This window comes from Aegilops tauschii, chromosome 3, assembly GCF_002575655.3.
Source record: "Aegilops tauschii subsp. strangulata cultivar AL8/78 chromosome 3, Aet v6.0, whole genome shotgun sequence".
NCBI lineage: Eukaryota > Viridiplantae > Streptophyta > Magnoliopsida > Poales > Poaceae > Aegilops > Aegilops tauschii.
The window spans coordinates 548,780,079-548,852,167 of NC_053037.3; the positions used below are offsets into that span (position 1 = coordinate 548,780,079).

General features: G+C 45.9%; 1 protein-coding gene and 2 long non-coding RNA genes across 3 annotated transcripts; all 3 read right to left on the reverse strand.

Annotated features, from left to right (window-relative positions):
• Window positions 1-16,533: 16,533 nt before the first annotated feature.
• LOC141021045 (uncharacterized) lies at window positions 16,534-17,636 on the reverse strand. The gene is made up of 2 exons (XR_012181045.1): window positions 17,166-17,636; window positions 16,534-16,703 (listed from the first exon to the last, which is right to left on the reverse strand). It is a non-coding gene; the product is annotated as an uncharacterized lncRNA (long non-coding RNA).
• Window positions 17,637-18,155: 519 nt separating this feature from the next.
• LOC123497892 (uncharacterized) lies at window positions 18,156-19,140 on the reverse strand. Its single transcript, XR_006672505.2, has 2 exons — window positions 18,452-19,140; window positions 18,156-18,372 (listed from the first exon to the last, which is right to left on the reverse strand). It is a non-coding gene; the product is annotated as an uncharacterized lncRNA (long non-coding RNA).
• Window positions 19,141-29,899: 10,759 nt separating this feature from the next.
• LOC109767790 (small ribosomal subunit protein uS5) lies at window positions 29,900-34,363 on the reverse strand. The gene is made up of 7 exons (XM_073495580.1): window positions 34,342-34,363; window positions 33,370-33,381; window positions 33,168-33,256; window positions 31,651-32,132; window positions 31,118-31,238; window positions 30,291-30,394; window positions 29,900-30,181 (listed from the first exon to the last, which is right to left on the reverse strand). The coding sequence occupies exons 1-6, from the start codon at window positions 34,361-34,363 to the stop codon at window positions 30,329-30,331; spliced, it is 792 nt and encodes a 263-aa protein (XP_073351681.1). The 3' UTR covers window positions 29,900-30,181; window positions 30,291-30,328.
• Between the last annotated feature and the right edge of the window lie 37,726 nt (window positions 34,364-72,089).

The following is a 72,089-nucleotide window of genomic DNA, read 5'->3' on the forward strand; positions in this document are numbered from 1 at the left end:
CCTCGTCGATCGCCGCCCCCTTTAGTGAGCTCATATGAATTTTCCTAATTTAGATGTTCATAGATTTTTTTTGTTCATAGATTTTTTTTCTGTTAGAATATGCAAATGTTATAATTTTTTCTGTTCATAGATTTTTTTGTAATATTATTGTTGAATATGCAAATGTTTGTGTGTTCATATATATACAAAGAATATGTCAATTTTTTCATAGAATTTTTATAATTTTTTTCTGTTGTAATTTTGTTCATAGAATTTTTATGATTTTTTTCTGTTGTAATTTTGTTCATAGAATAAGAAGAGAAAGTGTTTAATAGAATTAGTTAGAAAAATAATAGAACTAGTTGAACTAGTTGATTAATTAATAAAACTACTTTATTAAATTTACTATATATAGAAGTAGTTTATTTTTAGTAAGAACTACTTTATTTTATTTATTTATAGTAAGTGCTTAGTAGTTGAACTAGTTGATTAATTAATAAAACTACTTTATTTTATTTATAGTAAGTGCTTAATTAGTAGTTGAACTAGTTGATTTAACAAAACTAGTTTATTTTACTATAGAAGTAGTTTATTTTTAGCAAGGAAATTAATAGAACTAGTTTGTTTTTTTAGTTAAAGCAATTATTCCCGCATCGACGTCGACGATGCCTATCCCGCATCCTCGTCGTCGACTCGGCGGAGGAGGCCGGCTTGATCAGAGGGCCAAGGTCCGGGACTGGGCTCCGCCGGGCTGGTTTTGGGAGGTGCTACCTTCCGGTGGGCGTAGGTTGGTGAGGAGCCAGCCCGTCGTTGACCCGATCCTTGTTGGTGGCGGTCGCGTGGGCCAGTGACGGCGCCGAGGCTTCCGGACACCGCGGAGGTGGTACGTCACCGTGTCAGCGAGGAGGACCAGCACGTCCGTCGCTACATAGTTGCGTTGGAGGGCAGGTTCGACAATACCTGGCAGGTTCTTCAGGGATCTCACTGGAGCTATGATCCTGTGGTGGTTCCGTCCCTTTGGGTGTCCACCGCCCGCGCCGATATCCGTCGGGCGCTACAGTTCTAGCTGTACTAGCGATGCTATATGTATGATAGTATTCGAGGTGTATTAGTGATAATATTCGACGATGTACGGACGCATGGAGATGATGTAGTTTTGCTTATAATTGAATGCATCCTAATTTGAATACTACTTTATTTTGTGATTTGATTTTGCTTATTGAATGCTCAAAGTGGAAAACTACTCCTACTTTGAATGCTAAAATTGGAGAGCACTATGCAAGGCGTATGCATATGATTAGTTGATAGCTTATAGGGTTTTTGTTTTCGCAGAAATCTAGGAGCCCCCGGCCCCTCCATCATCCCCGCCGTCGTCCCCGTCACCGCCCCCTCCGACATCAAGGTGAGACTAGCCAAATCCTCTTTTAGAAAGATAATTAAACGATATTTCGGGTTGACTGTAAGTTTGTCGAGTCTCCACCATATATGAGAGGACGAAGAATCCCGACTATTGTCGTGGGGGTAGCTTCTCCTTCGTTCCCGTGTGCTAGACAATTTGGTGTAATGCACTCGAGAACGAAAGGAGGAGCTACCATCACCGACGGTCACAAATGTCAGAGAGGAATCAGTGAGGACGAAGAATCCCGACTGTGAGAGCACAGGGGAACAAAGGAGGAGCTCAAGGGAGAGTTCCACCGTATATATATGAGAGGACGAAGAATCCCGACTGTTGTCGTGGGGTCGCTTGTCCTTTGTTCCCGTGTGCTAGACATTTTGGTGTAATGCACTCGGGGACAAATGGAGGAGCGACCATCACCAACGGTCGAATGTATACACCACGTGAGCTGAGAGTTGTCAAGAAAAGACTCGACAAACCGATAGTCAACCCGTGATGAATAATAATGATCTAACTTAGGTTTTTTAGTACATATATTTAATTGTAGACGTTTAATATTTGAATTATGAACATAGCAAATGTCGTACTCGGACGACGAAAGTCTCCCGGGGGAGTGCGACTGGTGCCACGACGACCGAGGTCAGTGCGACAGGCCTCACCTGGACGAAGATCGGCGCTTCAGTATTAAGCCGGAGGAGACCTTCGATGTTGAAACGGTACGCAACGACGACAAGTGTTATTTTTTCGTAATTAAGCACGACTTCAACTATTTCAACGTGTAATTTTCATCTTTTACAATTTGGCTAGCTTATCCCATGCCATGCAAGACAATACATCTTGGTGATGGTTTTGATGCCATGCAAGACAATACATCCCAAAACCATACATCATACAATTTGGCTAGCTTATCCCATGCCATGGTGATAAGCATACCCTCATCAAAACCATACATCTTGCAAGATGTATGGTTTTGATGAGGGTATGCTTATCACCATGGATCTTGGTGATCCTGACATCGAGCAAGACAATATGGACATTTGGGTCCTTGTTGATACGCCTCCAATTGTACCGCTATGTGAGTTTCTCAAACATAGTTATTAGCTAATTTATATTGTTCATTTCAAAATAGTTGACAGCTTATTTTCATTGACAGCTTATTTTGATTGTTCAAACAATGTGCGGAATATGGTAGACAGAACCTACTACACCGATGGCTCTGTGTTAACTTATAAGGAGAAAACTCATTTGGTCGGATTTTGTACTGATCTTGAGAATTACAATATCTATTGTAAAACTCCTCCACATTATGGTCAATACGTGCCACTAGTGCACGTGTTGAACTACGGTAACTACTATGGAGATACCCTGGTAAGATTTCTTACTATTACGACATCCGTGCATCTTTTGCATACTTCTAAAACTAGTACATCATTGCTAACTATGAAGTTATTACTATGTTTTTCAACAGATAATCCCAGAGGATTGTGTGCCTCATTTGATGTATCAGAATGGTAGGCTTGATGTTTTGAACATACAACCAGGTCATCCTACGAATCTCAACTGTCCATACCGGATTTCTAAAAGAAGTGGAGACATGCAAATCAAAGAATGGAAAAAATGTATGGACAGTCGCAAGGAGGTTCTTGGAAGCAAAAGGATGCGAAGCGCAAGAATTGGAGACAGGATGATCTCCATTCTCCATAATGGAGAGTCAGGGTCTATATTGTTTTATGCTATTTTACCTTAAAGAGGGTATTTCGGTCCTACCTAATACTGATGATCATGTGCTAAGAACAATTAAGTAGGGTTGGTTCTATGACTATGAGGATGATGATCGTATGACTTGTTATTAATAACGAGTAGAAATTGTATGATGATGATTAGTAGGACTTGTTATTATATATGATGATGCATGATGCGCGCATGAAGAGTTATTATATATCAGCGGAGATATAAGAGAGGACACTTCTCTCTAATAGCTACCTAATAACAACCTAAATTAACCCCCCAAACCCCTAAATCAGCCCCTTAAAAAAACAAAAACCTCAGCTCCAGCCAGATGTTGACGCATGGATGCCTATTGGTCCCGGTTGGTGTCACCAACCGGGACCAAAGGCCCCCCTGCCTAGGCTGGCCGTAGCGGCCACGTGGAGGACCTTCTGTCCCGGTTCATGTAAGAACCGAAACTAAATGCCAAGGCATTAGTAACGACCTTTTAGTCTCGGTTCACAAACCGGGACAGAAGGCCCTCACGAACCGGGACAATAGGCCCTTTTTCTACTAGTGGTGGTTATTGGTGTGCTCTCGGCCGGCTCCAGACGAAGAAGATTCTTCGGCCATAGCAGCACCCAGCCCTTGCAGCTTCCAATCCGCGGCGGGGTCTCGTCGTCCTCTCCTCCTAGGCGTAATGGAGGAGGCAAATCCTCGTGCCCTGATGTCACACTCGACAAGGTAACCCTGAAGTGCCCAGCGGGCATCGGCTGGTTGTGGAACGTGAGATCCAAGGGCTTCATTATCACCCCTTTTCCCACGTCCACCTTCCGGCCTTTGATCAAGTAGAGTACGGTGCACGGGGTTTCCTCGGCCTGCAAACACATGTCTGTGGCGTAAAACATCCGAAAGGCAATGGAAATGGAATATTATAGATATATATGATCGTGCGACATGTAATTACCGTGAGAGCGTCGAGCTCAGCCAAAGACGAAGGCCCACCTAGCGCGCCAGAGACTGAGGACGGGCTGCTATGAGCGGGTGCGAGTGCGAGAGGAGGCCCGGTTGCGTGAGCAAGTGATGGTGCGGTGGTGTTGTTGTTCACAGAGTTGCTCGCGACGAATCTGGGCAACGGGAAATCATGTACCGTCTTGTCTGGATTTTCCTTCGTCCAGTTGATGATACCCGGGACCAAGTTAATAGCTAAATCATTTCTGCACGCAGTTACAGCTGCACTGACTACTTGCTGTAGCAACTCATTTTTCTCCTCGGCTGTTTTTTTTGCGTCCTCAGCTGTTTTTTCTCGAATGCAAGCTTCACCTTCTCGTTGATGTCCGCCTGACTAAACTTTTTTTTCTGCTTCTTGGCCTCCGGGCCCTCGTTGTAAAACACCTTCCACGTGGCGCCATCTCCGGCGCCGTGCACACGACCATATTGCGGCCGCTGGCCCAAAGGGAGTCCCTTAAGTTCGTTCAAGGCCCGGTTGAGAGGAGTGTCCCACTTGGGCCTCATCGGAGAAGTAGGGATTTCGTCTGTAAGTTGGTGTTGCTTCTCCTGCAGAAGGAACGTGGACCGTTTAGGAATGTGTAGTCGACTAGATCTGGAGCTAAATGTAAGGTGGTAAAAGAATAATTACCAGTAGTCTAATCAATCTCCTCGTGATCTGGTCCGTGTAAAAAACCTTCTTTTCCTTGTCCCACTTGTAGCGGGCCCTAATGAAGTCACGCTCCAAGGGGTTGGTGAACTTCGCGAAGGGGTCTAGGAGACCCGCGGCTTCACGTTCTGCGTCCTCCTTATCCCATATGGGCCTTTTACCGATGTAGCCACGGCTTCCGAGGCGATGCTTCCCCGTGTTCGTTTGCTGAAGGCTCTTGAATTTCGCAGCTTTAGCCTTGGCTGCCTCGGTAGCGCAAGTGTCCTTGAACTTTTCGAACTCCTCTTCTGTAAGTGTCAGATTTTCCTCCAGAATCTTGGACAGGAGGCCAAATCATTGCTGAACATGCCCATGGCGTGATTGTTAATCTTTTTCATCTTGGATCATCCCACGGTTGTTCTATGTTATCATCCCGGTCGGGGAACTTGAATCTCTTGTGCAACTTCGTCAGGAGCAACTGCGTCAAATGTTCTTTACTCCGTAAGTCATCGTCGTTGATGCTCGCACATTCCCGTAGGATGCATCCTACTTGGTTCCCATAGCACTTGCGAGGTTCTTCTGGATCTAATGGCTCAAACTTGCCAGGTGCCATCTTTGTGATCACAAGTCGTCCAATGCCTAGTTTGTTAGGTTTTCGTATCCTCTGCTTCTTCTGCTTCTTCTTTTCGATAGCGGCATCGGTGCCGATACCTTCCCCGCCGGTACCTTCCCCGTCGGTCTCGGCGCCGCCATCGGTGCCAGCGCCGTCGGTGTCGATGTCGGCGTCAGTACCATCATCAAGGCCGACCTGCAAACCTTGATGTTGCTTAGCAGACAAAAAATCGAGGTACTCTTGTTCACCGTCATAATCCATCTCGTCTGCATCTTGATCAAAAGGCCCGGTTTCTTCGTTGTTCGACATGTTTCCTATGATTAAGTCTCCTCGTTTAATTCTAAAACTATGAAAAAAATGAGAAATGACATAAAAAAATATCTATGTTTGCCGGAATATCGTTTCCCACCAACTCCCGGCACTCGATATGCCTACTGTCTAGCACAAGTCATGCCAAAATTCACGGAAAATTTCGGCATGACCTTTGCTAAAAAAATGGACATATTGAGCGCCTGAAATTCACCGGAACGGAAATGAATCAACATTCCGGCGTAACATAGGCCACTCGGATCATTTACCGTGCACATAATCATCATGTCCAAATTCCAAATATGACATGTCCAAAACATCACATGCCACATATCACATGTCCACTTCAAATTTGCATATAAAAGGAAGAAAAATATAGAACTTGAAGAAAAATGCAAGAATTACCTAAACTAAAAAACCTAGCTTAATTCATAACTAAATAGATAACCTAATTAACCTACTGCTCTAACAAAAACCTAAGTAAATTAACCAAAGAACCCTAGCTAGCAGAGAGAGGAGGAGCGGTGGGGGGCTTACAGAGGGTGCAGGCCCGACGACGGCCGAGGCTGGTCGGGGTCGGAGTCGGGGTCGAGCGCCGGGGCCGGAGCCGGGGCGGGGTCGGGGTCGAGGCCGGGGTCGGGATTGGGGCCGGGGCCGTGGGCGAGCGCTGGGGTCGGGGCCGTGGGCGAGCGCCAGGGCCGGGGTCGGGGCCGTGGGCGAGCGCCGGGGTCGGGGGCAAGCGCAGGGGCGCGGCGAGGGCAGGGCTCCGGCGGCGCAACGGGGGAAGAGAGAGTGGGGATTTGGGGGAAAAGAGGCGGGATGAAGAGAGAGTGGGGATTTTGGGGGTTAAGTGGACATAGTAGTAGCGCGCTTAAACAGAATGCGCTATAGCTAAGTTAGCTATAGCGGTTTTATGCAGAGGTCGCTACTGCTATTACAGGTAGCTATATCGGTTTTATTGGGAAACCTCTACTGCTATCTTGACTAGCTGTAGCGTTTTTCTAGAAAAGTGCTACTGCTATAACCAGTACCTATAGCAGTTTTCCTGTTTGTTTCCTTCTATTTTCTCTCACTTTTTTTCCGAGAGCAGTGAACGAAGGGAAGGCGATATATATTGCATCATTTGACGGTTAAGTATGTATACAAACTAGGAACATATATATTACATCATTGGACTCATGCATAATGGCTAAGTGTGTATATATATTACATCATTTGTCGGTTCCTCAACGTTGACGTTTTCGTTTTTGAGTGAGCTTCTTTCCCTTCTTGTTCGTTGAAGAATAATTGAGCCCCTCATTGTGACTTTTCCTTTTCCATGGAGTACGATTTTTCTTAGGTAATGTAGTATTGATTCTTCTTTTGACGTATACTTCATCCTCACCGTCATCTTTCCTCATTGGGTTGCCGTAGTGGTCGTAGTCTTCCTCGTTGGCGACTCCATCCATTCCAATGGTGTTCTTTTTGCCTCTCCTCGGGACAACACGGCTGGGATTGCGCGGGTCGGTTATGAAGAAGCATTGTGTCACATGCTTAGCGTGTACCCATGGCTCTTTTTTGCGATAGCGTTCACGGTAGCGCTCTTGGCGTCAGGTATAGTCATGGTAGAGAAATACCGGTTTTCTCTTTCGACATTCTTAGCCCATCTGACACGGAACATTGTCGTGTTGTGCAGTCCGGAGTAGTCAAGCTCCCAGATCTCCTCGACCCTTCCGTAAAATCTCTCAGTTGCGCCGTTGTCACTGCCGGTCATGCATTCCATCGTCACCCCTGAGTTATGATCATCACTGTCCATATATTTGGCCTCCGTGTAGAACGTGTATATGTTGATATCGTATGCCTAATAGGTGAGGAGGTTGGGCGAGGGGCCATGTGCTAAGGCGTATATGAGCAATCCGTCCTTAGAGCCCTCCTCCGGGGGATTAGCAATAATATGCTATTTGAACCAATGCAGGAAAGTGGAGTTGTGCTCTCTAGTAACTTCGGCGTCCGTCCTGCATACCCCCCTCTCACGATATTTATTTGCGATAATTTCTTTGTGCAGTGCCACGAAAGGATCTACCTCGTCTAGGTGTTGTAGCACTACCAAGTTTGCTCTGTCAAAGTCGTTGCGTCGATCTGAGTATGCCATGTGCAGTTCCCTGCGACCGTTGGAGTGACCTTCTCCTTCGAGCCTCCCATTCCAGTGCATTTCGCCGTCTGATTCAGAATAAATATGCTTTTGTACCCTTTCTTTAAAATGTAAAGTGGACGTTCCGGCACGAATCACCGCAATTCGTGCTTGTTAACGGGCAAACCAACACCAACACCAGGCGGCTGGTCTGCGCCATATAGAAAGTTCACGCAGAAAGAGATGCACTCTTGTGTCAGATAGCCCTGGACGATGCTTCCATCCGGACGGGACATGTTACGAACGAATCCTTTGATGATCCCATTCATCCTCTCAAACGGCATCATGTTGTGCAGGAATGACGGCCCCAGGTCTATTATGTCATCCACAATATGGACACACAGATGCACCATGACGTCAAAGAACGCGGGCGGGAAGTACATCTCAAGCTCATTCAGTATCACAACGATCTCTTCCTGTAGCCTTCGGAGCTGCTTCACACTGATCGACTTTCGAGAGATGACGTCGAAAAAGTTGCAGAGACCAATAAGCATGTCACGGACGTGCTTGTCCATTATCGCTCTAAGGGCAACATGTAGTATCTGCGTCATCATCACATGACAGTCATGGGACTTCATCCCGCTGAACCTTTTCTTGTCTGTGTCTAGGTATCTGCTTATCTTGCCACAGTAACCGGAACTAACTTTGACTCCGGTAAGGCACTTAAAGAATTGATAAGGTGAAGCAAGAAGGGGGGCAATAATCCTCTTCCTTTACTTTCTTGCCCTTCTTCTCCGGCGCCTCTGTCTTCGTCTCTGTGTCGTCTGACTTTTTACGGGGCGGCATGTGCAGATCTTCCCTCATATTCAAATCTTGCAAGTCTTTTCTTGCCTTCGGCCCATCCTTGGTCTTATCCGGCATGTTCATCAGTGTCGCGAGCAAGCTCTCAAGGACATTCTTACAGATATGCATTTGATCAAGGCAATGAGGTGTATCGAGTTTGTGCCAGTACTCCAAGTCCCAGAACACAGACCTCGTCTTTCATACCTTCAGCAGCGGCTCCGACGCCTTTTTCATCGTCTTTCCCCGTGCGGGGCACTGTTCCCAGTTTTTCAACAGCTCATCGATTTCGGCGCCGCTCCGCTTACGTGGAGGTCCTCGATGCTCAGCGTGACCATTGAATAGATCGCCACGGTTTCTCCACGGGTCGTCCGGTTCGAGCCATCTTCGATGCCCCATGTACACGATTTTTCCAGACCCGGCATCTTTCCTTGACGTTAGCTGCTGAGACGTCGTATCATCCATGCACCGCGTGCATCCGCAATATCCATGGCACACCTGGCCTGCGACATATGCATAACCGAGATAGTCACTAGTAGAAAAAGGGTCAAATGTGAGACACATTAGTGCCGGTTTGCATTTGAGCCGGCACTAATGTGTCCATTAGTGCCGGTTCAAACGGCTAGGCGGGAGGAGATCTTTAGTACCGGTTCGGGGCGAACCTTTAGTACCGGTTCATGCCACGAACCGGTAGTAAAGAGGTTGTGGCAAGCTGTTTTTAGTCCCACCTCGCTCCCCTAGCAAGATTTTTACCACCTTAAATATGTTACTTCTCAAACTATCACAAGCACTTGGTCTTCATTGAACTCTGTGTGTAGAATTTGTGGTCGCAATATGAGTCTTCACCGGTTTCTAAACCGTTGAGGACTCATATTGACAATTCAGATTGTACACAAAAAGATAATTGATAATCAATGTATTTTTTATGATAATCAATGTTTCTTAAACTTATTTGAACTCCAGCCTATTTTTGCGTTCAGTATGCATCATTCAAAGCGATGTCATCAATTTCCAACACGTTCTGACATCATTTGCTGTTTTTCAGTCATTTACCGATTTGTTTAGAGAGCTAAATGACGGTGAAATTGAAAATCACTACAAAATGAACTCTGAAAATGTTGGAACTTGGCATGGTATCATCATTTCACCCGCATAGCATGTGCAAAAGAGTAGAGAGGATCACGGCAAAAACTGGACGCACCTCGTGTACAAACTGGACAATCTCTTTCGGAGTATCAGGGTTTCGCACGAGAACTCATCTGTTACACGGGCACTTCAATGTTTTTTAAACTTTTTTGAACTCCAGCCTATTTTTGTGTTCAGTATGCATCATTCAAAGCGACGTCATCAATTTTCAACATGTTCTGACATCATTTGCTGTTTTTCAGTCATTTACTGATTTGTTTAGAGAGCTAAATGACGGTAAAATTGAAAATCACTACAAAATGAACTCTGAAAATGTTGGAACTTGGCATGGTATCATCATTTCACCCGCAGAAGAAAATTATATAAAAAATTGTTGGGGCGCTGCCCAGTGGGCCTGCCAGACCAATGGTTTGCAAATACAGGCCCAAAAGGGCCAGCAGGCTCACAGGGCAGCGCGCCGAAGTTAGGCCCAGAAGCCTGCTATATCGAGAAGTTCGAAGGAGCAGCCGCTGCTGGGTTTATAAACCAGTGCGGCTGCCATTCGCTCGGCGAGGTAGGACTAAACATTGTGCACCGCTGGTGGCAGCGCACAACCATTAGTACCGGTTCAAGCCACGAACCGGTACTAAAGGGGGCCGTTTCCCGCCGCTTGACCTGGCGAAAATTAGCCTTTAGTACCGGTTGGTGGCTCCAACTGGTACTAAAGGCCCCTCCTATATATATATGGCACTTACGAAAAAATCAGTTTCATCGACCCACTTCTTCCCCAACTTCTTCGCGCGACATCGCCGCCGCCGCCGCGCCGTCGCCCATCGCGCGCCACCCTCGCCGGCCCCGCCGCCCGTCGTCGCCGTCACTGCCGTCGCCCCCGCCGCCCGTCGTACGTCGTCGCCCCCGCCGCCCGTCGCCGCCGTCTCGATCGCGCCGTCGCCCCCGGCCCGCCGCCCGTCGTCGCGCCGTCCCCGTCGCATCGCCGTCTCGCGCCGCCGCCCGTACGCCGCCGCCCCCCGCTCGTACACACACATACACACACACACATATTTTTTTACTTATTTTCTGTTTTCTGTTGTTTAGATTCATGTTAGATGAATTACGTAGATAAGAATGTTAGAATGTTAATGTTAGATGAATTACGTAGATTAGAATGTTAGAATGTTAATGTTAGATGAATTATATGGAAAAGATGTTAAATATTAATGTCAATTTTAGATGAATTGGCTAGATATTAATTAGGTATATATATGAGATTTGAACTAGTTGAATTAATATAACTAGTTTATTTTTAGTATGAAAATTAATAGAACAAGTTTATTTTTAGTAAGAAAATTTAGGTATATGAGATTATTTGAACTAGTTGAATTAATATAACTAGTTTATTTTTAGTAAATGCTTAGTTGAACTAGTTGAATTACTAGAACTAGTTTATTTTTAGTAAGAAAATTTAGGTATATGAGATTTGATGATCTAATTAAAATATTACTATATATAGCTACTTTATATATTTTAGTAAGAAAATTAATAGAACTAGTTTATTTTTAGTAAATTCTTAGTTGAATTAGTTGAATTAATAGAACTAGTTTATTTTTAGTAAGAAAATTTAGATATCTGAGATTTGAGGATCTAATTAAAATATTACTATATAGAACTAGCTACTTTATTTTAGTAAGAAAATTAATAGAACAAGTTTATTTTTATTAAATGCTTAGTTGAATTAGTTGAATTAATAGAACTAGTTGAACTAATATAAGTAGCTAAATTAGTTGAATTAATAGAACTAGTATGTGTTTAATGTTTCACCTATATGAACATAGGAAATGTCGTCTGACGACGAAAAAGATTTCATTAAGTGCGAATACTGTGAAGACCAGAGCGGCCTGTGCGACAGAAATTTCCTTGTTGATGATAGACGCTTCAGCATCAAGCTGGATGAGACCTTCGAAGTGGATACAGTAAGTCACAACGACAAGTATTTTTTCGTAATTAAGCATGACTTATATATGCTTCATTTGCTTCAACTTATAATTTTAAATTTTCACTATTCTACTAGCGCATCCCCTGCCATGCAAGAATTTTTGTCTTGGATAAGATAGGTTTCAGTGCTATGGAAACTATGGACGTAAAGAGAGTTTACCTGAAGACCGAGCATGGTTATACTTTCAACGTCAAATTATACAATGTAGACACGTACACCTATTTTGAATGCAAAACTTGGCAAGCACTATGCAAGGCTTATGCATTTGAGCCTGATATGGTTATCACCTTTGATATTCGTCCGGAAGATGATATTAAAGGTAATAGAGACATCTGGGACGATGTGCAGACGCCTCTAGTTCTACCATTATGTGAGTTTCTCAACCATATTTATGTCTTTGATATTGTTTATTCAAAAAGAGTTGACAACTAATTTCTATTGACAGCTTATTTCCATTCAAGCAAACATGTCCGACGCTTGTTAGACAGGACCTACTACTGTCCCGGAGCTGAACTAAACTGCGAGGAGATAAGTCATTATGTTTCATGGCTTGAGGATCTTCATACTGTTAAGACAAATTTTCTTCCTGCACTTAGAAATGTTAGTACTCAAAATGTGCGACCAATAGTGATCATATTGAACTACGGTCACATCTATTTACGAAAGATGGTAAGATTTTTACTATTTGTCCTCAGTGCATCTTTTGCATACATTATTTTTTTGCTAAACTTTCATTGCTAAGTATATTAATTACTATACGATGTTCTTCAACAGGGACTTCCGATGACAGTTGTGCCTCGGTGGATCGAGACTAAAGGTCACATGTCAATGGTTAGCTTACGGCCAAGATATCCTACATTGCACATGAGTGCACTCAGGATTTCTAAAAGCGATGTATGCTTAATTGTGAAAGATTGGAGCAAAATTGTTAACGATCCCAGAGAAGTACTAGGGGGCAGCAATGAGAAGCGCAGCCCACGATTAGGAGACAGGTTCATCTGCATGCTCCAGTATGATGAATCAGGAGAGCTATACATGTTCTATGCTATTTTACCTGAGAGAGAGCAGCAGGAGTGATTTAGCTAGTTCATGCTCTTAGTACTTTTGTCCTCTCATGTCCGTGTTCTTCGTCCTGAACTTAATTTCAAAGGGTGATTTGCTTTTGTGGTGTTATGAATGCTTATAATATCATGACCATGTTTAACTCGATGATATCTTTGCTTTTGGTACAAGTGAATGTTTTTTCTTTAAGCTAGTGTTGGTGCTGATTAGATAGCGGTAATGACTATGATGATTAAACAGTGGTAATGACGACTATGATGATTTTTAGGTAGCTAGTTTACTGTTGTTGATGATATGATGCAAGAGTTTTTATATTAATATGATGATGATGATGATGAGCTATTATATCATTTATAAAAGAAACCGTAGATTAGTTTCAGCTGGATGGATCCTAGCTAAGTGATCAAGTATATGCCATATCCATATTATACTTGATCACTTAATTATAGGTGATCAAGTATAATATGGATATGGCATATACTTGATCACTTAGCTAGGATCCACATGCATCCAGTCGAAACTAATCTGCGGTACTTTCACCTAATGATTTAACAACTAAATTAATCACTAAATTAAATTGAAAACACAAAATTAAAGGAAAAATAAAAAATAATACCAAAACACCCCCAAACATTTAGTACCGGTTGGTGTTACCAACCGGTACTAATGTCCTGCACAGACCCGGGCCTGGCTCGTGCCACGTGGTGGCACTTTAGCGCCGGTTCGTGATGAACTGGTACTAAAGGGGGGGACCTTTAGTCCCCACTCTTTAGTGCCGGTTGTGGAACTGGCACTAAAGGCCCTTACGAACCGGCGCTAAAGCCCGGTTCTGCACTAGTGAGTCGTGCACCGTCGTGATCAGCGCGGCTCTCATGTAGAAATACTCGCCTTTGCTGGCGTCCCATGTCTTGGCCGGTGTTTTCCATAACGCGTCTAACTCCTCTTGAAGTAGCCCCAGATACAGATTAATATTATTACCTGGTTGTTTCCGCCCTTGAATCAACACGCTCATGTGAATGTACTTCGACTTCATCCACAACCAGGGGGGAGGTTGTACATCTATACAAACATGGGCCATGTGCTATGGTTGGTGTTCTGGTTGCCAAACGGATTCATGCCATCGGTACATGCGCCGAGCACGATGTTCCTTGCATCACATTCGAAATACCGATAGAAGCCATTCAACGTTCTCCGCTGGCTTCCATCCTTGACGTGTCTCAGCTTCGGATCATCTCCATCGCCGGGCTTCTTCCTCTCCGCGTGCCAGCGCATGAGCTTTGCTTCTTTGGGATCTATGAAATACCGCTGGAGACGAGGAGTGGTCGGTAAGTACCATACAACTTTCTGGGGACATTTCTTCCCGGCCTTCTTGTATCGAGAAGCATTGCACACCGGACAGCTTGTTTTTTCCGCGTGCTCCTTCCGATAAATTATGCAATCGTTGATGCATGCATGGTATCTAACGTGCGGTAGATAAAGAGGGCACACGATCTTCTTGGCCTCATCCACACTAGTAGGACATAGATTCCCCGCGGGGAGAACATCCTTTAGGTACTTGAGATACTCATCGAGGCTAGTGTCGGTCCATTTGTTTTTAGCCTTCGCCTTCAGGAGTTGGAGCGTGAAACTCAAGCGGGTCACCTCAGGATTGCAGCCATCATACAATGGAGTGTTCGAGTCTACCACCAGTTGTTGCAGCTTAGCCTCCTCTCTAGAAGCAGCTCTCTCAGTACTCGTCTCCTTGCGAAGCAGTGCTTGAACATGAGGGTCCCGCACGATTGAACTTAGTACCGACGAACTCTGCGGCGTGGAGTCCACGTTCTCTCCGCCGCCATGTCCGGCCCCTTCTCCTCTGCCATGTCCGGCCCCTTCTCCGCCGCCATGTCCGGCCCCTTCTCCGCCGCCATGTCCGGCCTCTTCCCCGCCGCCATTATCGATCATCTCTTCGTCTTGCCCCGTGTCGTCATTGCCTGCCCCGTCGGCGTCCTCAACATCATCATCCTCATCTTCAATTATCCACCAAGTATAGCCATCCATGAAACCAGTCATGAGCAGGTGCGCTTCGACACGACCATCATCATAGGGGTCGAGCCAAACTATTCCTTTGCATTTTCGACACGGACAAAAAACCTCTGTCAGGTTATTTTCTTTCATGTCCTGTACCGCCGACCGCAACCACCTGTGCACTATCGTTCCACTGACCATCATGAACGTCTGCACGGCAATAATAAACAAATTGATTATAAAAATGCTTGCATGCATCAAAGTCATACAAAAATTCCGCATGACCTTCCCTAAAAATAGGACATATAGATTTAGAGTTTGCCCGGAATTCGCCGAAACGGAAATAAATCGACATTTCGGCAAAACATAGGCAACTCAAAAGTACAATTCGGCGTCAACTCATGCCACACACACAATTTACATCATATCGCACAATTATCATATCGCACACACATACACATATTTCCATTCTTGCAAAAGCATGAATTTTTAATCACCTATCGTCTCGAGATTGAGCACACGGTGAAGATGATGATGTAGGGAGATCAAAAGTAGACAAATCTCTTCTTGACAAAGCTAGATCTAGTTAGGGGCACATAGGTCACCTCACTAAATGCTACATCTACCTAGCTAGCTAATTTGGGAGGAGACAACTTTAATTAGTGGAGGGGGGAGGAAAAAGAGAAAGAAGATGCATTAATGGAGGTGGTGGAGTTAGCTAGGAGTAATAAAGAGAGAGAAAGGTAGGTAGAAGAGGGAGAGTAATGGAGGGAGAAGTATTGAGGAAGAAGCAAAGTGAGGGAGAGAGAGGTGGGAGGTAGGGGAAAGTGAGGAAGAGAGATGGGGGAGGGGAGGAGGGGAGGGGGAAAAGGTGGTATTATGCTGCGTCTTAGCAGTAGCGCGGGATGTAAAGCGTGCTACGCGCTACTGCTAAGGGAATAGCAGCAGCGAGCTTTCTGAACACGCGCTACTGCTAAGCGGGGCCCGCCATGTGGTCAGTTTCAAAATTAGCAGCAGCGACCAGAGAAAAAAGTGCGCTACTACTATTACATTAGCAGTAGCGCGGGTCGCGGCAGCGCGCTGCTGCTAAACCGAGGTTGATGGGTACTGTCGGTCGATTTTACTAGCAGCGCGGTTCCACTAGGCCGCGCTACTAGCGCCTTTTTTGAACCCGCGCTACTGAGAATTAGCAGTAGCGCCTCTTTTTGTACCGCGCTACTGCTAAAATTCTGTGTATAAGTTTTTTCTAGTAGTGTAATGACGCCAAGCCATTCACTAATTAGCCTATGACTAATTGCTAGTGAGTGCGTGCTACAAGGGAATGGCGAAACGTGTTCTTTATTTGGTCATCGAGCTCGAGCTCCTGGGATTTTCTAGCCTTATCTGCTGTTCTGCTGCACGAGTCACCAGCTAATGGCGGGCCATCGTCTAATTAGCCTATTAATCCCTAGTGAGTGTGTGCTGCATGGAAGTGCGATGACGACCGGAAGCCGGGGCCCCTTGGTGTGTGACCAGGTGCGCTGCATCTCGTTTGAATCTATAATCAGTAGTAGTTGGATTTGCACAAATGTAGAATGTAGGTAGGCCACTTCTGAGTCGCCTTCTGCCCTACAAAGGTGCGGTGCATTTGTTCGGGGTAGGTAGGTACACAAGACAGGGCTGCCGCTGCCGCTACCTCACCGTGAGTTTGAATAGGTCCCACGAATGCAACCCCACTAGATCGGGAACGCGCCTTGGCGCGAGGGTGCCGGTCATAACGTTGTGGTCAAGCGGGTAATGCTCAAGTTAGTAGGAATCCAGATTTAGCATACACATTCAAACAGGATAACAAAATATAGAAAGGAAGATACATTCACATGTGAAGACATTGTGGAGTTGGGGCAGCATCGAGTAGTCGCTTGATTTCGCACAAGGAAATGTCCAATTCACCTGCATAGACACATTCATGAAATTACCCAACTGAGGTCCTATATGTTTAGCTTTTTTGTGTGTGTCTTGCTACTATATGTTTAGCATTGATTTTAGTCCAACGCATAAAAAAGATTTCTAAATGCAAGCAATGAATATTAGCGTGTTACGACTTGCCAAGGTGGTTTCACATAGACATTGTTCGCTACATGTGATCTACTCCCTCCGTTCCGTATTATGAGTCGTTCTAGCTTTTTCCGACAAACTCCAAAAACCAGCAAAATGACATGTTTTACCCCTGTTCTGAAATACACAGGCAAAGAAATTGCAGCATTGTATGTACCCACCATTTGCCCCCCCCCCCCCCCCCCCATTGTACATGTAGCTGGTTTGAGTTTTATTTAATATACATGCAGTAGGAGCTTTTTCTACTGTTTAAATTAAAAAAAAAGAGATTGCAGCAGAGAAATTCAGAAGACATGCCGATCCAGAAGACGCGGAGGTGCGGCGGGTGGGCGCGCGCCAGTGCCGCCCCTGCCTTCTCCGCCATGACGGTCCCCGCGGCAGCGAGGTGCGCTCCGAGCTGCGCTCCGAGGAAGGCGCGCTGGACCGGGGCCCACGCACCCCCGCAATTCCCGCGCACGGGGAGGAGCAAGAACGCAATCACGAGCGACGCGGCGGCGAGGGCCAAGGGCGCCCCGAGCGCGAGCCTGTGGCGGAATCCCCTCCCGCGTGACCAGCCAGGCGCCAGCTTCGCGAGTAGGGGCTCCTCTGTCTCCGCGTGGTGCTGAGCGCCACAGGGGTGGTGATGGAGGCAGCCGCAGATGGAGAGGGCGAGGGCAGCAAGGAGGAAGAGGAGGTCCACAGCGCCGAGGAGCGGGCGCTGCACTCACGGGGAGAGGAGGAAGGCGAGGCAAGAGAGATTGGGGACCAAAGGGGAACGTGTACAAGAGAGCCCTCTCCAACCGGGGGTACTTTTGGAAAGTGCATTGTACTGGATTCTCTAAAACAACGTATAATACGGAACAGAGGGAGTAAAACTTTACGTTACTTGGTACGGCGGTGTTTTCCATAAAATTTGATCATACAAAAATAGGCAACAAATATCGTACTTGACAGGGCAATTATAATATTAGCGCTGGGTACCTGGCTCATCGGTTGTCCCGGCATTTAATCAAAGTTTTAGTGCTCCCAATGGGAATTAGACCGTTAAGGATGTACCATAAAGAGGGCAGGATAACCTGAGTCCAGTACAAACCATTTTGTCAAAGTCATGCCAAAGGGCAAAGCAATTAGATATACCAAAAGAAAGGCAAGCAGGATGTATTTAGTCAGTAGAAAAATTGATCTGGAAGTTCATGAATAAGGGGAAATATACTTTTTTGTCCAAAAGTAAATCAGGAACAAAGTTAGTTATACCAAAAGCAAGGTGAGCAGGGAATATTTAATTAGTACAACAAATGATCTGGAGGCTCATGATAAAAGGGAAACAGTTTTTTGCTCCAAAACTAAGCCAGGACGATAAATTCACATCAAGTTAGATACAAAGAGTAGAGTTATTAGACAATAAAATCAAGCCAGAGCGCCCACGCGAGATAAGGAACCTACACAATTCAACTAAAGCATACTATTTGATAACTTCACTTGATTGGCTTGACGTTCGACTTCTCATATGGCACATCACACGAACCTGCTGTGAGTATTTAGTTTAGCCAATTAAGCCATAGCAAAAAAAATATGGATAACAAGGTTATGTTCTTTGAACTGACCGCTTGTGGATAGTGAGCGATAGTTTGCCCCATACTCATGTTCAAAGTTGGCACCATACCGGTCTTATGTGTCAAGTGTAAGAGTTCAGTTTAACATGAGAAGAACAATCTATTTAACAATGGTGTAAGAGTTCATTTAACATGTAGAGAACAATCTATTGAACGATGACATAAGGTCAGCATGCTACCTCTTGTTAAGGTCCTCTCACAAAGACATGGTTCGCTACACGGAGCTTGGCCCCTTGTCTTTTTGGCACATTGGCGTTTATGGCGGCACTTACCTGAATATTTGAGACAATCAGTGTCGAGTACAACATCATTAACAGGAATTAGAGACAACGATGGTGGTACTCTATATACACCCATACCTTCATCATCACTGATGTAAATAGGATAGCTGATTATTGCCCATTTCATAATGTGGTTATTACTGGAGTCCTAGTAAGCGTGGAAGCAAAAAATTCAAGATAGTGGGATCAACGCAGATCTAGAGAGAACAATCCCAACAAAAATAAAATATGGGTTACTCTCATAAGTGCTAAATGCACACCAAATTTCATGGATATCCATGTAATTAGTATAGTACTCCCTCCGTGCCAAACTATCAAGAACAGGGACATGAGTTTTGTTTAGAACTGGAACCACTAAATGTACCTACCTCCCTACCTCTCTCTCTCTCTCTCCCTCCCTCCCTCCCTCTCTCTTAGTGATGACAAGTTATATGAATCTAAGCTCACGTGTTTTTGTGTGTCTGCATAAGTTGATCCCAGATCACCATACGGTAAGATAACATGTCTGAATAAATTCAAATGACCATGCCAAATACTTTGTATCCAAGTCCCAGATGGTTACTACAATAAAAAGAAATTTGAGAAAAGAAGACAGACATATCAGGAGAATTGGTACAACAGAACATTGATCTGCAGTCGCATACAACACAGTTTTGGCATCCAGTCCAAGATTGCATATACTTCTAAAGAACATGAATTAGATCGATTTTTTGTATAGCATGGATCCTTCCGTTTGAAGTAGAGAAAGCACATGAAATTCAGCTACAACAAGTGAGGATAAGATCTGGGCTTGGGGACGCGAGGTTAGGATCAGAATACCTCGCGGTGGTGTGGAAACGGTGGGACCGTCGTCATCAATTCCTTGCCCTCGCCAGGGACTATCGTACCCCACTGGGATCTAGGCAACCACTGTGAGCACCACAGGTACCTAGACATCATGATAATTTTTTCCTTCAGAATAAATTTAGGAAGAACGAAAACCGACAACAATGGGCATTGCAAGGGAAAAAATATATGGTGATCATTTGAGAAACACGAGAATCACTTTTTAATCAAATTAGTCTTGGAAGAAGCTGAGAGCAATTCACTAGTAGAAAAAGAGGCTTCCATACGCCCCCATTAGTCCCTAAAATAATCGAACCGCGACCAAAGGGGTCTTTAGTCGCGGTTCGGGAGGAGACCCGCGACCAACTATCTGGGCCCAGCGCGCTCGGTCGACAGCTGGCGGACGGGAGGGGCTTTAGTCCCGGTTGGCCTGGCCAACCGGGACTAAAGGCCCATCCCTATATATAGGACTCAGCTCACTTCACTTAGCCACAATTCAGAAGGGGGTGGTGGGTTTGCTTTTGGTTCCTCCTATGCACACAAGGTGTTCGATGAAATGCCCGAGAGCATGAAACAAACATGATATGAAGTGTCCGAGCCACACTTGAGCTATCTCATTTATTTTTCCTCCGTGATCGCGGTTAGCAACTTGAACCTTTCATGTGTCATTGATAAAATATGCATGTGTGTAGTTCATTGTTTAATTTGTATTATTTCTAGCTAGTTAGTTTAACAAATGCATGATGGTTAATTATATACTTTATATAATAATAATGCAGATGAATCGGCAATGGATGTACGGTCCCCGACTCTCCGGCGAGTTCACTACGGGTTTGAAAGATTTCCTCGTAGTGGCAAATGCGAACAAGCAGCGAGGTTTTATTATCTGTCCATGTGCTGTCTGTAAGAATCAGAAGGGTTACTCCTCCTCAAGAGACGTTCACATGCACCTGCTTCGGCGCGGTTTCATGCGAAGCTATAATTGTTGGACCAAGCATGGAGAAAGAGGGGTTAGAATGGAAGAAGATGAAGAAGGGGATGATATCGATGACAACTATCATGATCATTTCGGTGATACTTTCATGGAGGATGATGCTGAAGGTGGGGAAGGGTTAGGTGAAGGTGAAGAAGAGGCACATGATGAGCCCGCTGATGATCTTGGTCGGACCATTGCTGATGCACGGAGACGCTGCGAAACTGACAAGGAGAGGGAGAATTTGGATCGCATGTTAGAGGATCACAAAAAGTCGTTGTACCCAGGATGCGATAATAGTCTGAAAAAGCTGGGCTGCACACTGGATTTGCTAAAATGGAAGGCACGGGAAGGTGTAGCTGACTCATCATTTGAAAATTTGCTGAAAATGTTGAAGAATATGTTTCCGAAGAATAACGAGTTGCCCACCAGTACGTACGAAGCAAAGAAGGTTGTCTGCCCTCTAGGTTTAGAGGTTCTGAAGATACATGCATGCATTAACGACTGCATCCTCTACCGCGGTGAATACGAGAATTTGCACTGCATTGCGTTATAAGATCAGAGGCGATGACCCTGGTGACGATGTTGAGGGCGAGAAACCCAGGAAGAGGGTTCCCGCCAAGGTGATGTGGTATGCTCCTATAATACCACGGTTGATACGTCTGTTCAGGAACAAAAAGCATGCCAAGTCGTTGCGATGGCACAAAGAGGACCGTAAGTCCGACGGGGAGTTGAGACACCCCGCTGATGGAACGCAATGGAGAAAGATCGACAGAGTGTTCAAAGATTTTGTAGCTGACGCAAGGAACATAAGATTTGGTCTAAGTATTGATGGCATGAATCCTTTTGGCGAGCAGAGCTCCAGCCATAGCACCTGGCCCGTGACTCTATGCATCTACAACCTTCCTCCTTGGTTGTGCATGAAGCGGAAGTTCATTATGATGCCAGTGCTCATCCAAGGTCCAAAGCAACCCGGGAACGACATCGATGTGTACCTAAGGCCATTAGTTGATGAACTTTTACAGTTGTGGGGCAGACCTGGTGTACATGTCTGGGATGAGCACAAAGAAGAGGAATTTGACCTACGAGCGTTGCTTTTTGTAACCATCAACGATTGGCCTGCTCTCAGTAACCTTTCGGGACAGACAAATAAGGGATACAATGCATGCACGCACTGCTTACATGAGACTGAAAGTGTACGTTTGGGTAATTGTAAGAAGAACGTGTACCTGGGTCATCGTCGATTTCTTCCCCGAAATCATAACGTAAGAAAGAAAGGCAAGCATTTCAACGGCAAGGCAGATCATCGGCCGAAGCCTGCGGAACGTGCTGGTGCTAAGATATTTGATATGGTCAAGGATTTGAAAGTCATCTTTGGAAAGGGTCATGGCGGAAAATCAGTTCCGCGGGGAGTTGACGGGCACGCACCCATGTGGAAGAAGAGATCTATATTTTGGGAGCGAGAATATTGGAAAGTCCTAGATGTCCGCTCTACAATCGACGTGATGCATGTTACGAAGAATATTTGCGTGAACCTGCTAAGCTTCTTGGGCGTGTATGGGAAGACAAATGATACAAAGGAAGCACGGCAGGACCAGCAACTTTTGAAAGACCCAGATGGCCGGTATCCGGAATGGTTTCAAGGTCGTGCCAGCTACGCTCTTACCAAAGAAGAGAAGGTCATTTTTTTTGAATGCCTGAGCAGTATGAAGGTCCCGTCTGGCTTCTCGTCGAATATAAAGGGAATAATAAACATGGCGGACAAAAAGTTCCTAAACCTGAAGTCTCACGACTGCCACGTGATTATGACGCAATTGCTTCCGATTGCTTTGAGGGGGCTCCTACCGGAAAATATTCGAGTAGCCATTGTGAAGCTATGTGCATTCCTCAATGCAATCTCTCAGAAGGTAATCAATCCAGAAGATCTACCACGGTTACAGAACGATGTGGTCCAATGCCTTGTCAGTTTCGAGTTGGTGTTCCCACCATCCTTCTTCGATATTATGACGCACCTCCTGCTCCACCTAGTCGAAGAGATTTCCATTCTTGGTCCTGTATTTCTACACAATATGTTCCCCTTTGAGAGGTTCATGGGAGTATTAAAGAAATATGTTCGTAACCGTGCTAGGCCAGAAGGAAGCATCGTCAAGGGCTATGGAAATGAGGAGGTAATTGAGTTCTGTATTGACTATGTTCCTGACCTTAAGCCGATTGGTATTCCTCAATCGCGGCACGAGGGGAGACTAAGTGGAAAAGGCACGATCGGAAGGAAATCAACGATATGTATGGACGGTCATTCTATGACTGAAGCACACCACACAGTTCTGCAAAATTCCAGCTTGGTGGCTCCGTACTTCGAGCAACACAAGAATATTTTACGCTCAGACAACCCGGGGAAGCCTGAATCCTGGATTAGAAAGACCCACATGGAGACTTTCGGCAGTTGGTTGCGAAAACATTTAATGAATGACAATGATGTTGGAGATCAGCTGTACATGTTGGCCAAGACACCATCTTCGACTATAACGACTTTCCAAGGGTACGAGATAAATGGGAATACATTTTACACCATCGCCCAAGATAAAAAGAGCACCAACCAAAACAGTGGTGTCCGCTTTGATGCAGCAACCGAAAATGGGCAAAAGGTCACATATTATGGTTACATAGAGGAGATATGGGAACTTGACTATGGACCCTCCTTTAAGGTCCCTTTGTTCCGGTGCAAATGGTTCAAGCTAACAGGAGGTGGGGTAAAGGTGGACGAGCAATACGGAATGACAATGGTGGATTTCAACAATCTTGGTTACCTTGACGAACCATTCGTCCTTGCCAAAGATGTCGCTCAGGTTTTTTATTTGAAGGACATGAGTAGCAAACCGAGGAAACGGAAAGATAAGAAAACGATCAGTACATCATGCGATGATCCAAAGCGCCACATTGTTCTTTCAGGGAAAAGAAACATCGTGGGAGTGGAGGACAAGGCAGACATGTCAGAAGATTATAATATGTTTGGTGAAATTCCGCCCTTCAAAGTGAACACTGACCCAAGCATTAAGTTAAATGATGAGGATGCTCCATGGATACGGCACAATCGTAAGCAAGCAGGGACACAAGGGAAGAATTGATGTGTAATAATTTATTGTACCAAACTTTGTTGAATGGATCATGTGAATTAAAACGTACGATGGCGAATCCGGATGATTTGTATTTGGTCGATGAACTGAATGATGTATCAAACCTTTTGTCAAACCTTCAAGGGATCGAGGATGTAGAACAAAACAATCAGTATCGCCATCATACAGCCCTGCCGTGGCTACTGAGTGCATATATGCATACCAAATGCACGGCAAGACGTATGACGGTAAATCCGGATGATTTGTATTTGGTCGATGAACTGAATGATGTATCAAACCTTTTGTCAAACCTTCAAGGGATCGAGGATGTAGAACAAAACAATCGGTCTGAATTTTTAAAATGAATTAGTTTTATTTTTCTGGATTTTTTGATATATTATTTGTATTTTTAAGATTTTAAAATGAATTAGCTTTATTTTTTGAATTTTTTGATATATTATTTGTATTTTTAAGATTTTCAAATGAATTAGTTTTATTTTTTTGCATTTTTTGATATATTATTTGTATTTTTAAGATTTTAAAATGAATTAGTTTTATTTTTTTGATATATTATTTCTATTTTTAAGATTTTAAAATGAATTAGTTTTATTTTTCTGAATTTTTTGATATATTATTTGTATTTTAAGATTTTAAAATGAATTAGTTTTATTTTTTGAATTTTTTGATATATTATTTCTATTTTTAAGATTTTAAAATGAATTACTTTTATTTTTCTGAATTTTTTGATATATTATTTGTATTTTTAAGATTTTAAAATGAATTAGTTTTATTTTTTTGAATTTTTTGATATATTATTTCTATTTTTAATATTTTAAAATGAAAAGTATATGAAAAAGGACCTTTAGTCGCGGTTCGTGACACGAACCGCGACTAAAGGCTCTTTCCGCGCGGGAACGAAAGCGGCGCGAAAGAACCTTTAGTCCCGGTTGGGGACACCAACCGCGACTAAAGGGTACCTTTAGTCGCGGTTGGTGTCCCCAACCGGGACTAAAGGGGGGCATTGGTCCCGGTTGGTGCCACGAACCGGGACCAATGCTCTGTCTATATATACAACACTTAGTAAATTTTCCCCCACCTCCCATTCTTCTCTCGACGCCGACGCCCTGCCCCGACGCCGATCGACGCCGACGCCGCCAGGCTACTGCTGCGCCGCCCTTCCCCGAGCCTGCACGCTCCCCCAGTGAGCTCCGCCGCCCCCAGTGAGCTCTGCCCCCACTTCCCCTGCCCTACGCCGCCGCCCTTGCCCTGCACTGCCGCCGCCGCCCCTGCCCTGCCCTGCGCGCCGCCGCCACCGCTGCCCCTGCCCCTGCGCGCTACCGCCGCCGCCCCCCAGTGAGCTCCGCTCCCCTTCCCCCTGCGCCGCCGCGTGCTGCCGCCCCTTCCCTGCGCTGCCACCGCCGCCGCAACTGCCCTGCGAGTTGCCGCCGCCACCGCCCCTAATTAAAAGAAAAGGAAAAAAGAAAATGGCATAACTAATTAAAAGAAAAGGAAAAACATCAATTTTCTGTTCTGGTCTAAAAGAAAAGGAAAAAGAAAATGGCATAACTAATTAAATAATTATCCAAAAATTATGTTTAATACCTCAAAATGTTATTTAATGGCTGAAATGAAATGAAAGAAAAGGAAAAAAATTCTGTTTTATTATGTTTAATACCTCAAAAGAAAAGGAAATTTTTTCTGTTTTTGTTGTTTTCCAAAAATGGCTGAAATGAAAGCAAAAATGGCGGACGATGAAAGCAAAAACCGTCACTGCTCCTCCTCTATGTCCCCTTAATCCTATTTTTTAATTCCTTTATACTTAATTAATTTTTACTACATGCAGGAGTGACATATGGCGGACGATAGAGCCGAGCCGCTTAGGGATCCGGAGGCTGAACGTTATTTAATGGGCATCATAAACAACGAGATTCCTTATGTGCCGGGCTCAGAATATGAGCAAGAAGAGGATGTAGTCTCTTCTTTTCTGAACCTTGACGGTGGAACAGACATTGTCGATGATCAAGAAGGTGAAGGAACGGACATTGTCGACGGAGGTCAACCGTCAACAAACGACGATCTCGAATTGCAAGTAGCAACCACCTCCGGCGAGGTATATATATACATTGAGCCTCTCGTGATACAAACTTACTGAAATGTGAATACATGTGTATTAACGCGCGCGGCTCTCTTTCTTTTTTTAGCCCTCGACCGGATCGAGTACGACAAAGCGTGGCAAATCCAAGGCGATGAAAACAGGAGAAACATATGCCATTGATTTTGTCAGTGAAACCGGCAAGCCCCTACAGCACACCTCAAAGTTTATCAACCAATGCGGAGTCGTTGTTAGAGACAACGTCCCGATCACCGTCCAGGAATGGAAGGAGCCAAAGAAGGCACGTCTTGATTTCAGTTTTGTCGACAAGAGAACGAAAAAGGATTGCTGGAGAAAGCTTATGGAACATTTCATTCTACCTCCGGAATACAACAAAGTCGATGAATTCGGTAACGAGGTTCCGGGTGGACGTGAGTGGAGGAGGCTAGTTAAAGAGTTCTCTCTTCAGAAGATGGCCGAAGCATTCCGGAACTTCAAGAAAATTTTAACCCGTGACTATGTCAACAAGGGCAAGACTCCGGATTTCAATGGACAACATGAGAAACTGAAATATGATTGGCCAGAATTTGTGAGGCAAAAGAAATCGGAGCATTTCAAGGAAATATCGAAAAAAAATAAGGATAATGCGTGTAAGAAAAAGTTCCATCATATTATGGGGCCAGGAGGATACCGCCTTTCAGAGCCTAAGTGGCAGAAGATGGAGGAGGACCTGAGGGTGCGAGGAATCCCTCTAGGTACAGAGGGATGGGACCCAAGGGCCAAAAGCTGGTGGTACGGGCATGGGGGATCGCTAGACCCGGAGACAGGGGTGTGTGTTCACCGGAAGAAAAAGTTTGCTCCCACCCAAGCCCTTATTGACGCAATGACCCAAGCTCAAGAGGGCTTGATCAAGTTCAACAGAGAGAAAGACGCACTGACAACAGCCCTCGGGAATGATGAACACGGAGGACGTGTACGAGGCAAAGGCAGAATTCCGTGGAAAGTAGGGTTTTCCCAGGACAATGACCCGTACTGTTACAGAAGCCGTAAGAGAAAGACGGACCGGGATGCAGATCTTTTGGCGAAGTTTGCATCGGAACTCCATGAGTTGAAGCAGACCGTGCATGAACTAGTAAAAGAAAAATCGGCTGCAGGGCCGCATGAAGATCATGAAGCGGATCGCGGAAGCCAGCAGCGGAGAAGCAGCGTGGCTTCCACGGATGCCCCGCCTGGTGCTAATGCACCGATGATCGAGATTCGTGCACCGGAGCCTCACTACCCCGTGGATGATGTAAAGGAGATGAAAGAATGTGATCTGCATTATCCCGTGGGGAACGTTTCCACGAAGGTAGCTACCGGCAGTGCTTTACCCTGTACACCTGGAGCACTCCACCACAACAACCCCATTGCATATGGCTATGCTCGTGTCACGGTGGAAGACATAGTCCAAGAGTTTGAGGACCTGGAGATTGACAAAGCTACACCCAAAGGGGAGAGAAGACTTGGAGATGTCAAGCGCCAGATCATTCTATGGAAAAAGAAGTACATAGTGTTTCCAGGCAAGGCGCCAAGGCTAACAAGTCCACCCCCCTCCGATGGTGGTGGTGGTGGCGGTGGTGGTGGTCGTGGTGGTTCACCTACACCTCCTTCACGCCATTCGACACCGTCCCCCGGTCCACAACCTCCGGCGGGTAAGCAGCCGCCGCCCCCCAATCCTCCTCCGGCGGGTACGACGCCCCCCAATCCTCCTCCGGCGGGTACGACGCCCCCCAATCCACCTCCGGCAAAGAAGCAGAAGCAGGCGGACAACAAGGAAACCCGCTCCTGGACTATTAACCCGGACCCTTATGTACCTAAGACCACAAGGGTACCGGAGCCATCACTGAAGCCTCTCCTCCCAAGGCCTTGGGAACTTAGTGAAGATGAAACCAAATTGGCCGCGTCTGCTCATTATGAGAAATGGAAGGCGGATACGAAGGCGATAAAAGAGCCTGAGCCCAAGCAAGTATTCACTGAGAAGCAAAAGAAGTGGGCTAAGGATTTTTTGACGACACCGTCCCAAGCCGAGCTGAATATGCCTGACGACTATGGACATGAACTTCGTAGGCAAGCAAAAATATTGAAGGAGGAGAAAGAAGAATGTAAAAAAAGCAGGAAACAAGTTGACCAGCTCGGGATGCAGACTAAACAATCGATCCCCCCGCTCATAGTGAAAGCCGGTCCGGAAGAGGACCCCGAGATCATAGCAGCTGCGGCATCACTTGGATTGACTGTAGCGAGTTCCATGAAACAAGTGTCCGAGATGGGTTTGACTCTTCGTGCCTTCTTAGGCCTTGAGGATGCGCCAGTATGTGAGATAGCATTACAATATGTGCGGAATGGGCCTCTCGTAGAGCCTGCGCGGGAAAAGAGTCTACCACCACAAATGCGAAATCTGCTACGTTGGTACAAGCATTTCATAACATGGGCCGACAAAGAATATGTTTATGCGGATGTTACAGAGGAGCATCACACCAAACGGTACTCTGTACAAGTTCATATGAGTGAATTGTTCCAGCTGTTCAATCTGCGCGAGCTCGACAAATCTATCCTGAGTTGCTACGTTCTGTAAGTGATTTATTTCTACCTCATCTCGTTCTTCATTGCCTGCACTATATATATATATATATATATTGTCCTAACTATATTGTTGTGTACGCTATTATGCAGATTGAAGATTTGGGAATGCAAAATAAGAAACATCCATGATGTTGGGTTCATTGACCCACATATCGTTAATGGACATGTGTTACAAAATCACCCCGAAGACGTGGAGAAAGACTTGTACAAGTTTCTTAGAAAGCATCAACTCAAAAGTCATATTCTATTTCCTTACCATTTTGGGTGAGTGTTTCTCTCTTGTGCCCATTCTCTTTTGTTTACTCCATGCATGATATGTCTAATCGATGAGTTATGCATGACTGTGCATGTAACGTGTCCGCAGGTTCCACTGGATTCTGCTAAATATTGAACTTCACACCTCCAGAGTTCTAATCATGGACTCTATGGATTCGGATTCAAAGCGTTGGGCCGACATGAGAAAAATGCTACAAAAGTAATTATTTTCAATCATTTGAGCTCTATATCGATCGGTCTCTTTCGTTCATTTCCTAATATCAAGTAACTAATAACTCCCTTGTTCATTTAATTTTCTTTGCCCTGCAGGGTTTGGAGACGGTTCTCAGAAGAAATTGTCGGTGAATTCAAACATGAGCTAGATTTTAGAAGGTTAGTTAATGTGGATAAGCAGCCACCGGGGACCAATCTATGTGGATACTATGTTTGTGAGAACATCCGGAGACACACCTCTGAGCGGAAGGCATCGGATAGCGTGCGGAAGGCGACGGATAACTTGCGGAGGAGGCTTAGTCCAGAAGCTCGCTTCCGACCAATTCAAGATGAATTAGCAGGATTTTTCATGAGGGAAGTCATCAATCCTAAAGGAGAACACTATACCGAGGACGAAGAAATTTATATGCATACCCGAGATTGAAACTTGTTCGAAGTTGTATATGGTCATCCATCCTAATTGTGTATGGAAACTTGTTCGAAGTTGTATATGGTCACCCGAGATTGAATATATATATATATATTATATATTCCTTTTGAATTCTTCTTGTTTGAAATTTCATATGCATGTATATAGTAGCGTAGAATATGTGTACTGAAACTTCATCAAAATTAAAATAAAACACAAAATAAAATATAAAAGAAATAAAACACTACAAATTAAAAAGAAACCAGGTTTAGGGGGGCTAAAACCCTAAACCTGCGGAGGAGGCCTTTAGTCCCGGTTAGCCACGAGAACCGGGACTAAAGGTCCTCCGCCCCGACGGACTCCTGGCGCCCACGTGGACGGGCCTTTAGTCGCGGTTCGTAAGAGGCGCGACTAAGGAGGGGAGCCTTTGCTCGCGCATATTTAGTCCCGGTTGCACAGCCGGGATTAATGGCCTTTGCGAACCGGGACTAAAGGCATATTTTCTACTAGTGATTGTTCCTAAGAATGAAACATCACATTTGCTGTGATCTGAATTGCCTAATGGGATTTATATTGTAGTGGAACCAACAACCCTGATAACATATCTTAAAACAATAAATATAATTGAAAAGATAACATTTTTCTGAAATGAAAAGTAGAACCAAGATCTAAAATATGTACAGTTCAACAGTGGCCCAATAGATCTAAAACTCGGAACTATGCAAGGAAAGTACACGCTACAAAAACCAAGCATGATAGAGTTTGGAGGGAAATGGATCTTTCTATGCAATGGGCGAGTGGATAGTAGCAGAAATCTGTAGCAATACAATAAGCCTCTGAAGGAAAGAAGGCGGCTCAACAGTGACCTTGACGGCAAGAGGCGACGCTGGTCAGCATTCTCTTCCAGCTCAGCGCAATACCTACAAAGCAATGTAGCCCTTTAAAACAATGAACCATTACAAATACAGCTCCACCCCAAAACAAACCCTCTTCTAATAATTAAAAAAACTTTGGCTGGAAAATACAAACCCTCTTCGAACTCTTGAACCATCAGCTAGTCGTAGACACTACGTTGGTAACTCAAATCCTGAATTTGAGTCGCTCATTTGAATCTTGAATTTTTGTCCCTCTACCTTCAGCAGCACGTCAAAATTATAAATTTGTGAATTTATCGCATATGCGCTGCAGAAAACTATCTAATGAAAAATGGACATACCCAGAAAGGTAAAATGGAGGAAGAAACAATAGTCAAGAGAAGTACAATATGTGCATTTTCTGCTTATTTCTCAGTCAGCACAACATCTTCTGATTTAAATCTAGCAGGTCCAGAACTACACTTTTTTGTGACAGAATGCATACTCCTAAAAATACCATTATGCACAAATTTTACATCCTAACATAGAGAGGGCACACATTTATGGTTGTTTGTAAGTCTTGTGGAGAGTAATCATGCCAAGCTCAGACCTCAGTGTCGTGTGCGCAAGACTGATGACTGCATATAGGATTCCATGTAGGATTCCATGTAGTGATCAATAATCTAGAATATGATCTGCCAAGACTCTAAATGAACTCCATACTGTCATATCTCTCGTATTGCATTGTAGAAGTATAAAGTAGATAGAGACACATTATCACTTCAAGACTAATCAGTTGCCATATATGAGACTGCATCAAGTGCAATTATAATAGTTCACGCTGCACAAGGCAATCACTTTGGAAGCAGATCAGAAGATTCAGCATAATTAAACTGAACATTCTACACTATGCACACATAATACAAGCAATTTTGTACTGACAGTAAAGTTCCAATGACGAGAGCATCACATAATATGGATATAGGGAGGGTTAGTTTATACCTTGGTGGATCCACGAGAGGAAGTGAAGACATCATCGATGCCGGCGGACGGCAGCACCTTCTGGGGGACGCGGGCGGCCACGATTTCAGACCCCCAGGGGGCGGGCACCTGAGCTGCCGGTCAAATCCTTCCTCCGCCTGAAATTCCACCGCTTTGCTGCTGATTCCGCGCTGCAAGAAGAAGAACCAGAAGGAGGGAGGAAAGAAACCCGGTCAGAACCCAATCCTGCGCAGAAAGAACAAGAAATCCATGGCGGGAAGCGAAGGAAACAGAGGAATGGAGCCAACCACGGGAACAGCGGAACGGAGCCAAACACAGGAACATCCCCACGGCACCTAATTCTAATCAACAGAAAGGCAGCCACCAGCTAATTATAACCAAAGCAAAGAGGATGGATTCGATTTGGGGGTTCTTCCACCAATCCATCTATCTATCTATAGATTGCCTCTCCTCCCCTGAATTCGATTCGGTTGGGTTCCTCTCCTCCCCGAGCGGAGGGGAGAGGATAAGGGGGAAGAAGGGGAGGCACGCACCGTACTAGCGATGGGACGGTGTGGGGCTGGCCGTTCTTGTTCCCCCAGTAGCCCCTCCTGACGGGCACGATGGAGAGCTTGGCGAGGATGATAGCGCCGCGGATGGCCGTGGCCGCCTCCTTGGCGCACTTGACGCCGAGGCCGACGTGGCCGTTGCTGTCGCCGCCGACGACGAAGGCCTTGAAGCGGGTGCACTGGCCGGCGCGCGTCTGCTTCTGCACGGGGGTGATCTTCATCACCTCGTCCTTGAGCAGGAGCAGCTGCAGCGGGGAGCCGCACTCCTCCTGCTGAGGACCGAGGGGGCGTGGAGGAGGAAACGGCACGACAACGGGAGGGCGAGCAGAGGCGGAGGCGGCGGCGCAGCAACGTCTCCCGTGCTCCTCTTGCCGTGTGCACGCGAGGACGACGACGACGACGCCGTGGACGCAGACGGCGGGGACCGGCAGGCTGGGAGAAGGAGCCGACGGCGGTGTGGGGTGCAGCTAGGGTTAGCGGGTTGAGGCTGAGCCCCCTGCCGCCCCGCAACGCCTGGAACTGCCGCTTGGTGGCGGGATTGGGCTTCTGGGCGCGGGCGGGGGTTGCTGCTTCTTCGAGAGGCGGGAGGCGGTGGGGAGGAGAGGAGAAGAGGGGAAGAGCGCGGGGAGGAGAGGAGGGGAAGAGCGGAGGCGGGCTCGAGGGGGAGGGGAACGACCAACACGCTCTCAACCTCTCACGGTCTCAACCCTAGTTGGGCACTTTCCCAACAATGTGAAATTACGAAAATGCCCTTGGCGGGGCACGAGAATTACACGCGGTGGCATGAGATTTTTACAGCGAGAGGTAACTATTCATTGCAACAGTGACACCTCTTCGATCCGACGGCCGAGGTCTTCCAAGGACTCGATCCGACGGCCGAGATCCGATCAAACAATCGATCCGACGGCCAATATTCGCTAAACTCTGAGAACGTCCATGTTCTCCCAACTAATATATATCTGGATGTATGTTGGAGATAGAACTGAGAGAGTGGAGGGCCTACAACCAAAATTTAGTCCAATCGAAGCGGGAAACCAGGGAGGGGAGTAGGTTAATCTTGCTTTGTCCTTTCCACCATTGCTTTGAGTTGGAGTCCATGGTCTTTTTTTTTAAAAAAAAAGTTTTGCGGATGAGAGAAGGTTTTATTCAATCAGCCAGGGGCTAGTTCCTTCTTACAAAGTTCAGGGACTACACCCGGGGAGTCCATGGTCTTCTCCTAGTATAGATATAAAGATTCTTAAAAACAATTCTCAAACAACTATTCTTCTACCTCTGTGGGTGTGCCTTTTGGCTGTGAGGAAGAGCATTGGGATGAGACGAGGGGGACGTTTTTGTTAGCGGAATGCTTCCTGGCCTAAATGGTCCAAACAGCCTCCCCTCATCTTTAGGTGGCTTGTCTCTCTTCATCACACATGATAAAAAGGGCCAAGGAAGCTAGCAGCAATGATCTGAGTGGAGGGCCCTACCCCCCAAGCTCTACTAGCACCTAGCGATAGCCAAACCTTTTCCCGCTCACCATCTCCCATCTGCATCTCCACGTCCGTCCCCGGCCACTTTCTCGTTTTTATTATTATCACCACTCGCACTGCAACTGCATGCATGATCCAGTATGAGTAAAGTTCATGGGAAGAGAGTGGAAAGCACGATCTGTCTACCTGAGATTGAGGGTCTTTGACAGGGTTGCCATGTTCTACTGTGTTGCACCTGCACTTTTACCTTCACAATCCACATATAGATTAATTATGGTCTAGGACAATTATCTTGAGCTTAACTTGTGGACTGCTACTACCTGTTGGCCTACTTGTGGACAATCATTTTCATCCCCCAGTGCTCTCTCGACAAACTGCCGGGACAGACAAAAAATATAGAAATATCAAATGTGCTGAAAATGATGTGATGTGTCTGTGGGCCACTTAAACACAGACATGGAAGGAAGGTTAACATCATTACATCTCCCCTTTGATGCCGCCTCCCGTTACTTTCACATTGTGTATCACGCACTATTTATCTTTTGACATCACATCACGAAGCACAACTTGAGCTAAGCAGGTAAACATAATAATTCTTTTGCAGTGCTAAGTAAAGACTAGCTCGCCTCAGTTTATTGCGAGTTAGGTATAATTGGAGAACATCCTCACTTGTATTATAGTGGAAGGCCAGCGCAAGTAATCTAGTATAGACGCGTGGCACATTTCCAGGAGATTACCCGCTCAAAGTATGCTTTACATCTCCATCACTTGGACATTAAGACACGTACTTAATCCAATCTCTCTCCTGACGTATCCCTCAATGCTAGCTAGCTAATCAAATGTATTCCATTAGCCCAGATGTAGAGGTGCATTTTAAATCCGGGCACCAACAAGCCAAAAGCAAGTTCTAGAATAAACTATTTCCTTCGTAAAAAAATATAAAAGTATTTAGATCACTAAGTTACGAAGGGAGTACTTAACTTAAAATAGACTGACAAATGTGTGTAGATCATGGACAACTATTTGGTTTGCCACTACACTTGGACGTCATGGGGGTGGTGCGGAGCCCCTTAGTGTGAGGAGGCGCGGCTGCCGGCCCGGACTCGGGTGGCGATGGCTGCGGGTGCGGCGGCCGGGCCTGTCTCGGGCAGCGGCGATGTCTATGTTCGGCGGCGGCGGCCAGATTTGCGGCGGCAGGCCATCTGACCTTGGATCGGCGACGACAGCATGGAGGGCCTGGTGGACGAGTCGGCGGCATGCGTGGTCTGTCCACCCGTCAGATCTAATATGGTCGAGGCAGACGATGCTACATGGCGGTTCGCCAGGCAGATCCGGGTGAAAACTTTGCTCTCGGCTAGTTGCCAAGGTCGGTGACGGTCTTCTGTGTCGTTCTCTCTTGAAGGCATCGTCGTGCAAAAGCTCATGGCCTCTATCTGCTACCTCCAGGGGAAACCCTAGACCAGTCGATCGGATGACGGCGGCGCTCTTGTGTCGTTCCTGTTAAATATATTTAACATTGTAACGTGACATGTTGTCACGCCTCTCTCTCCCTCTAATATTCTCTCTTGTAGGCCAAGTTATATCTCTAGATTAGATAGAGTTAGTTGGTGGTTTTCTCTCTCTTTTAACTTCCTATCTTTTCTTCTGTTATTCACGATTCTGTAAACACCTACGAGAGGGTTTCTCTCGTACTATCAATATAAGACCATGCGGGCTCTCCTAGGAGGGTTGAGACGCTTTACCCATCTTTGACATGGTATACAGAGCCTCCTCTTCCATCGCATCTAGCTACACCCTTCCCCCTCGCAGCCATCACCTTCCCCTTGCGCAGCCATGTCCTCCTCGCAAGTTTCCTCCCCTGGCCTCAACTACACCACTTCCGAGCCAGTCAATCGCAGCAACTACATCCTCTGGAAAGCCCAAGCTCGTTCCCGGATGTGGGAGCAGGGTTATATGGGTACATCGATCAATCAATTCCTGAACCACCCAAAACCATCGTCACCAAAAACTCTGAAGGGAAAGACCAGATTGTTCCCAACCCCACCTACAACCCCTGGCTTGTCCAGGATCAGCAGATCGTGGCCTATCTTCTGCGGAACCTCTCCAAGGAAGTTCTCATCCAAGTAGCATCCTTAGAGCAATCTCATGCCATCTGGTCTGCCCTAGCAAAGTTGTTTGCCGCTCAATCCCGTTCCCGTGAGAACAATTGTCGCATAGCTCTCTCCAATGCCCAGAAAGGCACCCAGAACGCGTCCACCTACTTCAGCCACATAAGAGCCCTCTCCAATGAGTTAGCTGCCGCTGGAAAGCCCATCACCAACCAAGAACTTCTCTCTTTCATCATTGGGGGGCTGGATATGGACTACCAGCCTCTCATATCTGCGCTGGATGTGTGCGTGGAACCCCTGTCCGTGGACGATCTCTTTGGCATGGTCGCTAACTTCGACCAACGCGTCGAGATGTTCCAAGGAACGGGGGCAGCAGCCTTCAAGTCGTCTGCCAATCTTGCTGCCCGAGGCCGCGGCGGGTCTCCCCAAGGCTACCGCAAGCGTGGTGGCGGCGGGGGCTCTCGCGGCGGCAGCAACTATGGTGGTGGCAGCAGCAGCGGTGGCGGGAACAACTACAACACCGGCAACAACCACTACAGTAACAATGGCAACACCGGCGGCGGCGATGGTGGTGGTGGTGGCGGCCACTACCAATGCAACACCAATCGGCGCCCCTTCTACAACAATAAGAGGGGACGCCCGTTCTAAGGTTACGATGAGTATGAAAATAAGTGTCAAATTTGTAAAAAGAATAATCACATTGCCAAGGATTGTGACTGGCGCTATGCCGAGAACAATTCCCAATGCAAGAAAGTTGCAGCATCTGCAGAAACCTCATACGGAGTGGACACAAATTGGTACGTCGACTCCGGCGCCACTAATCATATCACCAATGAGCTAGAGAAGGTCACCATGCATGAGAAGTACCATGGCCAAGGCCAAGTTCACAATGCAAACGGTGAAGGTATGAAGATAGATCATGTTGGTCATGCAATTGTCACTACCCCTCATCGCAGTATTCATCTCAAAAATATTTTGCATGTCCCACAAACTGAAAAAATCTCCTTTCCGTTCACCACATTGCCATAGACAACAAAGTTTTTCTTGAGTCTCACCCATATTTCTTTTTGATTCGTGATCAGGCCACGAGGAACATTCTCTACCACGGTAGATGCGTGCATGGGCTCTACCCTTTGATTCCCCAGTTTAGAAGATTCAATAAACAAGTTCGTGGCGTTATCAAACTTTCATCGGAACGGTGGCTTGCGAGATTAGGACACCCCTCTTTTGTTATTGCTCAACAAGTGCTTAGAAATAATCAGCTCCCATGTGTTGGTGAGCGTAGTCTTGAAACTATTTGTGATTCTTGTCAAAAGGCGAAAGCCCATCAGTTACCATATCCAGTTTCTACTAGTATTTCTACCAAACCTTTACAACTTGTTTTTTCTGATGTCTGGGGTCCAGCCCCTTCTTTTGTTGGTAGAAATATTTATTATGTTAGTTTCATAGATGACAATAGTAAATTCACTTGGATTTATCTTCTTAAGAAACGTTCCGACGTTTTCCAAGTGTTCCATAACTTTCAAGCACTTGTTGAACGACAATTTGACACCAAAATTCTCGCTGTCCAATCTGATTGGGGTGGCGAGTATGAGAAGATAAACTCCTTCTTTCAAAAGTTGGGTGTTTCTCATCATGTTTCATTCCCTCACGCGCACCAACAAAACGGCTCTGCCGAACGCAAGCATAGGCACATTGTTGAAGTAGGGCTTGCCCTTCTTGCAGGTGCCTCCATGCCTCTTAAATTTTGGGAGGCATTCCTTACGACAGTCCATCTTATTAATATGCTTCCTAGTCGTGTCATTAAAAGTGAAACACCCATGCAACACCTTCTTCATACTCGACCGAACTATCATTCACTTCGTGTTTTTGGCTGTGCTTGCTGGCCTAATCTTCGTCCTTATAATACTCGCAAATTTAGTTTTCGCTCAAAACAATGTGTTTTCTTGGGTTATAGTGCCCAACACAAAGGTGTCAAATGCCTTGATGTTCCAACCGGTTGAGTATATATCTCTCGTGATGTTCTTTAAGATGAGACTGTTTTTCCTTTCGCAGATCTCCACCCTAATGCCGGTGCTCTTCTTCGCCAAGAAATCCTTCTCCTTCCACCACATCTATCTGGCATATCTCATGGGGACGACAATTGTAATGACCACGTGACTAACTCGCCTGACCGTGTTTTTGAGGCTTCTGATGATGCAGGATCCAGTTGTGAAACTCTACAACAAAATTTGATGCAAAACAATGAAGAAAATGGCTCAAACAATCGTTATTTCATGTGTCTGCCGGTTGGGGACAGAGTTGCAGCCGAATCCCCCTCGGGATCAGTGGCGACAGTGCAGCCGCCATCTACTTTGGGATTGCAGTTGCGCCTGGCGCGCTGCGCCACCGAATCCTCACCAGGCGACGCGGGCGGCCCATCTTCGCTTGACACGTCTCCACCTGGGGGGTCGCCTTCGCGGGCCCAGTCGACCACGCGATTTGGCCCGACCCCGCGGGTCTACGCCAGACGACAGACGACAGGGGCCCATCCGGATCAGGCGTGTCCGGCTGGATTCTCTGCGTCGCCCACAACTACCTCGTCTCCCGATCTGGCCGCAGAAGACCCGGCGTCACCAGCGGGGTCTGCATCCACCTCGGGATCCTCTGGATTCTCTGTCCAGGAGCAGCAGCTCGTGGGATCTTCTGCGGACGTGCCTGGGTCTCCTGGTTCTCCTGCTACAGTACCCTCATCTCATGTTACGCCACGAGTTACAAGGCTTCGTGCCGGGGTAATTCAACCTGTTAATTATAAAGTTAAATATGGTCTGACCTGTTCTACCGGAGAACCCAATGCGTTTCAAGAAGCAAGCACGGATATCAAGTGGAGGAAAGCTATGGAGGAAGAGTTTCAAGCTCTTCAGAAAAATAAAAGTGGAGTCTTGTCCCTTCACAGCGAGATAAAAATTTAATTGATTGCAAATGGGTGTTCTGGATAAAGAAAAAGGCACATGGCACCATCGATCGTTACAAGGCTAGACTCGTTGCAAAAGGATTCAAACTGAGGTATGGCATCGATTATGAAGATACTTTCAGCCCTGTTGTCAAAGCTGCTAGTATACGTCTTGTTCTGTCTATTGTCGTATCTAGAGGATGGAGTCTGAGGCAGCTAGATGTACAGAACGCGTTCCTTCATGGTGTTCTGGAAGAGGAAGTATATATGAAACAACCTCTTGGGTTTGAAGACAAAAACAAACCTTTTCATGTTTGCAGGCTGGATAAGTCTCTTTATGGCTTGAAGCAAGCACCTAGAGCATGGTACTCGCGCTTGAGTTCTAAGTTACAAACACTGGGTTTTGTTCCCTCCAAGTCTGATACGTCATTGTTCATATACAATAAGTTCAAAACATCTATATTTGTGCTTATTTATGTTGATGATATCATTGTCACAAGTTCATCAAATGAAGTAGTCACTGCCTTGTTGAAAGATTTGAATTCAGAATTTGCTCTTAAGGATCTAGGTGACTTGCATTTCTTCCTTGGTATTGAGGTTAAGAGAAACAACGAAGGTGGTCTTCATCTTTCTCAAGAAAAATATGCAACTGATCTTTTGAATAGAGATGGCTTGCAGGGTTGTAAACCATCACCCCCACCATTGTCCAGTTCAGAAAAACTTTCTCTTGTAGAAGGACAACCCTTGAGTCAAGAGGATGGCACCAAGTACAGAAACTTGGTAGGTGCACTTCAGTATTTGACACTCACCAGGCCTGACATTTCCTTTGCTGTTAATAAGGTTTGTCAGTTTCTTCATGCACCAACTACAGATCATTGGACTGTTGACAAACGCATACTGAGATATGTGAAATACACCTTGAGTGTTGTCCTAACATTCAGCAAGTCATCACCCACACTTGTCAGTGCTTTCTCTGATTCCGACTGGGCAGGTTGCTTAGATGACAGGAGATCAACAGGTGGTTTTGCAATTTTCTTTGGACCTAATTTGATCTCATGGTGTGCAAAGAAACAGGCTACAGTTTCAAGGTCCAGTACTGAGGCAGAATACAAGGCATTGGCAAATGCCACATCAGAGATCATCTGGGTTAAATCCATGCTTAGAGCGCTTGGGATATGTCACACACCAACTCCCTGCCTTTGGTGTGATAATCTTGGTGCCACTTATTTGTCTGGTAATCCAGTCTTTCATGCAAGGACTAAACATATTGAGATTGATTATCACTTTGTTAGAGAAAGGGTTGCAGGCAAAGAATTGGAAATTCGATTTGTTCATTCACAGGATCAAGTTGCTGGGTTCACAAAAGCTTTGGCCACAAGACCGTTTGAAGAATTTAGACGTAATCTTAACTTGCATAGTTTAGATTAAGGGAGGGTGTTAAATATATTTAACATTGTAACGTGACATGTTGTCATGCCTCTCTCTCCCTCTAATATTCTCTCTTCTAGGCCAAGTTATATCCCATCTTTGACAGTTCCCCCCTTTGGGGCGTCATTTCTGGAGGTGTGCATAGGCTCGAGGGACCAGTGAACGGCTTTTGCGGGGGAGCGGCGGTCATGTGACGCATCAATGGTGTGGAGTCTCGGCGGGGTGCGCTACAGGGTCTGGGCTACTGATGCGTGATGATGGACACGCGTAGGATGGTGGCCTTGTCTGCCGTCGTGGTGGCGTCGACGACAGGCCTGGAAAGATAGATGCATCAGTACTTGCTCCGAATAATGGATCGGTGGAGGACGGTGGCGACAGCTCTGCAGCATGCGCATGTGGTGCCCTCTGAGAATGCATTGGACCGTGTGTGACCCAGAACCGACAATAAGGCTTGGTTGGGGCCTCCGGCTTTAGATCTTGTGCTTTGGTGTGAATTCTCGGTATGCAGCACCGACAATCTTCACCCCTTTATAAGTAGATAGGATTAGCGAGAGATGTCATCAATATGGCGACTTCAGACATCTTAATAATTAGTAAGATACCTGCATGCATCGCCCTCATGCGGAGACATCCTCCTTTCCAAAAAAATAAACTACTCCCGGACGTATTTGGCAGCTGGCTAATTACCATGCATCTATCAATGTACGGTTTTCTCGGGAGGGGAACTTTTGGTCTATGGGTGTATATACACCCATTATGAAAAAATAGTAATTAAATAAAAGTAATTTTTTTTGAATATATTGAAATAACATTGACCTTCCATTGTACTCGTAAGAAAATAGTCCACAAAAAAGAAAAATCCCCGTTGACGTCTTTAGAAAAACAATATTCCGGTCAAATAGTGTGATTATTGACCTATAATAGCAAAATCCCTGTAAGTCAACGCTGGGTTTTTTCACAAAAAATTATATACTAGTGCAAAAGAAATTCAAGTTTATTCCAAAAAAGAAACTTCATTTTTTTTTAAAAATCATATAGGTTGTATATACACCCAATAACTAATGGGTATTTCCCATTCTTTGGAAGCTATCCAGGCATGCTCAATTTTTCTTAAGAAAAAGCATGCTCAATGATTTTGTAGGAGGTGCTACCATATGCAGTAGCTAGCTAGTAGTATAGTGTCAAAATGGTCAATGAGCTAGCTAGCCATTGGTCTCGGTGATTTCTTGGACCTGGCAGTAGGGCTGGACCAAAAGCTAGTAGCTCATGAGCTTAATGAGCGCTCGATAGTTCGGCTTGTTAAGCTCGTAGCTCGCTTCTTAATGAACAGAGCCAATCATTGATTTCAGCTCGCTAAGCTTAACGAGCTAACGAGTTTTACGAGTAGCTCGTTAAGCTCGTTAGTAACAACACAATACATATTTTCATTTTACGCGACAAATTTTTTATAGCACCTCATCCCATCCATTTAATCTAATCGACATATAAAGCAACAAACTAGTGCATTTATTTGTGTAGTCACCATATTTTATCTTAAAAACAACACCTACACACTCATCATGTAGAACGTTACACATTATAATCTGTTAACGAACGCTCGCGAGCGCTCACGAGCTTAACGACTTTCAAACAAACTGAGCCAAGCAGGGTTTTCTAGTCGTTTAGCTTAACGAGCTTAACGAGCCGAGCCTTAATGAGCACGAGGTTAACGAGTACAATCTTAACGAGCCGAGCAGCTCGTTAATCCAGCCCTACCTAGCAGATGTCCTAACTGCTGATCAGATTAAGTGTGTAGCGCGTGGTCTCCTCATGGATGCACGGGGAAGCAACAAATACTAGTAGTAAATGTTGGAAATATGAGCAAATTACTACGAGATTTAATCCGAATAAATAGAAAATAGATCATGACAGCAATAGTAGAGATTAAACTAATCATGCGAACTAGCATAGTAGATGAACAGATCACATCTAGGGCACATACTAAAAACATGAATTCTACCACGATCTCGAACAGGAAGGATAGAATCACATACGGTGCAGCGGGAGCAGCACCACCGGCGTTGACGCTGTCGCCCATGTCGTCGACGATGGGGTTGCCGAGGTCGGGGAAGAAGTCGTCGTTCGCGAAGTCGTCGCTGCCAGCAGTCGCCCGAGTGCGCTCCCCAAAAACCTGATCACCCCTCTCCCGTACAGGATCACGAGAGGCGGGGTTCCGGAGGCCTGTTGTCCCTTCTCCCGGTGCACGCCGAAAAAGAGGGATGGAGAAGACTTGCTTGGCGGCGCAATGATCTGGAACGGTGGTGAGAAACCATACGAAGCGCCGGCGGCTAGGGTAGACGTCTGCCTGACTATATAGTGTCGGCCGGGTAGGTCGTGGGAGTAAACCCCACGTCCGAGTCGTCACGATCCAAAAGAATCGGAAACGGCATCCGTTAATTATTAATTAATGACTCATTAATTTTCCCGAGCAGCAAAAATATAGACAACGTGCATAGCTCTGTCCTCGGCTCGGCTCAATCCCGCAACCCGCGGCGCGTCGTGACGAGGCAAGGCGTGGCGTGGCGAGGCGAGCGAGGAGGAGAAGAGCGCGTGTAGGTCTCCTCTTCTCATGCTCATACAAGTGGTAGAAGAGCTCACCTTATAAAGAGGTGCAAGTCTCTCTCAACTTCCGTGGTGGGACTAAACTCTAGTCTCACTCACTCCATTCACATGTGTGCGTGAATGGGCCAAGAGAATTTCAGAATTTTAATTGAGCTTTGGGCCAAAGGCCTACTAGCAAAATTCCAACAATCCCCCACAAAGTCTCATTTGCACATCTCATCATTTAGTTCCAAAACATAGTTTATATACCGGTGCTTAGTGGAGACTGTGAAGTTGAACTTCCACTTAGAGTTTTATGCTACACTAGATCACAACTTGAATAGTGGACTGTGCCTTGAACTACAAGTTTTCTGTGAAACTAGTTTTACACAAATTCTTGACCGATACTGGGCTGCCGCAAGGCTTCCCCGCGGGTGGAGCGTATATGTCATACTCCAGGGCCTTTCATGAATTTATTAGAGAACACCCAATTCTCACAGACTGCGACGTTAACAGTCAAATTCATATAGATGTGTTCCTCAGGAGATGTTCTGCAGGACAACATCTCTGCTTACCCGAATAAGCCACTTGGAACACATTAAGATAAGTATCAATCTGCCATGCAGATCAGCATAGTATTGCATCTTCACGGAGTGGGATAATTAATATAGGGATACTCTCCTCCCAGCTGACCAACAGCTTGTCTCCCACTTCTACTTCATGGGATCTCCGATCACATAGAGTGGGTTACCACTATGGACAACTCATGCGGTGGGTCTCAGACCCATCTCCATCGATGCATTATCTATCACATTATGTGATAGACCCTTTGTGAAGGGATCTGCCAAGTTTTTCGATGTTTGGATATAATCCAACGTAATAACTCCGGAGTTCCTCAATTTTCTGACAGATTTTAGTCTCCTCTTCACATGCCTTGAGGACTTCATATTGTCCTTAGAACTGTTTATCTTGACGATCACAGTTTGATTATCACAGTTCATCAGGATAGGGGGTATTGGTTTTTCAACCATAGGTAAGTCCATCAAGAGCTCACGAAGCCACTCTGCTTCAACAGTGGCAGTGTCTAATGCTGTGAGTTTTGCTTCCATAGTTGACCTCGTTAAGATGGTCTGCTTGCAAGACTTCCAGGAAACAGCGCCACCACCAAGTGTAAAAACGTAACCACTTGTGGCCTTAATCTCATCAGCATCGGATATCCAGTTAGAGTCACTATAACCCTCCAATACCCATGGATACCCGGTGTAGTGAATCCCATAGCTCGCAGTGCCTTTCAAATAGCGCATAACTCTCTCAAGCGCATGCCAATGATCATCTCCTGGTTTTGACACAAACCGACTTAGCTTGCTCATAGCAAAAGAGATGTCAGGCCTCGTGGCACTCGCCAAATACATAAGCGAGCCAATAAGCTGAGAATACCTCAGTTAATCTCTAGCAATCCGCCGATTCTTTCGAAGCAACACACTAGCATCATATGGAGTTGGAGAAGGCGTGCAGCCGCTATACCCAAAACGACTCAATACCTTTTCCACATAGTGAGACTGAACACTACAAAAAATACACTTCCGTGATAATACGTGTTTGTCACAGTAGGGCGCGTTTTTTGTCATGCATGTACATCCATGACGATTTTATGACAGAATCAAGATAGTCATACCTGTGTTGTCGAAGAAGTGTTCCATGACATTACCAAAATTATCATCACGAAAGTGTCCACTTCCAAGACGATAAATCGCGCGTCACAGAAGTGCTTTCGTCAAGGGTGACCGACACGTGGCATCCACTGTAACGGAACGCCGTTAAGCTATCGGGTCGGATTTTGGATCCGATAACCCGTTAACAGCCCTGACCAATGGGAAATTTCCACGTGTAAAATTTTGATTGGACGAAGGGAACACCTGTCAGCTCGTCAGTGGGCCAGATGTCGCCCGTCCATTGGAGGAGACATGCCTATGATACGTCGACACGTCGCTGGGCCCAACAGAGGCCCATATAGGTTAAAAAGGCCGACCCAGTCAAAGGCCCGTAGAACTTAATCAGGTACTAGTGGGCCAGCCCAATAACGGCTTGCTTCATAAAGGCCCATTTATGGCCCGAAGCCAGATCTGGCCCGTTAATTGTTCGCCCAATATTTGGGCCCATTTACGGCCCGAAGCCAGATCTGGCCCATTAATTGTTTGCCCAATGTTTGGGCCCATTTGCGGCCCGAAGCCAGATCTGGCCCGTTAATTGTTCGCCAAATATTTGGGCCCAACTACAGCCCAGTGACTTTCGGCCTGTTAGAGGCCTGATGTAGACATGGGCCCATTTCAGCCCGGTGTGGCTTTCGGCCTGGGAATGGCCCGTGCTGCCCATGAGCCATATATGGTCCGACGGGACATCGGGCTCACTAACGGCCCGTGCTAAAGGTGGCAACAGTTAAGCCCAACGCGACTTTGGGCCTGTTAAAGGCCTGTCGCGTAATTCGGCCCGTTGATGCCTGTGCTAAGCTTTCGGCCTCTTAAAGGCCCATGATATCAGTGGGCCAACTAAGGTCCGACATATGTTTCGGCCTGGTAACGGCCCGTGAGCTAACTGGGCCCAAAACGGCCCGGTCTACATTTCGGCCTGCTGAAGGCCCGTTGACGACTAGTGAAAATTGAGGCCCAACATGCATTTTGGCCTGCTAAAGGCCCGTGGTTTCATCTCGGCCGTAACAGGCCAGTACAATATTCAGCCTGTTAATGGCCCAACGCTACCTGGGCCAAACTAAGCGCTGGGTAGACAAAAGTCCCAACTAAAATATAGCCCGGTGTAAGTTTGGGCCTGGCGCAATGTGTGAAGGCCCTAATCATTCGGGCCCAAGAAAGACGCAAGCTGGCCCAATTGTGGCCTGCTAAAAACCTGGCCCGTTAGAGTCGAATGTTTCGGTCCGGTCGACTACATCTGATTTTTTTCAGATAGCGAATGATGGCAGTAACTAGTAGGAATTAAGAACAAACCTACTCTATACAATAAAGAAATTACGACATAGTAACTAAGAATAAACCTACACTATACAATAAAGGATTTAAGGTATATTACATCCACTGGGCATCGAAGTTCGCCACCAGTGATCATAAAGCGCAACGAAGAAGCAGATTACAAAAACTGGGCACCATTGCAGCGTAACAAAATAATGCTGAACCGAGACCACTTCCAAGATAGTTCAAGAAAGGTTAGCCTCGCGGGGGAACTGCTGCGCAAGCTGCTGAGCAAGGCTGTGAGACCGGCCTAGCATGTCGGTCATAGCTTCCAGGTGTAGCTGTTTAGCGATGAGGTTCTCATTGGTGTTCTCCGCAATCTTTCTTAGAGATAGGACTTCAAGTCGAAGTTGAGTTGCAGAATGCCTTTCTGATAGAACTTGGGACTGAAGAAGTCGAACTGATTCAGACAACGAATTTTATGAGCTTGTCTGACTGTTAGTCTCAAGTAACTTGAACACTGCATCAAGACAAGACTTTGGGGTTGTCTCGCTATCTTCAAGATGTTTTGCCTTCTTTGCTGCAATATATGTTGGGTTTGTCTCACAACCTTCAGCAGACTTGTGCATGCCATCAGGCATATCACCCTGAAACAAAGCAGAGAGATGACAGGTTTTGCACGTGATAAACAAAGATGATAACTGTTCTGTCAATTCTATCCAATTTCAAATTAGAAAATAAAGAGTAAGTTCAAAATATCAATAGCATAATTTGGAATTGTTCATAATGTGGGGAGCTTCACCACACTACTGGATTACCATGTCAACATAACAAGCATAGATGAAGGGCAAAGAAAATCTTTGTATCTATTTTGGATAATGTGCATGGCATGTTGTTCATATAGGGAGTATAGATCCACAAAAACAAGCATACATATAGGGAGTATTAAGTAATGTGCATGGTACGAATAAGGAATTTGGTTTTACAAGTAAAACTTAGAACTTACGGTTCTTACGAACATGCATTTTGGTAGAAACAGCAAACTAAACAGCAGTAAACGATAGGGAGTATGAGCAAATTAAACAACAGTTGAGGATAAAGGCTTTAGAAGGACTGACTTACATTGACAGTTAACACCGGCTTTATAATGCCCTTCTCCATGTCAAGGGAAGGATAACTCAAGAATTTCAGCACATAATCTTCTTCATAAGCATTGCCTGTACTCTACATTTTGTAGAGAGTAATTATAGATATGATAATACTGGAAGGGATAGAGGATAATGAAGATAAGATGCAGATTGATGCTACATAATCAACTACCAATCCCTGGAAGTACAAGCGTTACAGGACAAAATGTACTGACAAGAGCAATGGGCTACACTTCTGCACTGGCATTGTCTGTGTATTCTACTTGTTGGTAAGATTAAATATAGATCTGATCTTTTTAGTAAATGGTGGGCGAGGGAGATAAGATGCAGAATGCTACAAAATGAACCAATCCCTCTTCCCATAATACAAGAGTGTTTTGAACACTGGTGTACTGTACAAAACGTTCTTATATTATGGGACGGAGGGAGTAGCTGTTAATGTAAGTACAGTGATAGACCACGTTCAGTCCTTACAAGAGGACTGCAGAGCTAAACCTCTTCAAAAGCATTGGGTTGATTCTAAATTTATGTAAGAGTCCATACGGATCTTATAATGTCCACCAAATGGACGGTTACGAGGCTAACATGTGCAGTGATGCTACATAATCAAACAGCTATGAAAGTAAGTATGGTCATACAGGGCAAGAGGTACTCACAAGAGCAATGCAGTGTGCAGTATAGTTGCGAGATTCTGTGGTCCCTTGAGAATGAATGTTCTTCTGCTAACAGTTTTCGTACAAGTGAGACATTAAGGCAAATGCAGAAATGTAGTTCAAATTGTGATGTGATATCATAGACAGTACCTTACGCTGCAGCCGAGACCAATGTGTAACAAGATTATTCCAGTCATCGTCGGATAAATGTAGCACCGGAGACTTTACAGAAATTTCATTCAGAGGCTTGCCATCGAAGTGTGCTTGCCTCAGGTAGGAACGATACTTCATCAACGAGTGCTCGAAAAGCGCAACCAACCCTTGCTCGTCATCACAATCCAGTTTGCTCCTCGCCTATTTAAAAGAATGAAATCTTGTCAGCAGAAACATATGCAGTAATGACCATGAATAACATTAGTACATTACTTACGCGTAAGTTGGGGAGGAAGACTGGAAATTGTTCTTTGTCTGCGGTATAATCTTTCCATGAAGGAAAGATGCGCACAAAGTTCCTGACAACAACATAAGCTTCGTCTTCTAAACTGGGAAGAAATGGAACAGGGGTCCTATTTGCTGCAATTGGTGCTCTCTCTGGTTCGAAAAGGGATTTGGCAACTGGATTTGGTGTACTCTTTGCTGGAATGGGGGTTTGGCGTCGTACAGCTGGTGCTATGTCAACTGGCATAATCATACTGTTTGCTGCAGTTGGGGTCTGCTGAGTTGGGGCATCAGAAATGACCAGTGTAGTAGGGCTAGAGTCTGCTAGAGTTGGGGTATTTTGTGGGTCAGGTGATATTGCAACTACACCTAATGGGCTATTTGATTTATCAGGTGCCACTACCTTTTCCAAATACTTTGCTTGTGCTCCTCCACGATCAGCAATCGCCCTCTTGCTTTTGAACGTCTGATACACAAGAACAGCATTTGAATGGATAAATATGGTATGATGACAGATGGAATATGTACTGAAAATGGATAGGCAGGGCGTATTCACATACACGATGTGTAAACTAAGCTAATGGCAGTTCAACAAAGTAGAAGCAATGCAAAGCATCAGTTGCAAGATATGTGCGAGCAATGTAACCTTGGAAAGTTAGAGCAAGTACCTTGATGGGTGAATAAGATAGGGCATCTTCCTCTGACTCCTCCACTAGGGAGCTACATTGACTTAGGTCTCCCTCTAGCTCAGAATCACTGTTAGGATCATATTCTGAGCATGAATCTATAGGTGGAGAGCGTTTGCATTGCATTGCATCCAGACTTGATTTCATTCCCTTAATGCCAAGTTTGACAGCCATGGCATTGTTATGCTTTATTCTTTTCATGCACGCAAGCTCATAATCATTATGATGCTGTTCAAAATCTGAGATTCATGAAAACATAAAAAGTAGTCAGATTATCTATGGAATGCATTGCGGATTCAACTCGGAGAGTGTCTCCCTATAAACCCCTGCATATGCAAAGTTCACCTCCCCAACCGTGCTGACCAGACCACACACAGAAATACAAACCCCTTATGTCTCTATAACAGGCAGGCACACATTTCAAAACTGAAGTAGGAACATTAGAATCATATGAAATTCATATTTGAACAAATAAACTAAGCAATTATGAGTGGCGTAATGTTTAGCTTCAAGGGTGGAGTGTTGGTAGTGCGACACAAAGCAAGTAGGCAGATTGTATTCCATGTAAAAGATCGAAACCTATGTAAAAGCTGGAAATGACACTTTCTTTCTATACAATGCAGTGTTCGTTACCCACACATGATGGAAGAGATCACATAGAGAAATACTATTCACTCATGTCTACGGTTCCAGTATTTAGAAACAGGTTGGTCCACCCTAAAAGAAAATTGACAACAAATATGACAAGGCAAGCATAGATGTAGTGAATCAATCATTTACTTGTGAGCTTACTAGGACAAGTATGCAGAATTGTAACTACAGTAAGAGACCGTCCGAAATCTGAATGAAGAAGTTTGTCTAGCACTTATTGTTTGCAACTAATCGACGTGAATAATTGGATATTATATCGAATGAGTAAGAAAGACAAGTAAAATTGTCAACAAACCTAGCTTGCAGTAGTAATCTGGGTCAATGTCACTACGACCAATAATCCAAAATGACTAGTTTCCGTTCCGAGGGCCGGAATTTGAAAACCCTGTGAACTTTAGAGGTACTAAAGATTACCGAAATACATCTGAACCATTAAGTGTAGGTAGCACTGAGCACACAACAAACCCTAATGACAGTCCTGCCTAATGAGTAATGAATCAATTAGAAAATGGGTGATGAGGAGTGGCTGCTGAGTGTTGAGGACGTATCTCAGGATAAATCGGGTTGGCTTGGTGGGTGCTGCACGCCTGAGCCCTGAACGGACTGGGAAGGTAGGCACGGCGGCGCGCCCGGGCAGCGGTGACGCTGTTGGGCGAGCGGCTCCTGGCCTCCTGTTAGTCAGGCATCTCCTCCTAGAGTCATGCCGTCCGGGGACGGCAAGTCACCGGCGAGGCAGGCGGTTGGCGGCGAGTAGAGATCGGAAGCGCGCAGCGGAACAGAGGGGAATCAGGGCCTGGGACGACCCAAAATCCCAGGGTGGGCCTGCCCACCGTCGGCACCCTGTAGAGATACACACCCGAGCGGCAAACATGCATTTTTGAAACTAATTTAGGAACATTTAGCTGACCAATTAAACAACTCTGTTTTAATAATATCAGATTCGTATTTGAACAACTAAGCTTGTTTAGCTTGATGGGTGGAGCAGTGTTATTATGACACGAAGCACGTATTCTGATCGTATAGTGATCATAAAAGGGGGAAACTCTAAGCATATATTTTTTAGCAAAAGAGGGTTTCCCCTTCGATTTCTATTAAAGAAACCACCACGGAACCAACATGATCAATTAAACCCTAAGCATGATCAATTAAACCGTATTATGGCTGTGCCATGGCAGATTCGAAGCTGCAAACCGGAGAAATGATATTTAGCATCAAAAGTTTGCTTCGAACTAAGAACTACATTCTAAGAGCTGAAAAGAAAGTAGAGTAACCAAGTTAAGATCTATTTTCTGGTTGAGATCAAAAAGTTGAGGAGATATGAAGTACCACCTCTCTTGCGACGCCGTGTAGGCATCGGGGCTGCGATGGCTATCGGTGGCGTTGAAGCAGATCTGCGACGGTAGACGGGTGCATCGGGGGATAAGTCCCGTTGCGGTGGAAGAGAAGGTCGTGTGAGCGGCCCCGGCAAAGAGGACGACAGCGCCGATGAAGCGAGAGGACACGATGCAAGGCTATTGGTCCGTCGCCGTGGATGAGAAACGTCCATCTCTAGAAGTGGACGACGCGGTCTTGGTAGGCGCTCCAGCATGGTGGAGGACGGTGGCGATGGATGTGGTTGAGGACGGCGGCGATGGATGGGGTGGCGGACGGAGGCTGGTGTGGGGATGGGGTGTTCTAGTGCGGACGGTGTATGAATGGGAAAATGGAGGGAGAGGTACGGGGAACCATGTTTTTGGGATGCGCCTGTCTGAAATATGGGAAAGTTACGAACTTAGCCCCCGTTTAAAATTTGGGCGTCTCGTCGGTTGGGGATAGGACGGTAATCTCGCATCTCGCCAATATTTGCCCAGAGCGATTTCGGGCGAGGAGAGGGTGGTTGGCGCCCATGGTTGGCGCCCACGGTGTATGAACGGGCTGACAGGTAGGGCGGTTGTGTCACGTCTGAGTGAAGTTACAAACCTGCCCCTATTGAAAATATTTGCCTACATCGATTTCGGCCGAGTCGAGTTTGTTTTGCCGCCCACCGTGTATGAATGGGGAATGGAGGGAGAAACAGAGGTCTTTCGGACGAGCTTGAATCAAATGAGTTTTTCCGCCCATGTTTGACGCCCACCATGTCGGAATAGGCTCAGAGGCGGTCGTGTCACGTCTAATTGAAGTTACTAACCTACCCCTATTTAGAGCAGTGGAAATTGGGCCGATGGATTGTCCGTGTAATGGGTAGACAGTAATTTCCATCTCCCAAACACTTGGCTTCGGGCAGCCGACGTGGGAGTGGACATTTTGCTGCTTCTTTCGAATTTTGGGACAATAAGCATCCACGTTTACCCTGGCAACTAAATTCGAATCCATTTTGTATTCCTATATGAATCTTTATAAATCATTCTATGTGTTTTTATATATCTTCAAAAGGACGACAAAGATGTATTCCACTGTCATATATGAATATGGTTTACAAATGCCGATACTCAAATTTAGAAACTAGAATCCAGTTTAAGGTGAATTCGAATATTTGGAACACTTCATGTCCAACTCAAATGTCACACGCAGCATAATGTGTACTCCCATTTAGATATGTACACAAGCGATGTATCAAGATTCAAATACCGAGTCAATCAACCAAGAATGTACAGAACTAACAGACATATAAACACTTATAGAGTATATGGATCAATAATATTAACTAACATACATAAGCCAGGCCGCTGTACTTTTTTTGGCTACAACAATATCCTTTTTTTAGCCAGCATCTTGGCCCTTTCCGATGCGTGCCACTTATATTCCATCTATACTACTACTATTGCTGAATGCACATTCAGCCCGATTGGCATATTTGTAGGTCTGGCACAGCAATCCAAATGAAATGTCTCCAAGTCTTATCAATTAATACAGACTTGTGCTCAAATAAAATTACAAACCAAAAAACAAAAAAAAACAATTATTACATGATCTCTAAAACAAATGGTTTGATTGATTACATGAACAGACAACACAAAGGTTATTCAACTATGGAAAGAACATTTCACCTATGATTTACCAAGTAGGAATTTAATTTCCTTTTTTCCTTCAGGACCTTAACAATCTGGTCAGTCTCAGCTTGCTTCGTTTTGAAATCCACCAAATATTTAATGGTTGTCTTGAGTACTGCTTGTGATTGTGCTGTTTGCTTCCTCAACATGTCAACTTCATCTCTAAGTGCCGAAGCAGAATCTCTTTCTACCACTAGTTTGGCCTCTAGAGCATTAGCAGTTGGCAATTCATAATGCACGATTGGGCCGGTGCCACTGCTGTGGGATGATGCAACGTCCATGGGGACCTCGCTCTTTGATCTTGGGCTAACCGGTTTTGCCATTAAAGTTCCGATTGGATTCAGAAAAGTTGAAGTTAGCAAAACATCTCAACTGGGAGTTATAACAGCAAACCAGTTAAACAAACAAGGAATTAAAGAGTTTCAATTGGATGCTGCAAAGTAGTTATTAACATCATTGTAACCCGCTGTTGCAGCAGCAAAGCAGTTAAACAAACATGTAGATATTTAAGTTAAGGCAAACAGGTAATTCTTAACAGTAAGTATCAAACACATAGATAGGCGCAGTCTACAATATGATTAACAGGCTGTGCCATTATGTAATCAGTAGCAAACTAAATTAAGCCAAGCAACGTAATTGAACAATTTTGCAATAAGTGGCTAACTAAAATTCCGAGAAGCAGGTAACTGAACTTACGCTAGTTCTTTGTACAGGCACACTGCAACTTCTTTTTCGCTTACAAGGTTGTACGAAGGAGTCCATGGCATCAATTGCTTGGATACGCAATCCCAATACTTCTTTCTTCCCACACTGCATGGGTAAGTCGAATGGTTAATCTGGTAAGATGGTGCGTCCTTGATATGTTATATGAGGACGTGTAGTCAGACTAGTTGTAGCCAAACACATCACACTGGCTTTTACTGTATATTTCATGCGATTACTTTTGGCATATCGAGATCTAAGCAATCTACAATAGGATGAAAAGACTGGCATCCTTCACATTATTGGCGAACTCAGTTCATAGAAACAAGCAATTCAACCATTCTGTGGGTAAATCAAAAGCGCCACTGGAATATTTTTCACTATCCAATCATACACGCAAAAAGGGGCGACGCCACCATAGGGGCTGGTATGGGCGGCCACCTCAGGTGGCTGGAAAGTGTGCACCTAGTTTGAGTCGTCCAGGTTGGCCCACGCTAGTTTTGTTCGTCCCAACGCACGAGCAGGCAATGTAAAAAATGAAGAAAAATGTTTCAATTTGGATGGGCCAATAACATAAGTGCAAGGCAGGCCCTATAGCAGGCTCGCGGCCCAAACGAGCGCCTCCCATATCGATCGACAGCAGGAAAAATCCCAATTCATTCGCTCCAGCCTCCAGTCTGGTTCGCTCCTAACCTAGCCGCCGCTGGACAGACCGACACAACACTTCCTCGCGCCCTCGTTGGAGGGCGGTCGCCGGGCTTCAAGCGAACAAAAGGACAAGAAGATGAAGATCCAACCCTAGGTGTAGCCTGCGTGGGAGGCAGCGGCGGCAGCACGGGCAGGGCATCGAGCTTGCGCAAACGGACAGTCGCAGCTTGCAAGAGTAGCATGCGCAACGAGCAGGTACATCACATCCCTGATTATATCTAATTTAACTCTTCAATTTCTGGCCAATTGTAAAACCTGACGGTGTTGTAAAACTGCTTGTATGTAGGGAATCTATGAGAAAATGAAACCAATTTCTACTTATTTTATAACTCCCCCAACCAATACTGAACTGACTGAATCTGATGTATCTAATCAAGTTTCCGGTGCAAACATACAAGCTCATGTTGTTCTTGAGCCTGAAGTGTCTAATGAACAGACCGCTAATGAAGGATTTGATGCAAACATTTTACATGCTCCTGGTGATGAACATATAGTGTCTAATGAGGGGTCTAATGCAAGCATTTTGCAAGCTCATTGAAGGATTTAGTGTCTAATGATGATCTACTATGTTGAGAGAGACAGAGATTTGCAGGCATTGATGACAAGCAAATTATAGTGCATTTTCATAGCTTGAGGAAACGTCGAGGCCATCTACCAGAAAGTCCCCGTATCATGACAACATAGCATAAATACTTTTCTAATCTGTTGTTTGAAACTATTGTCATACTTGTGCGGGATAGATATATTGATATGCAGTTTGCGCACTGGTTATACGTGCAATTACACTTCGATATTTTCAGCCAGAGAACGAATAATTCAAGCAGGTACAGACCATGTTTGTAGTCCTTGTACAACATGTTGCATTTTGTGTTTTTTGGTGCTTGCATCATTTAGTATTTATAATATGAACTACTTTGGATCATTAGCTGGTTTTCAAAGTGCATGTAGCTTCACATTTCTCAAGTTATGTTGATTTCTGGAGTGCAAGTGCCTTCGTATTTTTTAAGTTAAATGTTCGCCCCTGGTAACTTGAATTCGTGGATCAGCCACTGCACACAAATCATACATGAATGCCAGTACGAATTAAATGAAATGCAGGGACTTACGCTAGCTCGTTGTACAGGCTCACTGCAGCTCTGCTTGCGCTTGGGATGTTCCATGTACAAGTCCATGTTACCACTTGCTTGGATGTGCAGGCCTTGTGCTCCTTGCATCCCCCTCTGCATTTTTGACACGGCGAATGGTTGATCAAATAAGAGGAATCGACCTTGATGTTGTACCGGAGGATAGATACTTACAAGGTTATACGGGTGTGCAGGATGTGTACCAGATCCCGTAGCGCCGTCATGCTTCGCAAAAAAATGGATTTGCTTGTTTCAGATGATATCTAGGGAAGAAATAAGAGTTAAAGTCAGAGTTGCATAGGCGTGTAAGCTAAGAGAGCAGTGAAAGGATATCCAAACATCGTCGGAACAGTGCACAAGGGAGTGATGTGTGGATACCTAGTTCAGGCCGGTGTTTGGGCATGCTCGCCTAGCTAGACTGCGGGTCACTTTAGAGCCATTGAGGGTGATGCGCTGGCGTTGGCTGGCCGCGCACGGATGCAGATCTTGAGTGGCAGCGGAGCGCTACGATGCGGTGGACGAGACTGTTGGTGAAGCCCCAACGGCCTCGGGGGGTGGAGGTGCGACGATGTGCTCGGTGAAGTAGCCCCGGTGAGCTGGGAGACGGCGTCGGTGAAGTGCACTTGATGCGGTGGAACTCGGTGTCTGTGAGGCATGTCGGTTGCGACGGCCGACATTGTCGGTGGACCACCCGGTGCGGTGGACGAGGGCGTAGATGAGGTAGCTCCGGTGCGGTGGTGAAGCGCGGCCGTCGTCTTCGTCCGGCACAAAGGTGGGGAACGGTGGGGAAAGAGACGAGACGAGGGGCGATTCGAGGGTTGGCGGCGAATTAGGGATTTGAGCAATCTGGGCGCGGAAAGGGACAGTGGAGAAGAGAGATTTTGCAGGGCTGGAATTGGGGCCGCCAGATATTTCAATCCGAAACGTGGAAGCGCGAACTTATATTGTCGTCGTCCTTTTTTGGGGGGGAGGGGGTGGGTGGCTGGGTGCTACGCGTCCGTCCGACACACGCGACCACCCCGACAGGACTATGCTTCGGTGCCTTAAGGCACCTGCCTTTGTGTCCATGACATGTGGGCCCAACAGGTAGCTGGCCCACATGTAAGTGACCCAAAGGCAGTTGCCTTTAAGGCACCGAAGCAGCGTCCACCCCAACACGACCCTGGTCTGCCTGGTGCGCCTACATTTGAGAATGCAAACGAATCTTCTCTCATTTGCAAACGAATCTGTATGTATTACCATGCTCGTGTTTTCCTTGCAATAATTAGTCATTCGAAACGAGATACTCCATCCGTTCACTTTTGTAAGTCGTTTCAGACAACTTAAAATGAACTGTTTTGCACATTGTCTGAAATGTCTTCAAGGTCTTATAAAAGTGAACAGAGGGAGTACTATAAATTAATTAATGAGGAGTTATTTGAAAAAAATTCGAAATGGTTCCCACGCTAACGTGGATTAGAGTGTGTGTCACATAATTAGTTATTTGAATTAGAGTGTGTGTCACGTAGTTAGTTATTTGAATTAGAGTGTGTGTCACGTAGCGATCTCCAATTCTAACGTGGATTTCGCATTTCACTGTATCCACGCTACTTTTTTAATACAAATTCATATGTATATGATGAACACCATGGTAGTGAGAAAACTTTTGGATGGATTCAAACATATGACCTACAAAATAGCACAACAAACTGAGTCAATGTCAACTTTTCGAAACTTAGTATGGCACGAATTCAAAATAATTACCCGTATGCCTGGTCCTCGGTTCAAATCTTACAATGTACACCGAATTGAAACATCGATATTAAGTCTCGTACTATGTACATTCAAATGTTGTTTTTAGCCCCCCCCCCCCCGCACAAACGGTACATACTTCCTGTATCGGTCAATCTTCCTCTCCTAACCACCTTAGGAAGCTATCGGTTTCCAACACACGTTCATTCTTTCTCTCCATGTTTCGATCTCTAAGTCTCTCAACTACACAACCCCCTTTTCCACTTTGTTACCAAATGTATTTACCTCACACACCCGCCATTGCACCCCATGCCGAGCTCTCTCTCCCCCCTCTCCCTCTCACCCTCTCGCGCTAAATACATGCATTGCCTATCTAGCCCCCCAACCTCTTGTGCGCACGCACGCACGTTGTATATCTAGGTCACTCCCTCGAGACTGTCTCACTCTTTCTTCCGCACGGCGGGCCACACTCGCTCAATCTCGCTCTCTTTATTTGAGTCTCGTTTAACCTCGTTTTCTTTCACACACAAATGATATATCTCCCTGTTCGGGCCTCGATCGACACACTCTATACTCTCTCACGCATATTGTCTATCTAGGTCAGTCCATCCAAGCCGCCGCCACTCTTTCGACCTCATGGTGGGCCACGCTCACTCAATCTCTCTCTCTCTCTCTCTCTCCCTCTCTCTCTCTCCCTCTCTCTCTCTCTCTCTCTCTCTCTCCGTATGTCTCGATTGACCTCGCTCTTTCTCAGAAAAAAACGATATATCACCATGTTTGAGCCCAATTCGACCTATTCACATTGTATACTCTCTCACGCACATCGTCTATCTAGGTCACTCTCTCCAACCCGTCTCACTCTTTTCATCGCACGGCGACCCTATGTGATCGGTTGACCTTGCTTCCTCCCACGCACAAAATATATCTACACGTCCGTGACTGGATCATCTCTCAAGCTCTATCTTACAGCCCTCACCCTTGCCAAAAAGCTCAATCGGACAATATCTCTCCAGAGCAAATATATTTGTTCAATGAATGTCGGACCACACTCACATTGTCTCTCTATCTATATGTCTCTCGATTGACCTCGCTTTCTCACACCGTATCTTCCACGCGTTGAAGCTACTACCTCTCCATCCCTCGCAAAGCCGGAGCTATTTACATTGCGAGGGGCACTCCAACCTTGGATTAATTTGTGTAGGCATTTATTCCGGTCGGTTTAGATTATATTTTCATAGCATTTGGCCCACAACTACTCCAAACACCGTTGCAACCCACGCAACTCCCCTAGTTGATTTCCCTCTGGCTCGGTCATCGCTCTCTCGCACGTCCTTTCTCGCCTTCAACGTTGCACCATGGTATTATTGAAAAAACTATGTTGTTCTCTTTAATTATTATAAATAAGCTACAAAACTACACACCGATAGTCCACTTGGAATGGAACAAATTTCGACCCACAAATTACAGTGCTCGAACTACACACCGAGGGGCCCACATGTCATGAAACAAATTTGGACCCATATACAAATTAAAAAATAAAGGACGAGGATCAAACATGCGACCGGGCCTTCAAGCCGCACGTCAATAGGCAACATACGTAGAATAGCAATGTTTGTTGTACCCCCTTTGTTCACATAATGTTTTTATATTACCACAGCCTAATTAATGGATAACATGTAATATTATTTTTAGTACTATTCGCCTTCACTTGCTGGTGGGTTCCATGTGTGCTCTCTCTCTCTCTCCTCCCCTTCTGCGTTTAGACGCACGGGCAAACAGGAAGAACTCGCGGGCGATGTTGCCGTTGACCATATCTGGACGCGTTCACAAGTCACAGCACCAGTTTCACGTACTAGCAGCACTAGTCAGTGTGTACGTGCAATGCACGTTAATTTGGAAGTTTATTAAGTGCATGCAGATATTAACTACTAGGATATTATTTGCGTGTTGTCATGTGATTAGCACTATTTTTGGCATGAAATTAACTGCACGCTAAACGTGTTGAGCGCTCGACATTGTAGCAATCTAGGTCGTTGGACGACAAGGAATACATGTGGCTTGATGACGTTTTATATTTAATTTGATACGGCTCTAGCAGAACATTCAATCGATCAAACCGTACATTTCGTTCAGTCTGACTCCGACTTTAAATTATACGACGATTGGTATAAAATAAACGGAAATGATAAACGTTTGGATTTTAAGCATGGCAATCCGAACGTTTTTCATTGCAAATTTAGATTACGCGGCGGCGGCGGGGGTGTCTCGCGGTGGGAAGCGGCTCCTCTGCCGTGCTCTGTGTGTCGTCGGGCCACTGACCGACGGCGACGGCGGCATCTTGCGCCGTTGTTGGCGTACTCCTGGACGTTGGCCTAGCTTCAAGGAAGGCCAAAATGTTCTGGACTTCGGAGCGAGTCAACTGGCGGGAGGAGGCGACTGGCGTTGGTGCAAGGAAGCGGTCTACGGCGGCCATCCATGCCGCCGAGGGGGGCACTGGCACCCGCGCGGGGATAGGCGCTGTCAACGGCGCGACGGAGACATTCGTGTGCACGGGCACCGGCACGGGCGCGCACGTCAGTGCACGCGCAGGCGCATGCGCTGGCAGGTGCACGGGCACCGGCACGGGCGTGCGCGTCAGTGCACGCGCAGGCGCTGGCAGGTGCACGGGCGCGTGAAAGTCGGCGGGGACCTCGTGGAACCCCGTGGGATCAAGCTCGGCGACAATGTGCGGCTCCCAGCCCATCAATGCCACGAGGATGGGCGCTGGCACAGTCGGGGCGACGGGAGCCAGAACGGGAGCGGGGACAGGCGCGGCGTCTTCCCGCAAGGCCAGTTCAAGCTCGTCCCAAAGCGCCTTATGTTCTTGAGACTCCGGCTGGGTGTCTTCCTCAGGAAACTGGAACACTAAGGGCAGACCATCGTGATGCGGCATGGCGTACGTTTAGGTCAGGCTAGTTGGAGGTAGACGACAGGAGAATCGGAGAGGAAGAGAGAGGATTGTAGCGATACCGGGTAGTGCGGGGTTGATTTTAAACTGCGGCGCTGGCGACATTAAAAGTGGGAGAAGTTGGGACGACGGTGGGCGGCGGAGCCTGGTCAAAGGGCTCGCCTCCCGGTGAGCCTGCACAGCGGTCTGCTCGCACGCCTCCCTGACAGCCGGTGCAGCGGTCTGCTCGCACGCCTCCCGTCGACTCACACGCTTGCTCGGACGGCACCTGCCGATGAGAAGCGGGGACTCGTGGCGGCACGTAAACGCCCACGGTTTCAATAGTGAAAGCGTTCGCCTTAACGTGACAGGTCTTTGTTCCAAAATACCTAGGCTCTTCATTTGTGCAACTTGTCATAAGCAGCTTGTCTCAAATTGAATAAAAAACTTACGAAGTAATATTTGTGCCATATCACGTGACCATGCTTAGTTTCAAGAATTTATGCTCACTTTTAGATTTTCTGAAATTTAAGATCCAGGATTCGAAACAATATCATAACCTGCATCATGCAATAAATTTTCAAGCCGTACATCTGTCCTGTTGTATTTCTTAAGAAAGGATTTGGTCAAACATTTTGCTTAGTTAGACTTCAGACAAGTTATATATGCAGAGTAAAAGGATAATCCCTCTGTACCAGTGGATTGCCTGATATATTAACTGAAGTACTAGGCACGAACAAACGGGCTCAATTCTGTGCTCATCCTGGTGTAGTAGTTGTAGTACTAGGCAATGCAGTTGAAGGGTGAACTTTACGAGCGGCGACCGAGGGAATTGAACCGTGCTCGGCACGGTAGGTAACGTTGTCTAGTTACTAAAGCATCCCTCCGTTGTTCATCGGTAGTCATTATGGACCGGAGACATGAGGGGAATTTCCTAGGGCTGGAATTCTGGCCGCCAGATATTTCGACTTGAAACGCTGAGGCTCGACTGGTTGGGGTTGCCTAATGTGCGTACCACGCACGCCACCGAAGGACACGAGCCCGGTTTTTTTAGGATCAACATGAGCCAAGGTCCGGCTGGTACGCCGTTGGGTCCTACCATTCGAGAATACGAAAGGAACCTTTTAAATTGCCGAACGAATCTATGTGTATTACAATACCCATATTTTCCTTGCAAATACTAATCTCAACGTGGTAATTGATTTATTACGAGTTGTTGAATTAGAGTGAGTTTGTGATATAGTGATCTCAACGTGGATTTCACATTTCATGGTATCCCTAGTAAGTTTTCCAATGCAAATTAAAATTTAAAAGATGAACAATATGGAGGTGAGAAAACTTTGTATGTATCAAGCATATGACCACACACACACACACAGAGACACACACGCACGAACACAACAACAATCCAATAAGTATAGTGCATCTATTTTTCCAAACCATGCATGTATGACACGAATTCAAAAATACTCCTTCTATTCCTAAATATTAGTCTTTTAGAGAGTTCAACAAGTGACTACATACGGAGAAAAATGAGTGGATCTAGACTCTAAAATATGTCTATATACATCCGTATGTGCCAGTCCATTTGAAGCCTCTAAAAAGACTAATATTTAGGAACGAAGGGAGTAAAATGTAAGACATCCATGGTCCTCAGTTCAATATTTAAAATGAACATGAAACTGAAACATGAATATTAAGTCTAGTACTACAGTACATGCTAATGTTGTGTTTAGGCGGAGCTATGATTGTCGGGGGTCAACCCCTCGACCTTAGATAAAATTGTGGAGCTCTGTTTAGGGTTGTTTAGATTATATTTGTCCCCACCCTCCCAACCACCGATTGGTTGTGCACCCCCACCCCTCCTCCCCGGGAGAATATCATGTGCCCCCATACCTTAGATGCTATATGCCGATACCAGTTGCTTGGAGCTTGTAGATCTGAGATATAGCAGCTCACATGATGTGTCTTAATATTTTTGCAGGAAACCTTGATGAGTTTGAGAATTGCACACAATTTGTACAAAAACTACTTAGATGCCCTTTGATCCCATATCCAACGACCTCGAAGCTCGTATCACCGTAGCATCTAAGATGAAGGAGGACATCATATTCTCCTGTATGTAAGAATATCATGTGCTACCACACCTTAGATGCTTTGGTGATACAAGCTCTTCGGAGGCGTTGGATTTGTGACCCAACACCTCCTCGGTGGTTCGAATGGATTTTTGCAGAAAAGCCCCAAAAGAGTTTGGCCACTGCTTACAAGCACAAAGACTGCTCAGATGCCATTGGATCTCAGATCAAACGACCTCCAAGCTCGTATCACCGTAGCATCCAAGCTGCGATAGCACCTTATGTTTTCTCGCACGGGAGAGTATGAGGTGCTCCTGCACCGTAGATTCTATGGTGATACGAGTTCACTGAGATCTAACGGCCCACAGTAGGAGGTTTGAATGTTTTTGCAATATACGGCTGATAGATTTTGGGAAATGCGCAGAAAGTACAAGTACTACGCATGTGCCATCCGATCACTGATCATACGACCAAGATGCTCATATCACCGTAGCGGGTAATTAAGCTACGGGGAGCCATTGGATCGAAGATGCAGCGGCACACACGAGGCCTGAATGTTTTATTTGCAAAAAAAAAACCTTAGGAGAGTTTGGAAATTACGCATAATTACAAAGACTACTCCCAAGCCATTGGATCTCACTTCCAACGGTGTAAAAACTTGTATCACCATAGTATCTAAGCTGCGGGGTGGATGTGATATTCTATGCCGCTGTCATTTTTGTTCATAAACTTGCAAAATACGTGTAACTCGTGCCGTTAATTGTCTAACCGCGCAAAGTGTTTGTTCAAAAAAAAACCATCCTACACTGAAATATCGGAACAACACACGGGGGTCCCACTTGTCATTAATCAAATGTGGACCTAAAACTAACAAAGCTGAAAGACGAGATTCGAACTGGCAACCTGGACTACAAAGCGTAAGTCGATAGCCTGAAAAAACGAACGGTTGTTGGCTTTGTCCCATAACATGATTTTATACAGTACTTGCGTTGAGTAGAGTAGAGGGAGTGCCTCGTCAACACGTGCATCACCGTTGTCTCACTTACTGGTGGGTCCCAGGTCTGCGATCTCAATCTCTCTTCTCTCCATCGTCTAACCTTTGCACGGGCAAACACGAAGAGCGGCGCTAGCTTGCCGTGGTGTTATTACAACTAAAAAAAGCTTGGAAAATAGAAGAATCGCCTAGAACAAGAGACGTTGTGGCTGGTCGAGACGGAGCTAACCACATCTATCCTCCGTGCCACGTTTGCATGATGAAGCTGTGTGGCTAGTGGGGTTTTTCGACTGACTGGCTAGGTCCCGAGGTCGAACCATAGGTACTACGTCTGATACAATATATTTTTACACGCACATTTTTCCTCCGTGCCGAGACGTGGCACACCCTACCGCGCGGTTTCGGGGTCCTCCCGGGTGGTGCACGCATATATTCTTCCTGACGTGGGACGCCCTACCACGCGTTTTCTGGGTCCTCCTCGGTCGTAGCACCGAAGCAAGTAAATGAGTCGTCAAATCATGAAAGACCACCTTTCCCGCCGAGTACATCAGTGAAGCACGGTGGCTAGCTAGTTGGGCTAGTTAAACTGATTAGCTAGGCCGCCGGCATATTTGTTTTTTCACCCCTTTTTTTATCTACTTGCCGGCAGGTAAATTTAAATATCCACCGCGGCGTTGCTCTGGTGTTTGGGTGCGGCAGGATTTTTAATTTTTTGATTGACGGGAGCAGGCGCGACAGGATTTTTAATTTTTTGATTGACGGGAGCAGGCGCGGCAGCAATTAGTCACGATGACTCCGCCTGTAAAAACCCACTGCTCCCTGATGTGAGAAGTCGTCGACTGGTGTTTTACCGTGGTGAAAACCAAAAGATTCCCCGCTCCCTCCGCCTTCCCGTAGATTGCATTGCCTTTCAGCCGTTTCGCCCCCTTTGCTTCCTCTCCCCATTGCTTCTACCTGGTGCCATGGCGGCGCAGCAGATCATGGAGTCTGAGGTGAGGCGCCTGACACAGGAGCTCCATGCCAAGGATGCGGAGCTCAGGGCCAAGGACGTGGAGCTCCGTGAGCTCAAGGAGGAGAGGAGTGCCATGCTCCTCCGTTATGTGCGGGAGTTCACGGAGCTTCAAAAGCGGCAGGCGTCCACCACAAAGATGCTCGAGGCATCGGCGGCGTTGCTGCAGAAAGCGGGAGATACGATAGGCCGTCAGGGGAGCCAGCTGGAGCACGAGCGGGCCGATCGTGACGAGGTCCAGGATCGCCTCAGCCACTTGGTGAACAAAGTTGCCACGCACGTGTTGCGGCTGCGCGATGCCTACCGTCGTGCCAGCGCGACGATACCGGCCGTCGGGCTAAACCCGTTCGACCACCCGGTCGACTTCAACGAGCTGCGACTTCCTGACCTGGTCTCCTTCTTCACCTATATCTCTGAGGAGCTGAGCCGTCTCCGCGCGATGGTGGGGGCTGAGTTGGACAAGGAGGGGTTGCGGGCTGCCGTGGCCTTTGCCGGGCGAATCCTTTCAGGGCTCCGTCACCGGAATCCATTCGTGCCATTGGACGCCGTCTTTGACGAGCTGGCTCCCGTCGACCGGGAGAGGGCTCTGCGGGCGGTTGCACCCTGCATCACCAACGTCGTGCGCCTCGAGAAGCAGAGGGACTTAGTTGGTGTTTAGGCGCCCTCTGCATGGGCATGTCCATGTCTCAGCGCAACATGATCGTTGGATGAAACTCAGACGATGCAGATTAGTCACTGTAGCACAAAGCGTGTGGGTGTGTTTGGTTGCATTCTCATCTCAATATAGTTGTTTCCTCTTCGTGTATTTTTGTCAACCTACTAGTGTGGACACATGCACCCTTCATGCACTTTGCCAAACACCCAAAAGTGGGTCGAGAAGGGAACTTTTGCTCCCATCCCGTCCACCCTTCATACACCCTGCCTAACACTGTTCGTGCTTCATATGGTTCATGTTTCGTGGAGTACTGTAGCACCGTACTCTCCGTGCGCTGTGGACCTAGTTCTGTTAACATTGATCTCACCGTTCATTCTCGACCGGACAGTCGAAAAAGCGGTACTATGTTACATATAGGAGTAGTTGACATGCGCACAACATCATTTGTTATCGTCATATCTTACTACACTAGCAACAAGATTGTGTAGTACTGACGTATGAACCACTGCACATGCCTAGTAGTAGCAGCATTGTGTATGTTCAAGTGGCTGCCGTGTTTCGCACTCCTCCGTCGTAAGAGTGGAAACGCTTGCTGTAATCATTTTTTTTTCAAAAAAACAGTGGACACGCTCTACCGTGCAGATCATCCTCCAGCCATGCACTAAATTACTCACTTTCGCCGACGTGTGGGACATCCAGCACCTGGGTCCACTAGCCATGCACTAAATTACTTCGTAGTAGAGTGACGGTAGACTACCCCGATCGAACCGCCACAGTAATGCCCAATGAGCCGTCAAATCACAAAACCCCCTCCTTTCCAGCAGTAAGTTGGACGGACGAAGCAACCATCATTTCACTCTTCTCTCTCAGCTTCCTCTCTTGAAGAAAACCCCCACTCGCTTCGCTTCTCCCTCATCTCGTTCCTACTTTCACTCTTCTCTCTCAGCTTCCTCTCTTGGATGGACGCCGGAGCACCGGCCGACGTGATGTCTATGGCTCTGGCCAAAACTGCCGAGGCTCATGGTACAAAGAAGCGCAAGCACCCCGCCGAGACTACCGCAGACAAGCTCAAAGCCATCGCCTTGTCCAAGCCCCCCTCTCCGAGATCCCTCATTAAGCAAGTCCAGGTAATGTCTCTTGTTGACGATCTTTTTCTCGATCTTGATCGTGTTTTTTCATCTAACACGCAGTACTAGTACTGGTAGTACAACTTTCTGGGTGATCTTGCATGTGATTTTAGTGTGCCAAATGACGGTTCTAAATTCCTCTTTTGACCAAAACATGCGAGAGGTTGACACTGATTTCTTATAGATTACTTTCAACTACTCCCTCTGTCCCAAATTTCTTGTCTTAGATTTGTCTAGATACGGATGTATCTAATACTAAAATGTGACTTGATACATCCGTATCTAGACAAATCTAAGACAAGAATTTTGGGACGGAGGGAGTACTTTATGAACATCAATTCTACCTTTTAAGAGGGTATATTTGCCTTAGTAACTTGCGTTATGGATATTGCATGTAATCCCTCTGCTCTCATGCCTTTGAAGACATGTTCTAGTGTCTTTGTTCACTCATTTCTGTGCGTATATGTAGTCATATATGGAGTATAATATCGAAAATCATCTTATATTTCTGAACGGAGGTAGTAATAAAATATGGTTTCTGTTTGAATTAGAACCAGGTCCGTGGTGGAGATCAAGTTCTCAAAGTCATGCCGTGTGAACTGGAAGACCTGATGATGAGTTCTACTGCTGAACTATCCAGCTGCTGTGTCCTTGTCGCCACGTGTCCTGAACTAGTGTTTTCCTGTAGCATTGTTGTCAGGCGTGTTCTCGAGGCTGTACTTGACCACAACAATTTCCTGGCTGTGCCTTCGATTACGAAGGGTGTGGCTCTTGTAAAGCTTCCCAACAAATCTGATGCGCCCTGTCTTCATCATCATGTTTATGAGTGGAAAGACCACTCTGTTAGGTTCTCCCAGGTTGACAAGATGGTGATGGTGCATGTAGACATCTCACACGAAGTCCATGGCCTAGTCAGTTATGCGGGGTTCATCCCGTAGGTCGGTGGTAAGAAATAGTCTGCAGAGTTTAGTTAGTGCAACTTTGCTTGTCTGTAGTAAGTACTATTGTTCAGTACTTGATTTGTGTTTGTGAACCCTGTATTGTTTATTAGTACTACCGCTTTTGGTGTGTGAACGGTCTATGTTAATGTCTGTCCACTCAATTCAGTCTGTATATTTTGAAGTATCCAGATCATATTTTTTGTGAGGGCGGTTTATCAATTATGGTTACACTCCAATATCTGTACGCATTGCAGGGTTTATTGCACCCACTAGGATTTCCAGTCCCATGGATGTTCGGTCCATACGACTGTCCTGCTTGTGGGAGTAGGCGGGGCCCTTGCATGCCACGCATAGTTGGACGATCAATCTTCTGTTTAGTACTTCAACATAGTGATTTCCTGGTAAGGATTCACTCGTGTCACATCAAGTAAATCTTATTGATTTACTGTCTAAATCTTATTGATTTAATCTCATGTTTTCTTTCTTTTCCTGCAATTTTACGATGCAGGTTTTGCCATGTGACATTCATCACAGAATAAACCGTTTGGTTTGCTCTACGATGGCTATTTTTGCAGGTTTCACTTCTTATGTCGTGTCAGTAACAAAGGCACTGTCCATCACTTATATTACTGGAAAAAATTGGATCAGTCTGTTGTCTGAGTACAAGCTGAATCCCTATGATGAACTGCAGTTTGGTTTAACAAAAACGCCACAATTAGTCCTTCTCGCGTTTAAAAGAAATGAAGAAAAAAACCTGGATCACGGTCACGGATCCTAGTCAAGTTAGAAAGCTGATCATAGCAGACCAGACACGATCGCCGTTGTCTCGCACAGATCGAGCACCGGCAGTTGCTCTAGCACTGACAGCGGCAGCAGCTCAGTCTGATCCAGCTGAGGATTGGGCACCGACCGCGTCAGCGGATCAGTCTGATCTACCAGAGGATCGGGCATCGACACCGGCACCTGCTCCGACACCGGCACCAGCTCTACAAGGAGCACCATCTCCGGCAGCAGCAGCGGCTTCGGCACCTGCACCAACACTTGCACTTGCATCTGCTCCGGCCCGTGCAGTTGCACCGGCAACAGAGTAGGCTGCAGTTCACACTTCATATACCAAAGTCCTTACAAAAACCGACATGTCCACCTTCTTGGTAAGCATTGGCCGCCCAAGTGCTTCGTTCTTTTTTCTTTCCATGTTGTTTCACATGATTCACTGTGTTGATCTAACTGTTTGGGTATGTCTTCTTGTTTGCAAACAGAGAATTCCTAGAGCAACGAGGGAGTCGTTCAACAATCCGGGCGACCGCGGCCAAGTTTCTCTTACCATGCGCAGCCTTGGTGTGAATGAACCTGCTCAATATACCGTAAGTACAAAGGATGGTCGCATGATGATTGATGCTAAAGGATGGTCAAGGTTCAAATCTAAATCATATCTTGCGGTAGGGGATGATGTCAAAATCAAACTTTCTCGGCAAGGAGAGCTGGTCCAAATCAACTTTGAAATTCTTCAGTAGCAGCATGCAACTGCCGAACTGATCTATCCTCCGAGAGATTTTGATGTAATAATCTGGCATGGTGAAACAAGTGTCCAGTGTGTATAAGTAGTACGACATTATTATTTATCACATGGTATATCGTTGATAGAATTGCAACTCTGATTGCTGGTTAGGAACTGTCGTTCGATTTCATTCCAACAGCTGCCGTGCTTTATTCAATTTTGTGTATTCGCCTTGCGACAGCATCTAAAACCAGCGCAATATGCCCTAGAGGCAATAATAAATTGTTTATTATTATATTTCCTTGTTCATGATAATCGTTTATTATCCATGCTAGAATTGTATTGATAGGAAACTCAGATACATGTGTGGATACATAGACAACACCATGTCCCTAGTAAGCCTCTAGTTAACTAGCTCGTTGATCAATAGATGGTTACGGTTTCCTGACCATGGACATTGGATGTCGTTGATAACGGGATCACATCATTAGGAGAATGATGTGATGGACAAGACCCAATCCTAAGCCTAGCACAAGATCGTGTGGTTCGTTTGCTAAGAGATTTTCTAATGTCAAGTATCATTTCCTTAGACCATGAGATTGTGCAACTCCCGGATACCGTAGGAATGCTTTGGGTGTACCAAACGTCACAACGTAACTGGGTGGCTATAAAGGTGCACTACAGGTATCTCCGAAAGTGTCTGTTGGGTTGGCACGAATCGAGACTGGGATTTGTCACTCCGTGTAAACGGAGAGGTATCTCTGGGCCCACTCGGTAGGACATCATCATAATGTGCACAATGTGACCAAGGAGTTGATCACGGGATGATGTGTTGCGGAACGAGTAAACAGACTTGCCGGTAACGAGATTGAACAAGGTATCGGGATACCGACGATCGAATCTCGGGCAAGTAACATACCGATTGACAAAGGGAATTGTATACGGGATTGATTGAATCCCCGACATCGTGGTTCATCCGATGAGATCATCGTGGAACATGTGGGAGCCAACATGGGTATCCAGATCCCGCTGTTGGTTATTGACCGGAGAACGTCTCGGTCATGTCTGCATGGTTCCCAAACCCGTAGGGTCTACACACTTAAGGTTCAATGACGCTAGGGTTATAGGGAATAGATATACGTGGTTACCGAATGTTGTTCGGAGTCCCGGATGAGATCCCGGATGTCACGAGGAGTTCCGGAATGGTCCGGAGGTAAAGATTTATATATGGGAAGTCCTGTTTTGGTCACCGGAAAAGTTTCGCGTGCTATCGGTAACGTACCGGGACCACCGGGAGGGTCCCAGGGCTCCACCAGGTGGGGCCACCGGCCCCAGAGGGCTGCGTGAGCCAAGTGTGGGAAGGGACCAGCCCCTAGGTGGGCTGGTGCGCTCCCACAAGGGGCCCAGGGCGCAGGAAGGGGGGAAGGGGGAAACCCTAGGCTCAGATGGGCCTAAGGCCCACCTAGTGGTGCGCCCCCCTCTCTCCCCCCCTTGGCCGCCCCCCAAGTCCCATCTAGGGCTGGCCGCACCCCTTGGGGGGGAACCCTAGATGGGGGCGCAGCCCCTCCCCCTCCCCTATATATAGTGGGGGTTTTGGGGCTGCCATACACATGAGAACATCTCTCTCTTGGCGCAGCCCTACCCCTCTCCCTCCTCGTCTCTCGCGGTGCTTGGCGAAGCCCTGCTGGAGTACCGCGCTCCTCCACCACCACCACGCCGTCGTGCTGCTGCCGGACGGAGTCTTCCCCAACCTCTCCCTCTCTCCTTGCTGGATCAAGGCGTGGGAGACGTCACCGGGCTGCACGTGTGTTGAACGCGGAGGCGCCGTGGTTCGGCGCTTAGATCGGAATCAGCCACGATCTGAATCGCTACGAGTACGACTCCTTCATCCGCGTTCTTGCAACGCTTCCGCATCGCGATCTACAAGGGTATGTAGATGCACTCCCTTTCCCCTCGTTGCTAGATTACTCCATAGATTGATCTTGGTGATGCGTAGAAATTTTTTGAATTTCCGCTACGTTCCCCAACAGGGCAACCGGCAACGGGGTCCACGTGCCATATGCACAAATTAGAGTGCACAACTTCACGGTAGACAGACCCCGGTCGTAGTGCCGCAGTAATGCCCAATGAGCCGTCAAATCACAACCCCCCTTTCCAGCTTTAGCAGTAAGCTGGACGGACGAAGCGGCAATATTTCACTGGGCCTGAATCCCCTTCTCCCACGTCTGCTTGTTCAGAGAAAACCCCCTCTCGGCGATTGCATAGGGTTTTCTCATGGAGAACCAGGTACGAATTCTTCATCCATCCCCGATAAATCCAAGTCCCTTGGTCGCAGGTAATCCTAGGATGGCAGCCGAAGCCGTTGATGCATTTTTCTTCCTACTAAATCTAGTGTGTTTGATTTGCAGTGCCCAAAGTGCGAGTACCCTACAGGTTTCTGCGCCCTCGGCGAGACGCCACACTTGTTCCTTCTCATCCTAACACAACATTTTGAAACGCGCACAGTATGTTCCTAGAATCCTCTTTTCTATCCGGGAGGGTGGGGTTTTTTTGAACATGTTGTGTTCTCATATTATTTTTCCTGCAGTGTATTATTTGCTCTGCCAGAACAAATGTACTCAAGATGCTCGGCCTTGCCATAACTGAATACACTAGTTTAATGGTCACAGTGAAGACAAGCCATGGATATAAGTTCCGAGTTGGGTTCATGAACCAAGAAGATCCCTGCTTTTTTTATGGCCGAACTTGGATAAACTTTCTCAAGTGTTACGGACTGAAAGTTGGCGCACGAATGTTGATGGAAATAGCAGAACCTGGTCTCATCTTCACTGCGATCTTCCACCCCGACGTCGTTCCAATTTTTCATCCATGTTAGTTTTGTATCTGGTTCTTGCTTGTTGCCTCGATTACTTCTTAATCCACCTATTCTGTCTAACTAATCACAATTTAACTTTAGAAGTAGCAACGAATCTCTCACGAAGATGCTACTTCTAACTAATATTTTCTTATAATTGGTGGCACGTGTAGGTTTTTCAGAGTTAAGCAGTCTGCTTGTTTGTTACTCTGTAATAACTCGGCTGTTACCAATGGCACTGAAGTTGACTGGATCGACATCCACAAGTTCCTACACTTTATTGATCGTCTTGAGGTCATTGTGGGGCGTTTCAATGGTGCAAGGCCACGTGGGATATGTGTGCCACTGCTGCACTCGTTGAACAGGTCCAACTGTGTCGAGAAACTTATGGTACGAGTTGTTTTTTGTTATATATGTTGTTCATAAACTATTGCTTATACACAGTTTTACATCTGTGATCTTCTTGAAACAGGAACTGTCGAGTTCTATTGTTCCTATACAGATGCCTGACCATGGTCGGGTCAGACTTGTGCTTGGTCACAACATGATGTTTATGTCGACCTACTCAATTCGCCTTGGAGGTGAAAAGATACTTATTCATGGGTGGTCTCAAATAATGAAGGCCCGTCCATCTTGGAGAATAGGACAGAAGATTATGTTCATGCTTTTCCATGGCTCTAAAGCGAATATCCTATTTATTGACCACGTTGCGAGATGAAGCCGCTTTCAGAAGGTTGTGGATGAGCAGGGTGGCGCCTGGGCCTTGTCCTGGGGCTTGGCGGCCTCACCCTTGGTTAACTGTAGGCAAAGTAGCACTATTCGAGGCGTGCTTTATACGGTTGAACCTGTATAAGTACTCATACTGCTTTCAGCTTTGGTTGTTAAGTGCCCCTGCTGGTTTCAATTAAGGTTGTTAAGTACTCCTGCTGCTTTTACAGTCTGTCGTGTTTCTTCAGTCCTGTCTTCCTCCAGCCGCCAAAACAAAACCAGCGTCGGCGGGGCCGCCTGCTTCTGCCTCCCACGGCTGGCTGCACCTCAGCGCACGCATCGCCGCCCCACCGTCTCCTAAATCGTTAACACCGACGTCCTCCGCACGCTTTGGTGCGCTCGCCGCGGCGCCGCCCTCTCGCGTTGTCAACATGGTCAACAAACAACAGGAATCGGCAGAAGTACGTGGAGAGGATGACAGTAGGGGCCCACCACGACAGCGTATGGAAAAATAAAATGCTTCCTCCTAGTGTTTTCCTGACATCTGGGACCCACGACATTGTGAGCGTATATAGTCAATAGACAAGAGAACAGCACAAGATCGGCTGACACCTGGGACGTAGCTACTCGAGCAGTATTTTTTTTGTTTGGTATTGTTGAGACGGAGCAGGGTTTGAACTGGGCTGTGGCCCATCTAGCCCAGGCTTATATTTTATGTTTACCATGTGACCAGCCCAGCTATTTTTTCTTTGTGAAAATGAGCCCAGTTTATTTTTTCTGAAGAATACCCAATCCAGGCCTACTTATTTTTCTACACCCTGATGGGCTGCAACTCTTTCAAGACGCCTGCAAATCTTGGAAGTAATATGAAATGGGTTGTAAATATAAAAACAGATGACAAATTGGCAATTACTTTATAATTTCTGAATTTTTTCACATTTTCATATTCCTATTTCACTCGGCATTAACCTAATTTAAATATATCTTCAAAGTACTTTAAATCTGGCTCGACATTTCGGTATTAAAAATAGTTTGGAACCCACAGAAATATGCGAAATTGGCCCTGGCCAACCAAAAAAAACGACTGCAATAAATTGCATAAGAAGTTGCCATGACCTATATATAAATTATTAAAAGAAAGAGGGAGTGGTATGACTTGTGGGCCTGTTTAGTTGACGCGTATGCAAGATTTTTTTAGTTATTATATACGTCAACAAACGATTCTAGCAGACGTAACCGTTGGATGTCAATCCAACGGCCGTCGTGTTTCTTCAATCTCTGATCTTCTTG

Bases quoted from the DNA above. Each gene is read 5' to 3' on its own strand.
- LOC109767790 (XM_073495580.1), bottom strand. From the start codon at position 34,363: ATGCTGTCGTCGCCGATCCAAG. The intron at 32,133-33,167 runs GTTTGGCTATCG...CGCTAACCCTAG, and splicing joins GAGATGGTGAGCGGGAAAAG to CTGCACCCCACACCGCCGTC. The intron at 30,395-31,117 runs GTATAAACTAAC...GTGCTGCTGAAG, and splicing joins CCTCTCGTGGATCCACCAAG to GTAGAGGGACAAAAATTCAA.